Below are 72089 nucleotides of genomic sequence, written 5' to 3'. Positions count from 1 at the left end.
GGGGATGGGGAGAGAGAGCAGTGTTACGGGGTATGGATGAGACCCTGGTGCGAGCCTCATCTATGGTGGCGGAGGGGAATCCCCGTTCCCTGAAGAACGAGGACATTTCCGATGCCCTGGTATGGAATGTCTCATCCTGGGAACAGATGCGGCGTAGACAAGTCTATGTTGCTTGTCTGGCAACATGACGGAAGGAGAGTGATCGTAAGGTATCGTCAGTGGCAGTTTGGGCAGCCAGGTCCTCCAAACAGGATGAAGGAACATAGGAGACCATCATGACAAGGGAACTGTCGTCAGCTGTAGATGGTTATTTGCAGCTCTTCTGTGGAGCACGCGACAGGGTGTCAGCCAGGTACATGTCCTTGCCACGTTTGTAGGTTAGAACAATGTCATACTTGTGTAGCTGTAGCAACACACGTTAGAGGCGTGTATCGGTTTGTTCAGAATGCTGAATAGTGGTTGATGGTCAGTCGCAATTTAGCAATGTTACATATTTTTGAGAAGTATATAATTTATCCCATCAGATAAAGCATAAAAAGAAGTTTAATTTGACACCTAATTCACTTTCATATCTTCAGTATTAAAAACGTTATGGCCATTTTCATACTCTGAAATTAGCATCTTGTTCCCTATTGCCTTTCCATTGACTGAACATAAAAGCTGTGATCGAGGACAGTCAAAAGCCCATAACTTTCTTAAAAATTAAGAGAACTGAAATAAATTTTCAGTTATAGATTGAAGCATTCTGAAACAAATATGAAACAATCTTACTTAGATGACTTGAAATTAAAGCATATAATTAGTTAGTTACCTAATTGTAGCTAATTACAAAATTCAATTACTAGATCTAAACATCTATCAATTCCTTAAGAATAGATTAACATTTTTAAATAGCCTAAGTATCCAAATAACATTCACACAAGAATTCACAATATAACATAATTTTTAAGTCTTATTGTCATGGATTTATAGGCCAAATGGAAGGGATTTCATGTTTAATACCTGTAAATTAATGGCCATTTAAATCAACTTGCGAGCGGGTTTTTCTGGAACACGATCATTTGGAACGTTGCGGTTTGCGGTGATTTAGACCCCATATCGGCATCAAAAATACTGCCGGTTCGTATGGGGACCAAATCACCGTTTCGCAATTTAAAATGTGAACTAAAGGCATCTTAAGAAACACTTTTATACATAAAAATAAACGGCTTTCTTTTACCTGTCACCTACGTGAAATCCGTCCCCATTGTCGGAGTTGACGGCTTTAGAAGCTGATTTTAAAATTACTCCAGCGCTGAACTTGTCGGGAGATTTTTGTTTAAAAAGACACAGAACGGCCGTCGGAACAATTCTTCAGCAAAAGCTTGCACTCCGACAAAATATAATCCAGGACAAGGTGGTAGGAGAAAACCACGTTTTAACCCCGCCCTCCCTCAAACGCGCCAAAATTGCGCACACGACCAGTGGCAGAACTGCAGCGCTGCTGAAGGTAAGTATTGTAACATACCTACTAAATCATGACCGTTTTTCCAAAGATAAAGCCATTAAACTTTCTGCAAGCGAAAGCGACCGCTAGTAGCTCCTTTTCAATCTGAGCGTAGCATTGTTCCATGTCGGTCATGGGTGCGAGAAGCATAGGCTACAAGCCGGTTGCCGTCACTGTTGCTGAGTTTATGCGGAATGGCATAAGCAGGAATTTGTAACGTCCAAAGGGTGCGCTGAAAGTGGTCAGCTTGGAAGAGAATCTGCCAGAATGAACTCTTAGCATCTAGAACTGAGAATACAGTTGCCTTGCCCAGCTGCGCTGCAACATCTTCCACTGTGCGCATGGGATAGTGTGGTCGTTTGATGGCAGTGTTTAAATCTTTAGAATTGATGCAAATCTGTATTTCGTCCTTATTCTTTTTCATTGCTACTACCATGGCTGAGACCCAATCCGATGGATCAACGACAGGGGCAGTCACACCCGGAGTCCCCATTCTGTTGAGTTCATTGTGTACATGATCCCGCAAAGCATGGGGAATCTGGTGTGCGGGACAGACAACTGGTAGGACCCCCGGGTCGGTTGTGATTGTGTACTTAATAGGAAGCTTGCCCAGCTTGACGTCAAAAAGATTTCTATAATGTGCCAGGATCTGTTGAGTGAAGCCACATGTTGCAGATAGTTGATGAACTGCCGTACCAAAGGTGACCAGACCTGGGTCGTTTCAGGCATCAATGCCTAGCAGAGAAGTCACTTTTTCTTGGGCATTAAAGAAGCTCAGATTGTGGACACGTGAGTCCAATTGGCACTGTAACTTGACTCTTCCAACAGGGATCACTGCATCTCCTCCAAATGGAAGTAATGTGGCGACAGTCTGATTGATGATCTCAGTTTTTCGAATTCTGTTGAGCTCGGATAAGGACAGAACGTTGCAACGAGCTCCGGTGTGAAGTTTAGCAATAACACTTGTCCCTTTAATGAGAGGAGTGACCATGGGATCATGGTGTTTATGGGACGAGTTCAACAACGAATGGATGTTTATACTCTCGATAGCAGGCAGCATGCCATTGTTAGTCAGAGAGGTTGATGTGGGAGTAACATGGGAAGGTTCTGGCTGTACACACACAGACACACTCTCTCCCCCCTATTCTGCTTTGCTCCCTTCTTGTGCAGTGGGGTAATATTGGCAATTTCCCAGTCATCTGGGACCACTCCTGACTTTAGTGATTCTTGAAATATCACTTAGTGCCTCCACAATCTCTAAAGCCACCTCTTTCGGAACCCTAGGGTGCAGTCCAACCAGTCCAGGTGACTTATCCACCTTCAGCCCTTTCAGCTTCCCTGGTAATAGCCACTCCACTAACTTCCACCCCCTGACTATTGAATTTCAGACACGTTGCTGGTGTCTTTCACAGTGAAGACTGATGCAAAAAAGTTATTCAACTCTCCTAATTTGAGGAAGGACATCCTTGTGATTGAGGCTGTGCAGCGTAGGTTCACGAGATTGATCCCTGGGATGGCGAGACTGTCATATGAGGAAAGATTGAAAAGACTAGGCTTGTATTCACTGGCGTTTAGTAGGATGAGGGGGATCTTATAGAAACATATAAAATTATAAAAGGACTGGACAAGCTAGATGCAGGAAAAATGTTCCCAATGTTGCGCGAGTCCAGAACCAGGAGCCACAGTCTTAGAATAAAGGGGAGGTCATTTAAGACTGAGGTGAGAAAAAAAATTTTCACCCAGAGAGTTGTGAATTTATGGAATTCCCTGCCACAGAGGGCAGTGGAGGCCAAGTCACTGGATGGATTTAAGAGAGAGTTAGATAGAGCTCAAGGGGCTAGTGGAGTCAAGGGATATGGGGAGAAGGCAGGCACGGGTTATTGATAGGGGACGATCAGCCATGATCACAATGATTTGCGGTGCTGGCTCGAAGGGCCGAATGGCCTTCTCCTGCACCTATTTTCTATGTTTCTTCTGCCATTTCTTTATTCCCCATTATCACTTCTCCTGCATCATTCTCCAGCGGTCCAACGTCCACTCTTGCCTCTTTCTTGCTCTTTATATAACTGAAGAAACTCTTGCTCACCTCTTATATTATTGGCTAGCTTACTTTCATCTCTTCTCCCCGTATTGCCTTTTTAGTTCACTTCTGTTGTTCTTTAAAAGGTACCCAATCCTCTGGCTTCCCACTAATCTTTGCTATGTTTTCCGCCTTCCCTTTTCAGCCACGGTCGCCACTTTCTCCCCTTAGAATCTTTCTTTCTCTTTGGAATGAAAAGATCCTGCAGCTTCCAGATTATTCCCATAAAATTCCTGCCATTGCTCTTCCACCGTCACCCCTGCTAGGGTCCCTTTCCAGTCAACTTTGGCCAGCTCCTCCCTCATGCCTCTGTAGTCCCCTTTGCTCAGCTGCAATACCGACACATCCGATTTCACCTTCTCCCTCTCAAATTGCAGATTAAAACTTGTCATGTTGTGGTCACGACCTCCTAATGGCTCCTTTACCTTGAGTTCCTTATCAAATCCGGTTCATTACACAATACTAAATCTAGAATTGCCTTTTCCCTGGTAGGCTCCACTACAAGCTGCTCTAAGAATCCACCTCAGAGGCACTCTACAAATTCTCTTTCTTGGGGTCCAGTACCAACCTGATTTTCCCAGTCTACCTGCATATGAAATCTCCCATGACCACCATTGCCAATTTTATCTCCAGATGTAACCCCACTTTTTAAGAATGGAGGGAGAGAGAAAACGGAATTGTAGACCAGTTAGCCTGACATCGGTAGTGGGAAGGATGCTCGAGTTGATTATTAAAGATGTAATAGCAGCGCATTTGAAAGGCCTTGACAGGATCGGTCAAAGTGAGCATGGATTTATGAAGGGGAAATCATGCTTGACTAATCTTCTGGAATTTTTTGAGGATGTAACAAGTAGAATGGATAAGGGAGAGCCAGTGGATGTGGTGTATCTGGACTTTCAAAAAGCCATTTGACAAGGTCCCACACAAGAGATTAATGTGCAAAATTAGAGAACATTGAATTGGGGGTAGGGTATTGACATGGATAGAGAACTGGTTGGCAGACAGGAGGCAAAGAGTAGGAATTAATGGGTCCTTTGCAGAATGGTGGGGTACCGCAAGGCTCGGTGCTGCGACCCCAGTTATTTACAATATATATTAATGATTTGGATGAAGGAATTAAATGTAACATCTCCAAGTTTGCGGATGACACAAAGCTGGGTGGCAGTGTGAGCTGCGAGCAGAATGCTATGAGGCTGCATGATGACTTGGGCAGATGCATGCAATATAATGTGAGGTTATCTACTTTGGTGGCAAGAACAAGGCAGATTATTATCTGAAGGGAGTAAGGAGGTCCTACTACAGTTATGCAAGGCCCTGGTGAGGCCACACCTGGAGTATTGGGTGCAGCTTTGATGAGTGGGCAGATGAGGTATAATGTGGATAAATATGAGGTTATCCAATTTGGTGGCAAGAACAAGAAGGCAGATTATTATCAGAATGGTGTCAGATTAGGAAAAGGGGAGGTTCAACATGACCTGGGTGTCCTTGTACATCAGACACTGAAAATATGCATGCAGGAACAGCAGGCAGTGAAGAAAGCCAATGGCATGTTATATGAAGGCTCGCGATGCCGCTTTCAGATCTGGCGACGCTGAGGGATACAGCTCATCCAGGGCCAATCTGAAAATGGGAATTAGGAATGCCAAACTCAATCACAAACGGCGGATTGAGGAGCACTTCCAAAACAACTCTGACCCCAGGCGCATGTGGCAAGGAATCAAATCCCTTGCCGATTACCAGAAAGTTAACACCCCTCCCCCAGACAACGCCACCCTTCCTGACGAGCTAAACCATTTCTATGCTCGCTTTGACCGGGACAACAAAACCCCAGCCATCAAAGTTGCTCCACCCCCGAATGAACAACCCCTCAGTCTCTCCACCTCTGCTGTACAAGATGCACTGAGAAAGGTGAATGAGCACAAAGCTGCTGGCCCCGATAGCATCCCTGGCCGGGTGCTTAGGGCATGTGCTGGACAACTATCCCAAGTCTTTACCAACATTTTCAATCTCTCACTAGCCCAGGGTGTTGTCCCCACTTGCCTCAAGACATCAACCATCGTGCCAGTGCCCAAACAGTCAGCCACAGGGAGTCTCAACGATTTCCGCCCAGTGGCACTCACCCCTGTCATTGCTAAGTGCTTTGAGCGGCTGACCTTGGCTCACCTCAAAGCCAGCCTCCCCCCCACACTGGACCCCCATCAGTTTGCCTACCGGGCCAACAGGTCTACAGAGGACGCCATATCGGCGGCTCTACACTCTGCCCTGACCCACCTGGACAACAACAACTCCTACATCAGGTTGCTGTTCATTGATTTCAGCTCTGCCTTTAACACTGTCATCCCCGCCAGCTTGATCACCAAACTCAGCGGACTTGGCATCTCCACCTCCCTCTGCAACTGGACACTGGATTTCCTCACCAACAGACCACAGTCTGTTAGGGTCAACAACCTCACCTCCTCCACTATAACACTGAACACCGGCGTGCCACAGGGCTGTGTGCTCAGCCCTCTCCTCTACTCCCTCTTCACCCACGACTGCATCCCTAAGTACGGATCCAACGCCATCATTAAGTTTGCTGACGACACCACGGTGGTAGGACTGATCAGTGACAACGATGAGTCAGCCTACAGAGAGGAGGTCCAGCACCTGACAACCTGGTGTGCCAACAATAACCTCGTCCTCAACTCCAAGAAGACAAAGGAAATTATTGTCGACTTCAGGAAGGTCAGAGGAGGCAGTCATACCCCCATCCATATAAACGGGACTGAGGTGGAGCGCGTCTCCAGCTACAAATTCCTCGGGGTACATATCTCGGAGGATTTGTCCTGGTCCCTCAACACCTCCAAGCTGATCAAAAAGGCACAGCAGCGCCTTTACTTCCTGAGGAGGCTCAAGAAAGCCCACCTGTCCCCCCAGATACTGACCAACTTCTACCGCTGTACCATTGAGAGCATCCTGACCACCTGTTTCACGGTATGGTACAGCAGCTGCACTGTTGCGGACAGGAAGGCACTACAACGGGTGGTGAAAACCGCGCAGCACATCATCAGTGCCCCGCTCCCTGCCATGGATGCCCTCCACCGAAAACGGTGTCTGAGACGGGCTGGGAAGATCATTAAAGACCCCTCCCACCCCAACCATGGACTGTTTGCCCTCCTCCCATCATGGAGACGGTACAGGAGCCTTAGGTCTCGTACCAGCTGGATGAGGAATAGCTTCTACAATTATACCATCACATTGCTGAACTCGGAGTCCCGCCGATAGATTTCTCCGGTCCCTCCGTCCCCATTGTTTAATTATTCTGTATTTTTGATTATTCTGTATCTTCTTTTTTTTAAATTTCTATATGCACTACTACTACGGACTGACGCAAGACTGCATTTCTTTGTACCCATACTCAGTATTTGTGCAATGACATTAAAGTTGAATTGAATTGAATTGAATTGAATGTTGGCCTTCACAGTGAGAGGATTTGAGTATAGGAGCAAAGAGGTCTTACTGCAGTTGTACAGGGCCCTGCTGAGACCACACCTGGAGTATTGTGTGCAGCTTTGGTCTCCTAATTTGAGGAAGAACATTCTTGCTATTGACGGAGTGCAGCGTAGGTTCACCAGGTTAATTCCTGGGATGGCGGGACTGTCATATGATGAAAGAATGGATCCATTGGACTTATATTTACTGGAATTTAGGAGGATGAGAGGTGTCTCACTGTACGAGGTAATTCAAGAGTTCTCTCGAGTTTTCCCCTGTTCGAACTTGGAGAATGTTCGTAGGAGTTCGTGGATGTCTCGTAGCGGCTTGTACGAGTAAAAAGTAACCATTTTTTTAATCACAAGTATTTTTTTACTCGTGGACATTTTTCACGGTGTTGAAAAAACGTCACGAGTTTACCGGATTTCAAAAGTACCTACCGTTACTCGTACGAGCCGCTACGAGGCATCCACAAACTCCTACGGACCAGCTACGGACATTCTCCGAGTTCGAATCGGGAAAACTCGAGAGAACTCTTGAATTACCTCGTACAGTAGGACAGGCCCTTAAGAATAAGAGGTAGGCCATTTAGGACTGAGATGAGGAAAAAGCTTCTCAGCCAGAGTTGTGAACTGTGGAATTACCTGCCACAGAAGGCGGTTGAGGCCAATTCACTGGGTGTTTTCAAGAGAGAATTAGATAGAGCTCTTAGAGCTAACAGAATCAAGGGATATGGGGAGAAAGCTGGAACTGATTCTGGATGATTCCCCATTATCATATTGAATGGCGGCGCTGGCTCGAAGGACTGAGAATGGCCTACTCCTGCACCAATTTTCTATGTTTCTATGTAACGCACCCTATATCCTGGCTACTGTTTGGGGGGCCGGTAAATAACTCCCATTAGGGTATTTTTACCCTTATAATTTCTCAGCTCTATCGACAAGGCGTCTACATCCTCTGATCTTATGTCACCCCTCACTAAGGACTGAATTTCATTCCTAACCAACAGTTACCCCACCCTCTCTGCCCACCTTCCTGTCATTCCGATATGACGCATAATCCTGAATAATCAGCTCCCAGCTCCGATCCTCTTGCAGCCACGTTTCTGTAAATCCCACAACATCATGCCTACCAATCTCTAACTGTGCTACAAGCTACATTAAGTACAATATTTCTCTTTACCCCCTCTTTCCCCCTCTGCCCCCTTCCATCCATATCCCTCTCTCCAGCTAGAAATGTCACTCCTCATCCTTATCTGACACTCTTTTGCCTCCTTTTCACCTCTCGCCTTTGCTACTACACCCATCTACCAATCGCCCCCCCCTCCTCCTCCTCATCTGAATCCACCTATCACTTGCCAGACTTTGCCCCACCCCCACCTCTCTTTTCCAGAATCCACCCCACCCCCCTCCCCTATACACCATTAATCTGAAGAAGGGTCCCAAACCGAAAAGTCAACTGTCTATTCCCGTCACAGGTGCTATCTGACCCACTGAGATCCTCCTGCACTTTGTGTTTTGCTCGAGATTCCAGCATCTGCAGTTCTTGTTGTCTCTAAAGTGCTTTCTAAAGTGATGGAGCCACTCAAAAATATTAGTAGCCTCAAAAGGCAGGTGATGGAAAGTATGGAGATAACCGATGATTTGTTTGTTATTCCAGCATTGAACCCAGTGGTGGCGCCATCGAGCACGGCAGCCTCACCAGCAGCTGTCCGTCCTTTCACCCTTCTTGTTAATTTTTGTCAAAAAATATGTTTTTGGAGGTTTCTTAGTCTTTTTTATCTGGGGGGTGGGAGGGGGAAACCGGTTCCCAGTCACATCCTGGTCGAGGATGAGACTTTTCTCTGAGCCGCATCTTCGCCCGCTCACAGCCTACTATTTGGACTGGCGCGGCCTTTCCTGCCGGAGACCAGCCAGAGCTTCAGCGGCGACCAGGTGTGTGACCTGATCAGATGTCTGATCGGGGATCGCCATGTGGAGCTCCGGAGTGTTGGGCCTGCCAACTTTAACACCGTGGAGCTGTGGTCTGCGGAGCTTCCAGCCACGGGCGGCGTTGACTTTAACATCGCGGAGTCTTGGGATCTTTTGCCGAGGGTCGCCAGTGTTGAATTTCTGCCCAGCTCGCCCTGTGTACTTCGGGAGCCACGGTCTCCGGTAGGAAGTGGCTGATTCGGAAACTCCAAGCCACTGAGAGTGTCCTTCCGTTTCGATGCCGGTGCTCCGATCAACCCGGCGAGAGGGCCTGAACATCGGGCCGCCATTGTGGCGGCTGCGGAGGGCTCAAAGACTCCGACCACGGGTGAACAAAGAGGAAGATGACTGAACTTTATTGCTTTCCATCACAGTAGGAAACGTTGATTCTGCTGTGGGGGGATGCTCATGTTAAATTCTATAGTGTTGTGTTCATTTTATTTTATTGGTGTGGCTGCATGGTAACTCAAATATCACTGCACCAATTGGTGTATGTGACATTAAATATAACTTGAACTTGAACTTGAATCGGGCTGCACAAGTATTCAGAACATTTTAGGAATATTACGGGTGGTGCAGTGGCGCAGGAGTAGACCTGGGTTCGATCCTGGCCCATGTTAATGCCTGTACGCAGTTTGTACGTTCTCCCTGTGATCTCGTGGGTTTTCTCTGGGTGCTCCGCTTTCTCCACACTCCTAAGACGTGCAGGTTTGTAGGTTATATGGCGACAAGGCAGGAGAATGGGTATGAGAGGGAACGATAAATCAGCCATGATTGAATGGCGGAGTAGACTTAATGTGCCGAATGCTCCTGCTCCTGGAACTTATGTAAATTGCCCCCCAAGAGCTTAGTGGGACAACTAGTGTGAACAGGTGATTAATGATCAGCATGGACTCGCAAGGTATTTCCACGTTATCATCCATGAGTGCACTCAAGCCACACGCAAGTACAACAGGTTGTGCAAAGAGAAAAATACCAGGGTGCAGTCTATAGTGTTACAGCATTACAGTCACAGAGAAAGTGCAGATACAAAATAGTGAAAGAGCCAGAATGAGGTAGGTTGGAAGATCAGGACTACACCCTAGCTTAGGGAAGGACTGTTCAGAAGCCTGATAACAGAGGGGAAGCGGCTGTTACTGAGTCTGGTGGTGCGGGGCGAAGAATGAATGACCGGGGTGGGACAAGGACAAGTCTTTGATTGTGCCGGCTGCTTGAAGTGTAGGTGGAGTCAATGGTGGGGAGTCTGGTCTGTGTGATGGACTGGGCTACAACTGCAACTCTGCCATTATTTGCACTTGGGCAGAGCTGTTCCCAAACCAGGCTGAGATGCAAGCCGACAGTATGCTTTCTATGGCACATATGGTGAAATCACTGGGGCGGCACAGCCGCAGAGTTGCTGCCTTACAGCGCTTTCAACGCCAGAGACCTGGGTTCGATCCTGACTACGGGTGCTGTCTGTACGGAGTTTGTACGTTCTCCCCATGACTGCGTGAGTTTATTCCGAGATCTTCAGTTTCCTCCCACACTGCAAAGACGTACAGGTTTGTGGGATAATTGGCTTTGTATGTGTAAATTGTCCCTAGTGTGTGTCGGATAGTGTTAATGTGCGGGGATCGTTAATCGGTGCGGACCCTGTGAACCGATGGGCCATTTTCCACACTTTCTCTAAACTAAACTAAATGTGCCATATTTCCTTGCCTGTAAGTTCAATGTGTTATTTACACCTTGGAGAATAAAAAGACGTACCTTCAGAAAGGAGATGAGTGATTTCTTTTTTTTTAAATCCCAAGAGTGGTGAATCTATGGAATTTACTGCCCCAGACAGCTGTGGAGGCCATCATCGGGTATTTAAAAGCAGAAATTGACAGACAATTGATTAGTAAGGGTGCCAAAGGTTACGGGGAGAAGGCAGGAGAATGGGGTTGAGAGCAAAAACCATAGAGTAGGTATGTTACAAAACTTACCTTCAGCGGCGCTGCAATTCTGCCACTGGCCGTGTGCGTGACTTTGGCGCCTTTGAGGGGGCGGGGGGGCGGGGTTAAAATGCGTTTTTTTCTCCTACCTGTCCTGGATATATTTTCTCGGAGTGCAAGCCTTTGCTGAGGAATTGTTCCGACGGCCGTTCTGTGAATTTTTTATTTTAAATCGCCCGACAATTTCAGCACTGGAGTAATTTAAAAATCAGTTTCTAAAGCCGTCAATGCCGACAACAGGGACGGATTTCACGTACGGGACAGGTAAACGAAAGCCATTTATTTTATGTATAAAAGTGCTTCTTAAGATGCCTTTAATCCACATTTTACATTGCGAAACGGTGATTTAGGACCCATACGATCCGGCAGTATTTTTCACCGCAACCGCAATGTTCCAAACAATCACGTTCCTCAAAAACCCACTCGCAAGATGATTAAAATGGCCATTAATTTACGGGAATTAAACACTAAATTCCTTCCATTTGGCCTATAAATCCATGACAACGAGATTTTAAAATCATGTTATATTGTGAATTCTTGTGTGAATGTTATTTGGACACTTAGGCTATTTAAAAATGTTAATCTTTTCTTAAGAAATGGATAGATGTTTAGATCTAGTAATTTAATTTTGTAATTAGCTACAATTGGGTAACTAACTAATATATGCTTTAATTTCAGGTCATCAAGTAAGATTGTTTAATATTTGTATCAGAATGCTTCAACCTATAATAACTGAAAGTTTCTTTCAGTTCTCTTAATTTTTGACTGTCCGTGATCACAGCTTTTTGTTAAGTCAATGGAAAAGCAATAGGGAACAAGATGCTAATTTCCGAGTATGAAAATGGCCATAACATTATTAATACTGAAGATATGAAAGTGAATTGGGTGTCAAATTAAACTTCTTTTTATGCTTTATCTGATGGGATAAATTGCAGACTTGATTTTTTAAATCTCAAAATTTTGTGACATTGCTACATAGAGTGGAGAAAGATACAACGCACTGTGTAGTACGTAATGGAGTGTAACGGCCGCCATCTTAGTATGCAAAACGCGACTTCCGTTATGCCTCTCGCAGTGTAATCAATGTAGGGGAACAGTATGTGTGTGATACAGCTCATCTATCAATTCACATATTTTAGTTAATTTTCTTTTAAAATGTTTTTCCCCTGCTTAATCTATCTGTTTCTGCCCATTTCCCTCCCATCCTTCCTCCCCAACCCACTCCTTTTTGCAGTTTCCCTTGTATTGCTTTAACACACTCTATGCACAAATATTACTAGACTAAGTAGGACCCATTGGGTCCCAGTCACACGGGAGGCCTGGTGCCCCACCACAACCTATTCCCCAACGCAATATTCGTGTGTGTGTGGGGGGGGGGGGGGGGGGGTGTGGCAGGTGTGCATGGGCGGGGGTAGAATGAGCTCAGATAAAAGACGGGGGGGAGAGCCATGAGGGAGAGGGGGGCATCACAGGGAAATGAGGGGCATCTTGGGGAGGGGCCAGCAAGGGGGACCAGAGGGGTAGTGGCTGGGATTGGCAGTGTGTTGGGGACCAGTGGGCGCTGGTCGCTGGTCGCTGGTCATTCTCCACCGGGCTCAGAGTCTCCGCTTTCCGTTTGGCGACATCTCTGACTCCGACTCTGGGCTGGGTCTCGGACTCTGGGCCGGGTCTCTGCACACAGACACAACTCTGATATTATATTAATATTATTCATTCGTTCCTTTTGCCCTATCCACTCGCGATAGCCCCCAACTTCGCAGGTGCGGCGAGAGAGGGGGGGGGCTGGGAGAGATGGGAGACAAGGCAGACTGGGCAGAGAGAGAGAGAGAGAGGGCGGAGAGAGAGGGGAGCGGGAGAGAGAGGGCAGACCCATTCTGACCGCCGCCGCCAAACACCAGCCCCCTTCTCCCCCCATTGCACACTTCTTCATGGCGGCCCTGTGATGTCTCGTCTCTGACAATTCGAGGGACCTAACCGGTAACAACATGAAGAGCAGCTCTGGGCCGCCGTGTTCCCCAACTCGAATCGACTCGACGTCTACTGCAGTTGAGGGGGGCAGACTGTAGAATGGGCTCGATCCAAACGTCACTCATTCCTTCTCTCCTGAGATGCTGCCTGTCTCGCTGAGTTACTCCAGCAATTTGCGTCTACCTTCAGTGTAAACCAGCATCTGCAGTTCCTCCCTACAAGTAAATCTTGTCTGCACTTTCTGCCGTACTTCCATGCTGTGCAGTGCCCAATATCCCAGCCTTAATGAAACCAATGTTTTAATGAAGTTCAACACAACCTCCTTGCCTTTGTGCCCTGCACCTTCAGTTACAAACCCATGCAAATGGTTGGAATTGTTGATACTGCATATTTTTTTACAATTTCCCTTTAATCTATTTGCGTATTTCCTATTGGAAAGCAGAATATAGTTGATGCGGTCAGTTAGATCAGACGAAAACTGGTTCCAAAATTTGTTTACTTTCGCCCAATGCATTTGATGAAGGTTTTCTCTACAACTGACCCACTTTTCCAACCGTATGAAATGTGCGAGCGCAAAACGACCAGCACTGTCATGTCACAGAACCGACTCGGGGAGCTAAAATATTCTTTAAAAAAACAGGAATATTTTTTTGTCTGGTTTCTCGATTCACAGCCAAAGGACCACTGGCCTTCAACATGCACGGTAGTGTATGTATTGTAGTCAAAATATAATTGTTACAGCGTGACTGTTGGTGTAAATATCTATGAATCAATTTGGATTATCATTTTGTTAAATCAACCGAAAGTTCTAATCACATGGGGTTTTATTTTATATTCAGGAATGTCCAAAAGCGGAGAAGGAAAATTAAAAAAATATATATATTGCAGCGAGTGGAGTCTCGTTATTGGCAAACCGTGGTGATACTGCTGATTGTACATTAAGGTGGAGTAAATCAAGGCTGTTTGGGGGCAGGAGTCTTTGGCCGTATTTTCAACAGATATCCGAGCGGGAGGGAATCGCGAGGCAGCATATCAAGATGGCGTGAAAAATTACCCATGACGTGCTACGGCTTTTTCGCCGAGTGGAGTATCTTGCTCCGCTCTCTGATCTTTGGTTGAGAGGGAAAGATAAATCAGCCATGATTGAATGGCAGAGCAGGCTCAGTGGGCCGAATGGCCCTATTCTGCTCCGATGACTTATGGAACCCGTAGCTCTCAACCCCCATCTCCACTTCAAGCTCGTTGTTGCTGCTTGGTGCAAGCTTTCTGAAGTCAATGGCTAGCCATTTGAAGAAATTCACTGAAATGTGAACAAAAACCGAAGTGCTGGAATACTCAGCTGGCCAAGCAGCAAGTGTGGAAGGATTAGCCAGTCAAGAGTTGCTGTCCCAAGGCATGAACTGTTTGCTCTTTCCGCAGAGGCTGCCTAACCAGCGGAGTTCTCCCACTAGGTCTGCTCCTGTGATATTGTGGACTGTGGCTCCACTTGGTGTCGAGACCCTAAACTGCAAGCGAGACGCTGACAGGCAGCAGTGCCATCGACAACAGGCGGGGGGCAGTGTTTAGCTGTGGAGGAAGTCTGTAGAATTGTCTCTGCCCAAAACATCACCCATTCCTTCTCTTCAGAGATACTGCCTGACCCTCTGAGTTACTCCAGCATTTTGTGTCTATCTAATGTTTACCTGAGTGTTTCCATGACAGTATGCATTAAACTTGCACCATTTACAGTGGAAGCCATCCCATGCTGAGATATAGAATACACAAAATGCTGGAGTACTCTGCAGGTCAGACAGCATCTCTGGATCGTGGACAGGTGACATTTCAGTCGGGACCCTTCTTCAGACTGATTGGGGGTGGTGGGGGGAGCCTGGCAGGTGATAGGTCGATATGGGTGAGGTGGGGGGGGTGGGGATTTGTTCAGCAGATTCTTGGACAAAGGCCAGAAATTAAAAAAGCAGGTGTGAGACAACAGGATCGACGAGTCGTGAATTGTGAAGACTGAGGAAGGAATGTAGGTGGAGGGGGAGGGTAGAAATGGGTGTAAGTCCAGGTGGGGCATAGGGAGATGGCGGGGGGGGGTTGGGGGTTATATGGACTTTAGAGATACAATGTTGAAACAGGCTCCTCGGCCCACAAAGTCCATGTCAGCCAGCGATCACACTAGCACTATCCTACACACTAGGGACAATTTACACTTTACAGAAGCCAACTAACCTACAAACCTGCATGTCTTTGGAGTGTGAGAAGAAACCAGAGCAACCGGAGAAAATCCACGCGCTCACAACGAGAAAGTACAAACTCCATACAGACAGCACCTGTTCCCAGTATCTAACCCAGGTCTATGGTGCTGTGAGGCAGCAACTCTACCGCTGCGCCACCGTGTTACCCGTGAATCTAACCAGCTTAACTCCTAACGTCAAGCTAACATCTGAAATCATGTCAGATCTGCATTTATTAAACTGCCGGTGCAAACTTTGCGACTCAGCCAAGAGCGTTTCCAATAAGCGAGTTTGGTATTCCGACTGCGCATGCCCAGGTCAAAGGACACTATGCATAAACATTGCTGGAAAGCAGTGAAGCAGTGGACCTTCATTGCTACTGTGTTTTCCAGCTTTGATCCAAGTAAAATAAAACCCTGTGTTCTTTATTAATTTATTGTTACATTGGTGCAACAGCCCATGAGTCTGAAAAGGTTCTCGCATTTCCATGTTCTCCAGAGATGCTGCCTGACCTGCTGTGTTATCTCAGCACTGTGTCTATCTTTGGTGTAAACCAGCAACTGTAGTTCCTCTCGGTCTGATGGAGGGTCTGGACCTGAAAAGTCACCCATTCCTTTGCTCCAGAGATGCTGCCTGAGTTACTCCAGCACTTTGTGTCTTTTTTTGTAAACAGCAAACTGCGGTTCCTTGTACCTCCATATTTTTCTTATTCGGCCTGTTTTGTGAAAGAGAGGTTCTCCTATTTTAGACAGAGAGGTAAAGAAGGCTTGCTTGCCTTCATCGGTCGGGGCATTGAGTACAAGAGGCAGGAAGTCAAGATGTAGATTTATAAAACTTTAAATGTAGACTACAAACTATTTACCTCAATCATTTGCAAAAGACTCGAGACATTTGTACCAGATCTGATTAATGAAGACCAAACTGGATTTATTCGGGGGCGTCAAACACAGGATAATATTAGAAGAACCCTCCACATTGTAGATAATGCTAAAAAAAAGGATATAAATATGGTCCTGGTCAGTTTAGATGCAGAAAAAGCCTTTGATAGTGTTAGTTGGGTATTTTTATATGAAGTACTGAGGAGATTTGGTTTCAATGAAGATGCAATTCGGTGTATTAAAACAATCTATCAGGAGCCTACAGCTAGGATTAAGGTAAATGGAAACATATCAAAAAGGATCCAGTTAGAGAGGGGCACAAGGCAAGGATGCTGTCTTTCTCCTACTCTCTTCGTTTAGTATATCGAACCCTTAGCACAAGCAATAAGGCAGAGAGAAGACCTGCAGGGGGTCAAAATAGGGGGGAAAGAACATATCATTGGTCTTTTCGCTGATGATATCATTATTTTTCTTGAACGACCAGATATACGTCTCCCAAATCTAATGAACCTATTTGAAACATATGGATACTACTCAGGGTATAAACTGAATATAACAAAAACACAAATTCTTTCATTCAATTATTCTCCATCCCAACAAATCAGAGATGCATATAATCTGAAATGGAATTCTAAAACAATGCAGTATCTTGGTGTAACTATAACCAAAACAATTTCCAACTTGTTTGAAACTAATTATAACAAAATTGAAGAAAACATCAAAAAGGATGTTGAAAGGTGGTCGACCCTTCCTCTAGACTTCAGTGCCAGAATACAAATGGTAAAAATGAATATCCTACCTAGACTACTATATTTATTCCAATCTCTCCCAATTAATGTTCCCCGAGATAAATTCACAGCCTGGGATAAAATGATCTCTAGATTCATTTGGAATAGCAAAAAAACAAAAATAAAACTAACAACACTTCAACTGCCGAAAAGCAAGGGTGGAATGGCTTTACCAAATCTGAGGAAATACTTTTATGCAGCTCAACTCAGACCTCTGGCGTGTTGGTGTAGACCTGATTATGATGCTCGATGGAAAGAAATGGAAAGGGAGATACAGGGTTACCAGACCCAGATTTTGGTGGGAGACAAATATCTGAGAGGGGCTTTGAGACATGCTATGGATCCAATAGTAGCATTTACGTTAGAAATATGGAATGTTATAGTGGAAAAATACAAATTAAAAAGAGGGGTTCACGCATTGAAGTGGTTCGCATATGACTCAAAGTTTAAGCCAGGGATGTATGATTCAAAATTCAAAGAATGGTCACAAAAAGGCATAACGGCAATGTATACAGTTTCAGAAAATGGCGAGTTTATGAGCTTCCAAGAGTAAGTCAAAGTATGGTCTCGAAAACAAAGATTTTTTTAGATACTTGCAATTAAGAGGCTACTTTACAAAAGAGATAAGGCAGCAACTAGATGAAACTTCAAATAATGTGATCAAGGTGATTGTGGATGCATACAAACAGAAGGGGTCTCGGGTCATCTCTGTTTTCTACCAAGCTCTGGTGGGAAGCGGGGGAGAATCAACGCTCTACATAAAAAGAAAATGGGAAACAGAATTAAAGATTCAAATAACAGAAGAAGAATGGTATCAAATGTGTGAAACACAATGTTCATCCACAAGCTCACTAGTATGGAGAGAATTTTGCTGGAAGAATCTATCTCGCTTTTTTATAACACCCAAAATAAAAAGCAGACAACATGCTGTACTACAACACTGTTGGAGGCTGTGTGGGAGTACGGAGGCAGACCACTCGCATATTTTCTGGAACTGTGTAAAGATAAGGCCATACTGGGAAAATGTTAATGCAGTTGTAAAAAATATCTTGGGTTATAAAATAGTAAGATTAAACGAGAACTTACCAGTTTGAAGTTTGATCTTGATTTTATGAGGAGTTACGATGAGCGATTACGTGAAGAAGGGCCGTCCGTCTGCGTGCGCGTCAATCTTCAAAGCAGCGGTGTTAAATCACAGATAAAAAGAAGACCTGAGAATAGTAAGATTGAAGAAACTAGAACTTCCATGTGGCCTTGATAGTATGAGGGTGGGAGCGGTGGGCACGTAATCGCTCATCGTAACTCCTCATAAAATCAAGATCAAACTTCAAACTGGTAAGTTCTCGTTTAATCTTACTATTTTACTTCGGAGTCACGTGAGTGGATTGACCATGGATGCGTGTAATCATTAAAGCATTCAGACATTACGTAGTTAAGTAAGGACACTGATGCTTTAAATGAAAGAAAAGTTTTTAAAAACTAGTTTCCCCTCCCAACCTTGGGGGGTAAACTATGGGACAGAACTTAAAATGGTACGTGCAAACACCCCCAGTCCGGTAATAGGTTTGTTATAAAACCTGTGGACCGTTATTTCATTCGTCCATCCTGCAGCCACTAGGATGTTGTCAAGAGGCACGTCCATTGCTCTTGCTGCCGACGTAGATGCAGCCCTGGTGGAGTGAGATTTAACCATATGAACGTTCACTCTGTTACCGCCATTACCCCCTTTGACCATCTGGAGATGGTTTGTGTTGACACCTTCTGGTCTGTTCTGAGCCTCTGTGGTTCTCCGTAACTCTCAGATAGTGGTGTTAGTATGTTACCACACACACAACCGTAGGTCCTCTGGATATGCCAAGAACTGGATCTCCATCCCTGGCATTCCTGGCCTGCTATGTTTATATCAGGTTCCTGATTACGAATGTTATGTTGTTCATATTGGTGGTCATGTGGTCCAACCGTAGCTTTTGCAGTGTCTGGACTCTTTGTCAGCATACCACCTTCAGGGTTAGTTATAGGCGGTCCCCATTGTCAAAGTAGGGTTAGTACCACGCTCACATCCCATGTCCGTGTACCTTGGTCTTAGAGGTATTAGATTGTAAATTCTCTTCATGAATTTTGTTGTAAAGGGGTGCGTTCCTATTGACCTGTGCCCTGCTTGCAGCATCAGATAGGAGGAAAGTGCGCCTCTGGCACTATTGATTGCACTATAACTTTGTTTATAGTTATAGTACAGAGTTGATAGGAAACTCCAAGACATCTGTTATCCGAACTGTGTTGTATTTGTTCGGACAGTCCTATGTCTTGAAATGGCCTCCTCAGAATCTGCAGACCAACAAGTTAATACGTTCGTGTAGTGGATGATTACTCCCTGTAACTGGGTTCACTAGGAGGTCCCTGCTCTTGGGTACAGCCATAACTGGCTGGACTATAGTTCCCAAAAATTTTGGGGACCAGGCTTGAGTAGGCCAATCTGGCACTACCAATATGCCTGTGGCTTAGTCTTGCTTGATTTTGGTCAAGCATCGGTTTGTGAGACAATTTTGCGGAAAGCATGCATAAACAATCCTCCCCAATTGAGGGAGAAAGCATCCACTGCCTTTGTTCCTGGATCCTGCTTGCAGGACACATATCTGGGTAACTGATGGTTTAGTCTAGATGCAAATAGATCAAATCTGGTATGCCAAATCGTGTAGTTATTTCGTTAAATACTGCCTGATTCAACATCCATTCTGTGTTGTTATTAAACATCCGTGATCCAGCATCTGTCAACGTGTTATATCTACCTCGTAGATTTCCCAAATATTCCTCTTGATACACCAGTGCCAAATGAGGTTCGACAATCTATCGTAAGATACAGATTTTACACCACCCTTGTTAGTGGATATGTGCCACCGCAGTGGTGTTATCAATCTGAATTTGAACAAGCACCGGTTGCATATTGCTACAGAACCCCTTGAGTCCAAATTGTGCCCCCAACAATTCTGGGTAATTGATTCCATGTGTTGGGGAATTACAGACTCCTGCTCATTCCATCTGCCCCCACAGCTCTAGACTGTGTTAGTGGCTCCCCATCCTTAGCCGCTAGCATAGGTCTGAAGAACCCTCGATGGCTTTCAAGCAAATTTACTTTGAGCTTTCTCACGTTCGTTATCCACCGTAGTTATTCAACAAAGGCCTCTGCTGGCAATCCATAGTTTTGCCAATTTTGCCTGCATGGAATCTGAGTGTTCGTTCCTTTGCTCGCTGTAATTCTGGTAATGCAAAGGCCCGTACGTACTGCTGGAAATGCGGCTACTATTTGCCAATTACACTCGCTGTCAGGTCATAGCAGGCTTGATTAATATAGTCGTTTGCCCCTAGGCAAAGTCACCAACATATTTACTGTTTTTGATAGTAAATTCTAGGTAATCAATTACCCTTATAGGTGTCAATTTTGATTTAACTGGATGGATGAGATAACCAATTCTATCAAACAGGGTTTTGGTTTGCTTTGACTGATGCTTCTGCCAATTCTTGGTGCCTCCAAAATGAAATTGTCCAAATATGCCATTACTTTGTGGTTCTGAGACCTTTGTAGACCCAGAATTGGTTTCCGTAGTTTTGTCAATAGTTTAGGAGCTGATGTCAACACATTTGGCAGATCCATACCATCCAGTTAAACTTCAAATATCTCCTGTTCTTAGTGAATAGACACCGAATAGTATGCATCTTTGAGGTCGATGCATGCCATGTGACCATTTTATAGGAAGCTCCTATAAAACAGTAGTTAGACCGTAACAAAATTACTGTTTCTAAAAGTCTATACTGCACAAATGAGTTAAACCTGGATGAAGTGACATCCTCCATCTGTCACATGTCCTGAATGGCAATCCTGCCCAAAATGACTGGGCCTGCCTCGAAGACAATTCCAGTCCGAGTTCCAAGTCTGCTTGGAACCTGTGTATGTTGTGCAGTAAAATTATCACGTTATTATCTGTTTTTTTGGGGGGTTTTTTTTAAACCAGTTCTGAAATTTCATGTTATTGTCATTTTGAACAAGAACACAAGAGTAAATTACCAACATGTAAGTGCTCCACAATCCCTTGTTTCAGTAAACCCAGACCCACCTACCTCCATGGCTACCGGTGGTCTTGTGGTAAGCCCAAAGGCCCCTGATGCGGATTCCTTTTCTCTCCTTGATTGGGAGTAGGACTGGTAAGGAGTTTCCATGTTTCTCCCGGCCTCTGCTTGGGTCTGGTCTGAAAACCTCATCATACTGAGCCTGCCTTGTAGGACAATTCTGGCCATTATTTTGAGTCTGCCTTGAAAGACGACTCTGATCGTATTTCCGTGCCCAGCTTTCAAGCTACCACCGGATTCAGTGAACCGCTTACCCCCTATGGAGGTAGTGGGGTGTGTTGTCGCCTATGCGGATATTCTGCCAACTGCTGGCTCTTGAGGCCATATGCATGCTTCAGTATGTTCATACTTTAAATTCGAGATCAGTTACCTACTGATCATTCACACTCCCCTCCACTGAGAGTGAGGTTCGTAGGCAGCCCTGAAAACAGGTGCTGCCGCAGGCCCCTGAGGATACCTGTGCTGACATGGCCCTTCCAGTGGACCTAAATGAGATTCTAGCTTTGGTCAGACTGAAATGGACCATGAATGCTCCTCTCCTCAGAGCAGGAGACATTTGTGCAGCCCTGAAAACAGGTGCTGCTGCCTGCGGGTTCTCCATAATACCCGGGCTGTCAAGAGCTAGATTCTATCCAGGGAAGCACCCAGTGGAACCTAGATGATTGCAGAAGCACTTATTTTCTGTTTGTATGGAAGCTTATTATTCCTTTTATGTAAAGCATTTTGGTGTTGACTTAAACAGTGCAATATAAGTAAAACTTACTTACTTACTTCCTTTCTTCTGCTTGTCCCTGGGAAGGTTTCCTCCCCCTCTTCTTTGTACTCTGATTCAGAGTGGTTTCTTCCACATGTAGTTCCCCCTCCAATGGGGAAGACATTGGGCTGCCCCATGTGCGAGGCTCCCGGCACCGGCACTGCTGTAGGCCGTGCTGATACTGCTCCCTCCTTTGGAGCAGATCATTGTTGGAGCAACTTCTCCATATGTTGCTCCATGTGGGAGAAGTCGTCCTCAGACGCTCTCCGTTGAGGGAGGATATCCCTCTTCCCCGGACTCATCTGAGTCAACGGGTTCGTTTAGACTTGCGGGTGGTATTACGTCTCGCAGGTCAACCACGGAGCTCCTGCTCCCGCGCAAAGTCTCCTGCCGATTTTGCTGTCGGCGCTAATGTCAGGAAGCGAGGCTCCCGGCACCGGCACTGCTGTAGGCCCTGCTGATACTGCTCCCTCCCTTGGAGCAGTTCATTGTTGGAGCAACTTCTCCATAAGTTGCTCAATATGGGAGAAGTCGTCCTCAGACGCTCTCCGTTGAGGGAGGGTATCCCTCTTCCCCGGACTCATCTGAGTCAACGGGTTCGTTTAGACTTGCGGGTGGTATTACGCCCCGCAGGACAACCATGGAGCTCCTGCTCCCGCGCAAAGTCTCCTGCCGATTCTGCTGTCGGCGCTAATGTCGGGAACAAGACCGTCGCCCGCTATTTGGAAGGCTGCGGTCTTCGGCAGCCGACATCCCCGCGGGCGTCTCCTCGACATCTGGGCTCTGAAAAAAAACTTGAAGCCCGAAAGAACGCAGGTAAGTGATTCAACTTTCCTTACCTGCTCATCCCGACGGCCTGGGAGGACTCAGTGCCTGCCAGTCCGTCGTGCGTGTTGCGTTCAGACGTAATGACGCGCACGCAGACGGACCGCCCTTCTTCACGTAGTCACTCACGTGACTCCGAAGTAAAATCCCAAATACCTGCCCTGTGATGTATCTGGGGCATTAAAGATATTGTAAAAATAGAAGATACATATTTGATTTTACTTCGGAGTCACGTGAGTGACTACGTGAAGAAGGCCGTCCAGGGTACCGTGGTAGGATGGACCTCCAAGCGGTGAGTGAAAGAAAACCTGAATAAGTATTTTCTACTTTTACTTTCAGGCTGCTTTTCTCCGGAGACTGCGTGCAGAGACACAGGCAAGTCTTATGTATGGAGAAAGGTGGGAGGAAGAATAGTAAGCGACCCGCAGTAAGCACTCAAAAAGACAAAGTGTCTGAGAGTAGCGGGCGCCCGACTAAAAGTCGATTGTAAAGAAATAACTATTTTACATGGTGGGGGGGGGGGGGGGGGGAAGTCCCGTTGAAACACCCGTTGAAACTCCCATAGGGAGCAAGGCCATAAAGAAATAACAGGCCTGGAAGACTTGGAGGAGTCTGAACAATAGAATTTATAAACTGGAATTCCTCATGGGTAAAACAAACTCCAGAAGGAGTATAAAAGACGCGGGCTTAAAGAGCAACCGCATGGAACACCCAGAAGAGGTTCTGGGAAACGTTGGCCCACATTTGAGCCAGCGACCGAAATGCCTGATGACAAAGATGAATATATGGGCTGACCTGACAGGGAGGCAGCACCAGAAATGTCTGAAAGACAATACAGATGTTGGTCTACAGGAGACCCAGAATATGGAGCAGCACCCAAAAGTGGGCTGCCAATATACAGCTCAATGGAAGAGCTTGATGTACCCCAAAGAGGGACAAAAAAGCGTAGGCCTATCATAGAGCCATCGCATGTAATAGCTGATATGGAAATCCAGGTGAAACCCATTATGAGGAGGAATATCCAGAATACTCTGATAACGAATTAGTTGAGGACCAGAGCCAATGCAAAAAAGAAAAGTGCCAGGGCTGGCCCAAATAGAAACATAGAAACATAGAAATTAGGTGCAGGAGTAGGCCATTCGGCCCTTCGAGCCTGCACCGCCATTCAATATGATCATGGCTGATCATCCAACTCAGTATCCCGTACCTGCCTTCTCTCCATACCCTCTGATCCCCTTAGCCACAAGGGCCACATCTACCTCCCTCTTAAATATAGCCAATGAACTGGCCTCGACTACCCTCTGTGGCAGGGAATTCCAGAGATTCACCACTCTCTGTGTGAAAAAAGTTCTTCTCATCTCGGTTTTAAAGGATTTCCCCCTTATCCTTAAGCTGTGACCCCTTGTCCTGGACTTCCCCAACATCGGGAGCAATCTTCCTGCATCTAGCCTGTCCAACCCCTTAAGAATTTTGTAAGTTTCTATAAGATCCCCTCTCAATCTCCTAAATTCTAGAGAGTATAAACCAAGTCTATCCAGTCTTTCTTCATAAGACAGTCCTGACATCCCAGGAATCAGTCTGGTGAACCTTCTCTGCACTCCCTCTATGGCAATAATGTCCTTCCTCAGATTTGGAGACCAAAACTGTACGCAATACTCCAGGTGTGGTCTCACCAAGACCCTGTACAACTGCAGTAGAACCTCCCTGCTCCTATACTCAAATCCTTTTGCTATGAAAGCTAACATACCATTCGCTTTCTTCACTGCCTGCTGCACCTGCATGCCCACTTTCAATGACTGGTGTACCATGACACCCAGGTCTCGCTGCATCTCCCCTTTTCCTAGTCGGCCACCATTTAGATAATAGTCTGCTTTCCTGTTTTTGCCACCAAAATGGATAACCTCACATTTATCCACATTATACTGCATCTGCCAAACATTTGCCCACTCACCCAGCCTATCCAAGTCACCTTGCAGTCTCCTAGCATCCTCCTCACAGCTAACACTGCCCCCCAGCTTAGTGTCATCCGCAAACTTGGAGATATTGCCTTCAATTCCCTCATCCAGATCATTAATATATATTGTAAATAGCTGGGGTCCCAGCACTGAGCCTTGCGGTACCCCACTAGTCACTGCCTGCCATTGTGAAAAGGACCCGTTTACTCCTACTCTTTGCTTCCTGTTTGCCAGCCAGTTCTCTATCCACATCAATACTGAACCCCCAATGCCGTGTGCTTTAAGTTTGTAAACTAATCTCTTATGTGGGACCTTGTCGAAAGCCTTCTGGAAGCCCAGATACACCACATCCACTGGTTCTCCCCTATCCACGCTACTAGTTACATCCTCGAAAAATTCTATAAGATTCGTCAGACATGATTTACCTTTTGTAAATCCATGCTGACTTTGTCCAATGATTTCACCACTTTCCAAATGTGCTGCTATCCCATCTTTAATAACTGACTCTAGCAGTTTCCCCACTACCGATGTTAGACTAACTGGTCTGTAATTCCCCGTTTTCTCTCTCCCTCCCTTCTTAAAAAGTGGGGTTACGTTTGCTACCCGCCAATCCTCAGGAACTACTCCAGAATCTAAAGAGTTTTGAAAGATTATTACTAATGCATCCACTATTTCTGGAGCTACTTCCTTAAGTACTCTGGGATGCAGCCTATCTGGCCCTGGGGATTTATCGGCCTTTAATCCATTTAATTTACCCAACACCACTTCCCGGCTAACCTGGATTTCACTCAATTCCTCCAACACCTTTGACCCGCGGTCCCCTGCTATTTCCGGCAGATTATTTATGTCTTCCTTAGTGAATTGAATCTGAAGACGGAACCAAAGTAGTTATTCAATTGGTCCGCCATATCCTTGTTCCCCATGATCAACTCACCCGTTTCTGACTGCAAGGGACCCACATTTGTTTTAACTAATCTCTTTCTTTTCACATATCTATAAAAACTTTTGCAGTCAGTTTTTATGTTCCCTGCCAGTTTTCTTTCATAATCTATTTTTCCTTTCCTAATTAAGCCCTTTGTCCTCCTCTGCTGGTCTCTGAATTTCTCCCAGTCCTCCGGTATGCTGCTTTTTCTGGCTAATTTGTACGCATCATCCTTCGCTTTGATACTATCCCTGATTTCCCTTGTTATCCACGGATGCACTACCTTCCCTGATTTATTCTTTTGCCAAACTGGGATGAACAATTTTTGTAGTTCATCCATGCAGTCTTTAAATGTCTTCCATTGCATATCCACCGTCAACCCTTTTAGAATTAATTGCCAGTCAATCTTGGCCAATTCACGTCTCATACCCTCAAAGTTACCTTTCTTTAAGTTCAGAACCATTGTTTCTGAATTAACAATGTCACTCTCCATCCTAATGAAGAACTCAACCATATTATGGTCACTCTTGCCCAAGGGGGCACGTACAACAAGACTGCTAACTAACCCTTCCTCATTACTCAATACCCAGTCTAAAATAGCCTGCTCTCTCGTTGGTTCCTCTACATGTTGATTTAGATAACTATCCCGCATACATTCCAAAAAATCCTCTTCCTCAGCACCCCTGCCAATTTGATGCACCCTATCTATATGTAGATTGAAGTCACCCATTATAAATGTTCTCTAGTCCCAGAAACAAGGGACAACCTCTATCAGAGGAGATAGCAGAGAGTGTAAATTACCTGCTTTCCCATCAGTTGGAAGACCAACGATGGATGAAATTGTGAACAAATATAAAATCCCGCAGAACTGTGCTCGGTTAAGAGTTCCAGCTGTTAACAAAGCAGTGTGGAATTATATGGGCACTGCAGTAAGGGCTCAAGAAATGAGACTACAGCGGGTATTAAAATTAATGGGGTCAAGCATTAAGGCATTTGTCAGAGATCTGGAAGAAGGAAATGTGACAACGTCACAACAGGATGTGATGGGAATGATGTGTAACGCACATTTTGGAGTAAGTCTGTGATAAGACCTAACATACATCCTAAGTTTGCAGGGCTTTATAAACCATCTAATATATAATTGCCACACTTACTCTTTGGAGTGGTGCTTGCCAAAAAACTGAAAGTTCTCAACGAAGAATCAATAACCATCGGGATGATGAAGCAACCGATGTTTGGCAGCACAGCTAGAAGGCAATATCCATACCGAAGGGGAACTGAATACAACCCCATGACGTGGAGGACATGGTATTCCCACAAGGGGCAAGGTACAAAAAGTGATATCGGTAAACCCTGAGGTAGGTGGTTCTGGTTCTGAAAGAAACATATCAGATGTGTCCTACTTACAAATTGGGGGTAGGTTACAATTCTTTTTAAAATAATGGAAACTTATAACATCTGTTGCATATATACTGTGCAGCATAATGAGGTTTAGAATTGAATTTTAACAGAATGAAAATCCCCTACTCAACATATTTCAAAAAGTATTCAATTTTCTCTAAAGAAGAGATTAGAAAAATTCAAATAGAAATTGATATTTTGAGTAAAAAAAGGGGTAATAGAGAAACAACATAAAAAACCTCACATATCTCAAACCTTTTGTACAGTATAAACATTTCAAAATGGAGATTTTACTAATGCTTTGCAATTAATTTCAACAGAATGCTATATGGCAAGCATACATCTCCAAGATAAAGATCGTAGATATTTCAAATCTGTCTGGATGACTCAATAGTGGCAATTCAAAGCATTGCCTAACTTCAGCTCCTAGATTGTTTACAGAACTGCTGAAACCAATCTTAGCATTGTTAAGAGCTCAAGGCCATTTGATAATGGCTTATTTGGATGACATGTTATTGTGGGAGACACTGAAGACATGGCAACAAACCTCAGTTTTAAAAGTTAAACTTACATTTCAATAACTGGGCTTTGTGATTCACCGAGAGAAATCCAGACTGACACACAACAAAATAATTGATTACTTGGGGTTCACTATTAATTCAGAACACAAGACAGTGAGCTTACCCAAGGACAAAAAGTTGCAAGTGATTAAGGGTTGAAAGGAGCTAATTGCAGGCAAACAACCATTAATCAGGCAAGTAGCAAGTCTAATTGGCAAGTTAATTGCTTCATTTCCAGCTGTTCAGTTTGGACCAGTGAGCAACTGCAGTGAGCAAAGATATCAGGATTGGGAAGACATGCTGGACATTTCGATAGGCCAATGCAACTAACTAACACAGCAATTGAGGATATAAAATGGTGGATTAAAAATGTGGATTACTCTTACAGGAAAATTCTGATTGAATCACCAGCTACCATTTTACAAACAGATGCAAGTGCACTGGGATGGGGAGCTGCGGATGCCATCTCAAGCTGTGGAGGTAGATGGAATGCAGAGGAATAACTTTTGCTCAAGACACATGGCATTAATTAGCTTGAATTACTAAGTGTATTGCATGGGTTGAAAGCCTTTTGCCGAAAGGTACAAAATTTGCATGTACAGGTTCAGATTGACAACACTACGGCAGTGGCACATGGCAATCACATGGATGGAATCAAGTCAGAAGCATGTGACAGATTGGCAAACATGATTTGGCACTGGTGCATTGAGAAAGATATTTGTAATTGGCTTGTTATGGGAACCACCCCTATGTAGTTCGGCCCCTCAGGGTTCGTTGACCTATAAAAGGTAGCCCCCATTTGGATCGGTGTCGATCTTCTGGAAGGGTGCTTGGAACTGCGTGACCTTTTGGTAGTGTCTGCTTGCACGAGGCTGAAGGGCTTGGCCAGGCAGAGACAAGGATGGAACCTGCGGTGGTTTAGGTATCGTACAGGGGGATTTGTTGTTTGTTCAAAAATAAAGTTTAGTTGTTCCAGTGCTTGACTCGGCGTTTTTACTGAACTAGACTGAGGGGGGTAAGCCTCAGGAGCAGATTTACACCACTACAGGAATGATGTGCAGGCTTTGGAGAGGGTGCAGAAAAGGTTTGCATGAACACTGCCTGGATTAGTGGGTATTACGTACAGGGTGAGATTGGACAGACTTGGATTGTTTTCTCTGGAGCAGCAGAGGTTGAGGGGAAGAGACCTGAAAGAAAGAAAGAAGATGGATGAAGTGGATATGGAGAGGATGTTTCCACTAGTGGGAGAGTCTCGGACTAGAGGCCATAGCCTCAGAATTAAAGGATGTTCTTTTAGCCATGAGGAGGAATTTATTTAGTCAGAGGCTGGTGAATCTGTGGAATTCTTTGCCACAGAAGACTGAGGAAAAGTCAGTTGATATTTTTAAGGTAGAGATAGATAGATTCTTGATTAGTATGGGTGTCAGGGGTTATGGGGAGAAGGCAGGGGAACGGGGTTAGGAGGGAGAGATTGATTAGCCATGATTGAATGTCGTAGACTTGATGGGCCGAATGGCCTAATTCTGCTCCTCTCACTTATGAACTCATAGAAACATAGAAAAATAGGTGCAGGAGTAGGCCATCCGGCTCTTCGAGCCAGTACTGCCATTCAATATCATTGCTGATCATCTAAAATGAGTACCCCGTTCCTGCTTTCTCCGCATATCTCTTGACTCCCACAACTATCTCAACTACACTTCTTCCCACCCTGCTTCATGCAAAAACTCTATCGCCTAGTCCCAATTCCTCCATCTACACCCTACCTGTGCCCAAGATGAGGTGTTCCATACCAGAACATCCGAGATGTCCTAATTCTTTAGAGAATGGGGATTCCCCTCTCCCATTATAGATGAGGCCCTCACTCGTGTCTCCTCGGTACCCCGCAGCTCCGCCCTTTCTCTCCCTTCCCCTAGTAACAGAGACGGAGTCTCCCTAGTCCTCACCTTCCACCCCATCAGCTGCACATACAACACATAATCCTCCAAAATTTTCACCACCTCCAACGGGATCCCACCACTAGCCACATTTTCCCATCTCCACACTTTCCACCTTCCGCAGAGACCGTTCCCTCCGTAACTTCCTGGTTAACTCATCCCTTCCCACCCAAACCACCCCCTCCCCAGGTACCTTCCCCTGCAACCGCAGAAGATGCAACACCTGTCCCTATACCTCCCCCCCTCGACTCTGTCTAGGGACCCCAACAGTCCTTTCAGGTTAGGCGGAGGTTCACTTGCACCTCCTCCAACCTCATCTACTGTATCCGTTGTTCAAGATGTGGCTTCTTATACATCGGCGAGACTGGGCGATCGTTTCACGGAAAGCCTTCGCTCAGCCCGTGTGAACCAACCGTTTGCTAAACACTCTAATTCTCCTTCCATTCCCACACAGACCTTTCTGTCCTTGGTCTCCTCCATTGTCAGAGTGAGGCTAAAGGCAAATTGGAGGAACATCATCTCATATTTCGCTTGGGCAATCTACGGAAGCCATTGGCCATCTCTAAATGTACAACAACATATAGTTTGCAATCCATATGCCGATTGCCCTTAAGATACCATTACATTTTCATTTGGCACGGGTATGATGAATGTCAGAAATTTTCTTAAGCCATTTGAGTAATGACATGCCATTCTGTCATTTGGCCTGGAAGATTTGATTTTCATTAAATAAAAGCATAAATTTAAGAAAATTATAGTCATCTAGAGAGCCTTTTCTATCGGCAATGTGAGATTGTGCTGTGGTATCATTCTAAAACACTGTACAAACTGCTGTATTAATCACTTTAGAAAGCTATTAGTTCAGTTCAAAGATACAGCATGGAAACGGAGCCTTTGGTCCACCTAATTTACGCTGGCCATTGACCACACGTTCACAGTGGTTCTACGTTATCCCACATTCTGCATCCACTCCAGACACACTAGATGCAATTTAGAGAGGCCAGTTAACCTAAAACAAAACCCACAAGTCTTTGGAACGTGGGAGCAAACCGGAACACCCATGGAGACGCAGGGAGAACGTGCAAACTCCACGCAGGCTACACCCAAGGTCAGGATCGATCGCAAGTCACTTACAGCCCATTGGTATGAATATTGATTTCTCTGACTTCAGGTAGCCCCGGCATTCCCTCTCTCTCTATCCCTCCCCCACCCAAGTCGCACTAGCTTCTCATTTTCACCCTACAAACAGCAAACAATGGCCTGTTTCCTTCATCATCGTTACTTCTTTGCATATCTTTCATTCATTGTTCTTTATCTCCAGGTGTGGTCTCACCAGGGCCATGTACAACTGCAGTAGGACCTCCTTGCTCCTAAACTCGGGACGACAGATGGCACAATGGGCTAAGTGTTCGGCTGGCAACCGGAAGGTAGCCAGTTCGAATCCCGCTTGGAGTGCATACTGTCGTTGTGTCCTTGGGCAAGACACTTCACCCACCTTTGCCTGTGTGTGAATGTGTGTGAGTGATTGGTGGTGGTCGGAGGGGCCGTAGGCGCAGATTGGCAGCCACGCTTCCGTCAGTCTGCCCCAGGGCAGCTGTGGCTACAGAAGTAGCTTACCACCACCGAGTGTGACTGAGGACTGAATGAATAATGCGATGTAAAGCGCCTTGAGTATTAGAAAGGCGCTATATAAATCCCATCCATTATTATTATTAAACTCAAATCCTCTCACAACGAAGGCCAACATGCCATTAGCTTTCTTCGCTGCCTGCTGTACCTGCATGCTTACTTTCAGTGACTGATGTGCAAGGACTTCCCCTTTTCCTAATCTGACACCATTCAGATAATAATCTGCCTTCCTGTTTTTGCTACCAAAGTGGATAACCTCACATTTATCCACATTATACTGCATCTGCCATGCATCTGCCCACTCACCCAACCTGTCCAAGTCACCCTGCAGCCTCATAGGATCCTCATCACAGCTGCAGCCCAGTGGTATGAATATTGATTTCTCCAATTTTGAGTAATCCCTAGATTCCCTCTCCATCCCTCCCCACACAAGTTGCACCAGCTTCTTGTTCTCACCTATCAAATAGCTAACTATCATCTTTACTCTTTTTGCGTACTGTATCTTTCATTCATTTATTTTATATCTCTCTATATCACCTCCATCTCTTGTTTCCCTTTTCCATGACTCTCAGTCTGAAGAAGGGTCTCGACCTGAAACGTCGCCCATTCTTTCTCTCCAGCGATGCTGCCTGTCCCACTGAGTTCCTCCAGCATTTTGCGTCTAACCTATAAACTTGTATGTCTTTGGAGTGTGGCAGGAAACAGCACCTGGAGGAAACCCACGCGGTCACAGGGAAAAGATATAAACTCCATACGGACAGTACCCGTAGTTGGGATGGAACCCGTGTCTCTGGCGCTGTGAGGCAGCAACTCCACCGATGTGCCACCATGCCGTTTCGAGCCAGTGTTGGGCCACTAGGCCCACCACAACTGAAGGAAAGCAGCTCTCTCACTCCCTCACTCAGCTCTCTCACTCCCATCGTCTGGAAGCATCTCGCATCTGGGCGGCACAGTGGCACATTAGGTAGAGTTGCTGCCTCACAATGCCAGAGACCTGGGTTTGATCCTGACCTCGGGATCATCAATGTGGAGTTTTTGCATTCTCCCTGCAACCCTGTGCATTAACTCTGTGTCCACAGGTTTCAAAGCCAAAGCCAAACCAGGCTTTGACTTTGGCTTTGACTTTGACTCCACCCATCGATTACCCGTTCACACTATGTTATCCCACTTTCCCATCCTACACACTCGGGGCAATTTACAGAGGGCCAATTAACCTGCAAACACGCAAGTCTTGGGGTGTGGGAGGAAGCTGGAGCACCCGGAGGAAACCCACGTGGTCACAGGGAGAACGTACAAACTCCGCACAGACAGCACCCGAGGTCATGGTTGAATCTGGGGCTGTGAGGCAGTGGCTCTACCCACTGTGCCACCGTGCCACCGAGTGGGTTTCCTCCGGGTGCTCCAGTTTCCTCCAACATCCCAAATGCGTGCGGGTTTGTAGGTTAATTTCTTAGGCCCCCTTCGGTCATGGCTGACCATGGGTGTCTCCAGGTTTGGAGTTCCCCGGTGCGTGACTTTGTTTAACGTGGGGAGACTGGTGCACAGACAGCTACCCCACGGTCCTTGACAGATCTGGGTCAGGATCCAGTGGCATGGAGTCCAAGACGACCGGAGACCCTTTTCTGCTGCAGCCTTCATCCGCCTTCCCAGCCGTAGTGATGCTCCACTAAGGTCAGCCATCGTCCTCCGCCTGTTCCACCGTTGAGGTCTTGGTTGGATTTTTGTCCTCCCCCCTCGACCTTACCACCGTGGGTGGCCCTACCAGGAGCATAGCTCCAGACGCCATCGCTCTCAGGATTTAAGGTCCACACAAGCTTCTCCACCACGACAAGGTGACAATTCACGGAGAAGTGGCGTTTATAAATTGCCCCCAGTGTGTAGGGAGTGGATGTGAAAGTGGGATGACATAGAACGAGTGTGAACGGTTGGTCGGTGCGGACTCGATGGGCCGAAGGGCCTATTTCCATGCTGTATCTCTAAACTAAAGCCAACACTGAGTGTTTTGCGGAGGTGGGGAGGATTGAGTCAGACACTCCCTGTCCTCGCCCTGTCTCCCGCTCAGAGTTTGGGTTGAGACATGTAACCCAGACTGAGAGAGCGTCCTGGTTGATGTTCATTTGCTGGTGTTTTGCTGACACTGAACTCCACCCTGTGCAGGGTTGTGGGCTTTGGTTTTTTGGGTCAGGTTGGTTGGTGACGCTCTGACGCAGTAACGCTGTGTCAGAGTATAATGCTGAGTTTTGGGCACCATGTTATAGGAAAGATGTTGTCAAGCTGGAAAGGGTGCAGAGAAGATTTATGAGGATGTTGCCAGGACTTGAGGGCCCGAGCTCTTGCTCCTCCTCCCCCTAGTCGCAATAGAGACAGAGTCCCCCAGTCCTCACCTTCCACCCCATCAGCCGTCGCATACAGCACATAATCCGACATTTTTGCCACCTCCAACGGGATCCCACCACTAGCCACATCTTCCCATCTCCACCCCTTTCCGCTTTCCGCAGAGACCGTTCCCTCTGCACCTCCCTGGTCAACTTCCCACCAAAACCACCCCTTCCCAGGTACTTTCCCCTGCAACCGCAGGAGATGCAACACCTGTCCCTATACCTCCCCCCTCAACTCCATCCGAGGACTCCGACAGTCCTTTCAGGTGAGTCAGGTTCACTTGCACCTCCTCCAACCTCATCTAATGAATCCGCTGTTCCAGGTGTGGACTCCTATATATTGGCGATACCAAGCGCAGGCTCGGCCATCGTTTCACTGAACACCTCTGCTCAGTCCACCTAAACCTACATGATCTCCCAGTTACTCAACACTTCAACTCCCCCTCCCATTCTCAAACTGACCTTTCTGTCCTGGGCCTCCTCCATTGTCAGAGTGAGGCCCAGTGCAAACTGATGGAATAGCACCTCATATTTTGCTTGGGCAGCTTACACCCTAGCGGTATGAACATTGACTTCTCTAACCTCAAGTAGCCCTTGCTTTCCCACTCTCTCCATCCTCTCCCCCACCCTAGTCTTACTGTCCTCCTGATTAATGTTACTGATTATATGCCTCATTGTCACATTCCCCTCAGCTAACAACGACCCATTCTAAATTTCCTTGATCTCTTGATTTCCTAAATGTTCCCTTTTATCTTTCACACCTTACCCTTCCATATCTCTGTGTCTCTGCATCTTCCATGCTGCCTGTCCCGCTGAGTTACTCCAGCACATTGTGTCTATCTTTAGGCAGAGGTTGAGTAGGCTGGGACTATTCCTTGGAGCATGAGAGGAATAGATTGGATAAACACACATTCTCTTGCCTAGATTAGGTGAATCGAGAACCAGAGGTGAGGGGGGGGGAAGATTTCACAGGAATCTGAGGGGTAACTTTTTCACACAAAGGGTGGTGGGTGTATGCAACCAGCTGCTGGAAGAGGTAGTTTAGTTTAGAGATATGGTGCAGAAACGTACTTAGAACGCACCAACCAGCGATCACCGTGCATGTTAACACCACCCTACACGTTAGGGATAATTTCTATTTTTACCGAAGCCAATCAACCTACAATCCTGTACGTCTTTGGAGTGTGGGAGGAAACCGGAGAAAACCCACTTGGTCACAGGGAGAACGTACAAACTCCGCACAGACAGCACCCATGGTCAGGATTGAACCCGGATCTCTGGCGCTCGCTGTGAGGCAGCAACTCCACCGCTGCGCCAGTGTGTCGGCCTCTCTCCTTTCAGGCTGTAGATTAAAAAAAGCTTGAAAGCACAGACAACCAGATACTTCCCCACTGTCACCCCCAGTGGACAGACCTTGTATATATTCAGAATAAATTCCTGATCTTCCAGTCTACATCGACGTGACCCTCGCACACTTTTTACCTGCACTTTCTCTCTAGCTGCAACACTATATTCTGCGCTCTGGTAGTTTTCTCTATGAACTACCTGTTGTATTTGTGTATGGCTGATTGTCCTCATGTGTGGTACGATTCAGCTGGATCGCACACAAACTAAGCTCACTCAATAGACAACAGGTGCAGGAGTAGGCCGTTCAGCCCCTCGAGCCAGCACCGCCATTCAATGTGATCATGGCTGATCATCCCCAATCAGTACCCCATTCCTGCCTTCTCCCCATATCCCCTGACTCCGCTATCTTTAAGAGCCCTATCTAGCTCTCTCTTGAAAGTATCCAGAGAACCGGCCTCCACTGCCCTCTGAGGCAGTGAATTCCACAGACTCATAACTCTCTGTGAGAAAAAGTGTTTCCTCATCTCCGTTCTAAATGGCTTACCCCTTATTCTTAAACTGTGGCCCCTGGTTCTGGACTCCCCCAACATCAGGAACATGTTTCCAGTCTCCAGCATGTCCAAACCCTTAATAATATGTTTCAATAAGATTCCCCCTCATCCTTCTAAATTCCAGAGTATACAAGCCCAGCCGCTCCATTCTATCAACATATGACTGTACCGCCATCCCGGGAATTAACCTGGTGAACCTACGCTGCACTCCCTCAATAGCAAGAATGTCCTTCCTCAAATTAGGGGACCAAAACTGCACACTGTACATCATTGAAATGGCCACTGGAACCTATCGCTCAACACCTCACCATTCCTCCTTCCCCTTCCTCAGCCACCCCTCCCTCTCTCCCCATCTTCCCCAACCACTCATACCTCCCCCTCCCTCAGTCCCCAACTCCCTCCACCATCTCCCTCCTTCCCCCTCCTCTCAGATCTCCTCCTCTGCCCACTCACTCCTGCAGTCCTTTTGACCTCCTTCCCTCCCCCCTCTCACCTTCCCTCCCCCTCTGCCTCTACCCCACCACCGACCCCCATCCTCCCGTCTTGTCAGAAAGCAGTGGGGTTGAGGTATCTTGGTGGGGCTTTGGGGCAGTGACTGGCCCTCCAGTGCTGGCAATAAGCCCCAGGAGAGGAGGGGGGGGGGGATGGGGGAGGAGAGAACATCACCACCCGGACCATCACGTTACTGGTGCACTGAGCTAGGCTCCCATCTTGTGCCTCCCCGTTGCCTGTCAATGACGATGGATGCCTGGAACTAAGGAGATGATTAAATATAATTACACACTCAGCTTGCAGTCCAACGTATGTTTGCGTCTGGGCTGAGGAATTTGACTCCCTCAGGCAGTGTCATCTCTTCCATAGTGACGAGAGAGATTGCCGATGCTGGTATCAGGGGGAAAACTAAATTGCTGGAGGAATTCTGCACCTGTGGGGAAAATCAATGTACGCTAGATCTGCTGAGTTCCTGCATCAAAGATGTACACAGAGTGCTGGAGTAACTCAGCAGATCAGGCAGCCTCTGGGAACATGGACACAGAGTGCTGGAGTAACTCAGCGGGTCAGGCAGCATCTCTGGAGAGAAGAAATGGGTGACGTTTCAGGTCGGCACCCTTCTTCAAATCTGAAACATCACCCATCCTTTTTCTCCAGAGATGCTGCCTGACCCACTGAGTTACTCCAGCACTTTGTGTCTGTCTTCGGTGTAAATCTGCATCTGCAGTTCCCTGCTTCTATGAGTTCCTGCACCAAACTTCCCTGTACACTAAGGGCAAAGCTTTAAAGTGAGAGGAGCAACATTTAAAGGTGATGTGCTGTGCAGTGTTTTCACAGAGGGTGATGGGTGTATAGAACGAGCTGCGAGAGCAGGTAGTTGAGACAGGTACTATAACAACATTTCAAAGCCATTTGGACAGGGAAGTTTGGTGACCGGTTTCTGGAGCTCCCGGTCTTGCGGAGCTCTTGCGGAGTTTGAACCAGCCTGTCCGCGGAGCTCGGATGCGGCCGCTGGACTTACCATCACCCGGCGGAGTCTCTACATCGGAAGCTGGATCGCCTCAATGCAGAGTGGGAGCAAGGAGGGAAGAGACAAGGACTTTAAGACTTTTGCCTTCCATCACAGTGAGGAGGTGCCTGGTAGACTCACTGTGGTAGATGTTAAATCTGTGTTTATTGTGTGTTTTGTTATTTTATTCTATGTTATGACTGCAAGGTACACAATTTCGTTCAGACTGAAATGTCTGAATGACAATAAAGGATACTTTACTTTTTTTAAATGCTGGAGTAACTCAGTTCTTTCTACCCAGCACCTCTGGAGAGAAGGAATGGGTGACATTTTGGGTTGGAACCGTTATTTCGACCTGAAGAAGAGTCTCGACCTGAAACGTCACCCACTCCTTCTATCCGGAGATGCTGCTTGTCCCGCTGAGTTACTCAGGGATATGGGCCAATCATGGGTAAATAGCACTAGTTTAGGTGGGCATCTTGGTCATAGCTACAGAGTGATACAGCATGGAAACATACCCTTCAGCCCAACTTGCCCACGCCGACCAACATGTCCCAGCTACACTAGTCCCACCTGCCTGCGCTTTGCCCATACCCCTCTAAAGTTGAGTATTGTAGCAAAGAGGTCCTTCTGCAGTTGTACAGGGCCCTAGTGAGACCACACCTGGAGTATTGTGTGCAGTTTTGGTCTCCAAATTTGAGGAAGGACATTCTTGCTATTGAGTGAGTGCAGCGTAGGTTTACAAGGTTAATTCCTGGGATGGCGGGACTGTCATATGCTGAGAGAATGGAGCGGCTGGGCTTGTATACTCTGGAATTTAGAAGGATGAGAGGATATCTTATTGAAACATATAAGATTATTAAGGGTTTGAACACCCTATAGGCGGAAAACATGTTCCCGATGTTGGGGGAGTCCTGAACCAGGGGCCTCAGTTTAAGAATAAGGGGTAAGCCATTTCGAACATAGATGAGGAAACACTTTTTCACACAGAGAGTTGTGAGTCTGTGGAATTCTCTGCCTCAGAGGGCAGTGGAGGCCAGTTCCCTGGATACTTTCACGAGAGAGCTAGATAGAGCTTTTAAAGGTAGTGGAGTCAGGGGATATAGGGAGAAGGCAGGAACGGGGTACTGATTGTGGATGATCAGCCATAATCACATTGAATGGCGGTGCTGGCTCGAAGGGCCCTGGCAGCTCGTTCCATACACCCACCATTCTTTGTGTAAAAAAGTTACCACTCGGGTTCCTATTATATCTCCCCCCCCCTCACCTAAAACCTATGTCTTCTGGTTCTTGATTCCCCTACTCTGGGTAAAAGATTCTGTGCATCTACCCCATCTATTGTTCTCATGATTTTATACACCTCTATAAGATCACCCCTCATCCTCCTGCGCTCCAAGGAATAAAGTCCTAGCCTGCTCAGCCTCTCCCACAGTTCTTGGTCTGTGTAGAGGAGCTGGGCTGAAGTCTCTCCCCTCTGGGTCAAAGGGTTGTGAGATTTTGATGGTATTTCTACAGTAGTTGTGGTGTGCTGACAGATGGTAGACTGGGATATTGAGATCCCTCGGTGTGTTCAGAGATTTCTGTGGTGCAGTTAATTGTCCGTTCCCCTCCCCTGACAACCCGTGCCTGAAACCTGCTCTCCAAAACCAGAGAGTCATTGTGCAATAATTCAGTCATTTAATTTCAGGAAATTTTGCCTTGCAGACGGCAGCCGTTCTATAATTAAAACGGCTGGTTCTTACTAAAGGTAACCTCAAATGATTCCGTCACTTAGCAGCAGACAGACAGACACACAGGGGAGCAACAAGTTTCAATGATGATAGCGTTCACCGGCTTATATTATTATGTTGAGTCATACAGTGTGGGAACAGGCCCTTCGGCCCACCGAGTCCATGCCAACTAGCGATCACCCCGGAAACTTGCATTATCCTACACGCTTACGGAAGCCAATTACCCTACAAACCTGCACGTCTTTGGAGTGTGGGAGGAATCCCGAGCACTCGGAGAAAACCCACGCGGTCACTGGGAGAATGTGCAAACTCCGTAGAGACAGCATCCGTAATCAGGATGGAATCCGGATCACTGGCGCTGTGAAGCGGCAACTCTACCGCTGCGCTGCTGTGCCATATCACTGTCCACCGAGAGCCACTGCCTCACAGTGTCAGAGATCCAGGATTCATCCCAACCTCGGGTGCTGTCTGTATAGAGTTTGTACGTTCGAGTGACCATGTGGGTTTTCTCCGGGTGCTCCAGTTTTTTCCCACACACTAAAAACCTGCGGGTTTGTAGGTTAATTGGCTTCTGTAACTTGCCCATAATGTGCCGGGAGTGGATGAGAAAGTGTGATAACATAGAACTAGTTTGAACGGGTGAAGCATTCACTCATTGGGCCAAATGGCCTGTTTCCATGCTGTATCTCTAAATTAAACGTTTTTAATCAAACTTTGGCCTTGAAGATGGTACACAAGATGGCACCTGAAACATGGTGACTCTTGTGTACTGCCTCAATGTGGTCTACTGTCTTATACTGGTGTACAGGCGCCCGTGTTTTACATACATTTTTGGTAGTAGGAAAAAAGGCGTAGACTGTTTTCTAAATGGGGAGAGAATTCAGAAATTAAAGGTGCAAAGAAATTTGGAGTGCTGGCACAGGATTCCCAAAAAGTTCATTTGTAAGTCGAATTGGTAGTGAGGAAGGCAAACACAATGCTAGCATTTATTTTGCATGGGCTTGTATACAAAAACAGGGATGTAATGCTGAGGCACTGGTCAGACTGCATTCGGAGTATTGTGAGCAGTTTTGGGCCACATTTGTGCTGGCGTTGGAGAGGGTCCAGAGGAGGTTTACAAGAATGATCCCAGAATGATTGGATTAACATATGACGAGCGTTTGACGGCACTGGGCCTGTACTCGCTAGAGTTTAGGAGGATGAGGAGTAACCTCATTGAAACTTAGTGAATAGTGAAAGGCCTGGATAAAGTCGATGTGGAGAGGAAGTTTCCACTAGTGGGAGAGTCTAGGACCAGAGGGCACAGCCTCAGAATTAAAGGAGTTGAGGAGGAATTTCTTTAGCCAGAGGCTGGTGAATCTGTGGAATTCATTGCCACAGACGGCTGTGGAGGCCAAATCAATGGGTATTTTTAAGGCAGAGATTGATAGATTCTTGATTAGTATTAGGGTGTCGGGGTTATGGGGAGAAGGCAGGAGAATGAAATTGAGAGGGAAAGATAGACCAGCCATGATTGAATGGCAGTAAACTTGATGGGCCAAATGGCCTCCTAGAACTTATGAACATGCTTGACTTACACATTTTTAGTACTACAAACATTTAATTTATGTGTTCCTATTTTCAGAATAACAAATTCATGCCTGACAACTTTACACATCGGTTTTCAAAGTTATCTTATAACTTCAGTTTTGCTTAACAGAAAGAAAACACAAATAGTTGCCTGCAGTAATGAGGTTATATGTTTAAATGTATCTACCTTTAGGATATATTTTTCCAATTATAGAGCATAATTATACTGCTGTACAAGGATTATGTTGTGAGGGTTAGCGAGTGTTTCGGGTACAGCATTGGACAGCTGGAAGGGAAAGTATTATTTTGTAGTTTTTTTTCAGAGATACAGCGTGGAAAAAGTCCCTTTGGCCTGCCGATTCCATGCTGACCAGCGATCACCTCGTACACCAACATCACCCTGCACACTAGGGACAATTTACATTTTACACAAGACAATTAACCTACAAACCTGCACGTCTTTGGAATGTGGGAAGGTATCGGAGCACCCTGAGAAAAGTCACAGGGAGAACGTACAAACTCCGTACAGGCAGTGCCCGTAGTCAGGATCCAAGCCAGGGCTCTGATGCTCTGCCCCATCCCTGCCGCCCTACAATTAATTTCATTTTGCAGTCTGGTCATGTGCAGTGTCTGGCATCATAGAGCCTTACAGCGTGGAACTTGCCCACACCTTTGTCTTTCATTTACGCGTTGCTTCTCATGCCCATAACCCCTGCAAAGTGGCTGTACTTAGTACGATTGTGCCTATTGTATAGTAGGATTGTCACGGAACTGTATGCAATAAATAATTTCACTGTACTATACCTTGGTACTCATTACAGTAAAGCCCTATTGGTGTCAGCACTCAGGATATTCCAAGGTGTTTTGCAGACAGCGGCGCAGAGGTAGAGTTGCTGCTTCACAGCGCCAGACACCCAGGTTCGATCCCGACTGCGGGTGCTGACTGTATGGAGTATGCACGTTCTCCCTGTGGGTTTTCTCCGGGTGCTACGGTTACCCCTCCCATTCCAAAGAGTGCAGGTCTGTAGGTTAATTGTCTTCTGTAAATTGCCCCCAAAGTGTGCAGGACAGTGCTGGTGTTCAAGGTGATCGCTGGTCGGCACGGACATGGTGGGCCGAAGGGCCTGTTTCCACGCTGTATCTCTAAACTAAAACAAGAACTAAATCTTTCCATGATCTTAACGGGAATTGATAGCAAAGCTTTGTTTGTGTGCTATCCAGTCGAAGCATGTGTACAATCAAGCCACACACATGTGCAAAAAGAAATATACCAGAGTGCAGAATATAGGGTTACAGCGTTTAGCGTTGCAGTTACAGAGAGCGTTAGGGGTGGAGAAGGGAGGGTGGTGCGGGCATTGGTAAAGATCGGTGGTGGGTTGTCTGGGGAGGGTCAGGGATGAGTGGGAGGTGCTGGGGAAGACTGGAGTTAAGCATGCCATCTGTGTGGAGTTTGCACGTTCGGCCTGTGACAGCGTGGGTTTTCTACGGTTTCCCCCCCCCCCACACTCCACAGGCGTGCAGGTTTGTAGGTTCATTGGCCCCTGTTTCCACGCTGTGAATTTTGTTTAGTTTTAAAATAAAAGTCGACTAAAAGCTAAACTGGAGCACCCGGAGAAGACCACCCACGCGGTCACGGGGGAAAACATGCAAACTCCGCACAGACAGCGCCCGAGGCCAGGATTGAACCCAGGTCTGTGGAGGTGTGAGATTGAGACAATAAGTGCGAGAGGGGTGTCGCTGGGTTTTTGGCATTGATGTTGATTTATTATTATCATGCTTACAGTGATACAGTGAAGACTTTCACCTACACGCACCATTCCTGTCACTTGCCACAGGTATGCTGTGCAGGATTGTTACCTGTCGTAATCTACTGGCCTCTGATACTCAGCATCGACTCTGCTTGAAAACATTTTTCCCTTTTGACCTCAATAACACAGTGGCTGGGTCTAGACTGCTTATGCAAGTAATTGTTGAATCACCCATGGGCCAAAACACCACAACAGGTTTGGAATCATCCCTTGTGTCTATGTTGACTGATTATGTGTCAACACCAGTTTAGTTTAGTTTGGAGATACAGCACACATACAGGCCCTTCGGCCCACCGAGGCCATGCTGACCATCGATCGCCCGTTCTCACTAGTTCTATGTTATCCCACTTTCTCATCCACTCGCTACACACGGTGACATGGCAACACACTAGGGCGACATGGTGGTGCAGCGGTAGAGTTGCTGCCTCACAGCCCCAGAGTCCCGGGTTCGATCCTGACTACAGGTGTTATCTGTACAGAGATTGTACGTTCTCCCCGTGACCTGCGTGGGTTTTCTCCGGATGCTCCGGTTTCCTCCCACACTCCAAAGATGTGCAGGTTTGTAGGTTAATGGGCTTCGGCAAATTGTAATTTGTCCCTAGTGTGTGTAGGAGAGTGCTGGTTACTGGGTGAAGGCTGGTCGGCGCGGACTCGGTGGGCCGAAGGACCTGTGTCCACGCTGTATCTCTAAACCAAACTGTAAACTCAAAAACTAAACTAAACACTAAGGGGCGATTTACAGAAGCCCATAAACATACAAACCCGCACATCTTTCGGATGTGGGAGGAAACCAGAACACCCGGAGAAAACCCCACACAGTCACAGGGAAAACATGCAAACTCCACACTGACAACATCCAAGGTTAGGATTCAACCTGGGTCACTGGTGCTGTAAGGCAGCAGGTCTACGAACTGTGCCACTGTGCCACCTTTAGTTCTTATAAGAAATTATGTATTTGAGAGTCGTACAGTACAACAGGCCTTTCGGCCCACCAAGTCCATGTTGGCCTTTTCCCCCCATATACAGTGGCTTGCAAAAGTTTTCATACCCCTTGAACTTTTCCACATTTTGTCACGTTACAACCACAAACATAAATGTATTTTATTGGGATTTTATGTGATAGACCAACACAAAGTGGTGCATAATTGTGAAGTGGAAGGAAAATGATACATGGTTTTCAAATTTTTTTACAAATAAATAACTGAAAAGTGTGGCGTGCAAAAGTATTCAGCCCCCCTGAGTCAATACTTTGTAGAACCACCTTTCGCTGCAATTACAGCTACAAGTCTTTTGGGGTATGTCTCTACCAGCTTTGCACATCTAGAGACTGAAATTTTTGCCCATTCTTCTTTGCAAAATAGCTCAAGCTCAGTCAGATTGGATGGAGAGCGTCTGTGAACAGCAATTTTCAAGTCTTGCCAGAGATTCTCAATTGGATTTAGGTCTGGACTTTGACTGGGCCATTCTAACACATGAATATGCTTTGATCTAAACCATTCCATTGTAGCTCTGGCTGTATGTTTAGGGTTGTTGTCCTGCTGGAAGGTGAACCTCCATCCCAGTCTCAAGTCTTTTGCAGACTCTAACAGGTTTTCTTCCAAGATTGCCCTGTATTTGCTCCATCCATCTTCCCATCTTCCCATCAACTCTGACCAGCTTCCCTGTCCCTGCTGAAGAAAAGCATCCCCACAGCATGATGCTGCCACCACCATGTTTCACAGTGGGGATGGTGTGTTCAGGGTGATGTGCAGTGTAAGTTTTCCGCCACACATAGCGTTTTGCATTTAGGCCAAAAACTTCAATTTTGGTCTCATCTGACCAGAGCACCTTCCTCCACATGTTTGCTGTGTCCCCCACATGGCTTGTGGCAAACTGCAAACGGGACTTCTTATGGCTTTTTTTCAACAATGGCTTTCTTCTTGCCACTCTTCCATAAAGGCCCGATTTGTGGAGTGCACGACTAATAGTTGTCCTGTGGACAGATTCTCTCACCTGAGCTGTGGATCTCTGCAGCTCCTCCAGAGTTACCATGGGCCTCTTGGCTGCTTCTCTGATCAATGCTCTCCTTGCCCGGCCTGTCAGTTTAGGTGGACGGCCATGTCTTGGTAGGTTTGCAGTTGTGCCATACTCTTTCCATTTTCGGATGATGGATTGAACAGTGCTCCGTGAGATGTTCAAAGCTTGGGATATTTTTTTATAACCTAACCCTGCTTTAAACTTCTCCACAACTTTATCCCTGACCTGTCTGGTGTGTTCCTTGGGCTTCATGATGCTGTTTGTTCATTAATGTTCTCTAACAAACCTCTGAGGCCTTCTTCTTCTACTTCTTCTTCTTTGGAGTTTTACGGCAGCCGGCATCCACAATGTTGCATTGCTGCCACCTTCTGGCTTCACTCCACAGTCCTCATGTCTTTACATTATATCCTTTTTTATAAGGCCAGAGGCCCTCAAGAAATTAAACAACACCTTTACTCCTTTTCCTTCCCCTCCATACTCTAGAATGTTCTTTACTGATATTTCTGTCATTCCAATTTTCTTCATTTCACTGATCAAAACTATTCTTTCTGTTTCATATCTTCTACATGCAACTAGAGCATGCTGAACTGTTTCCGGCTGATGGCATTCCTCACACATCCCAGTAGGGTGTTTTCCCAACATTTTTAATGTGCTGTTCAGGTGAGTGTGTCCTATCCTCAATCTTGTTAATACTACCTGTTCTCTCCTGTTCCCCCCTCTTCTTGCTGTAATGCCCACTCTGTTTTGTAGCGAATAGAGGTGTCTCCCCTTTGTCTCCTGTTCCCAGTATTGTTGCCATTCCCGATTTATTTTCTTCCACACAATGTGTCTTCCTTCAGATTTGGATAATTCTAGGTTTACCTCTATGTTCTCTTTTTTAACGGCCTCTTTTGCTAATTTATCCACTTTTTCATTTCCTAGCACACCAATGTGTGCTGGGACCCACAACAAAGTCACGTCACTGCCCTTCCTTGTTACTTGGCTTAATAGTAGTAGAATTTCATACACTAGGTCAGGCCGCCTATGGGATGCACCAGACCCAATACTCTGGATTGCAGACAATGAGTCGCTACATATTAATACTTTGCATGGTTGCACCTGTCCTATCCACCGAACTGCCATCAAAATAGTGTACAGTTCCACTGTATATACTGTCAAATAATTATTTGTTCTTTTGCAAATCTCAACATTCATCCCTTGCACTACCACAGCTGCCCCTGTTGTTTCAGCTACTGGGTCCTTTGATCCATCTGTGAAAATTAAGAGGTGTTCCCTGTATCTATTATATATATGGTTATGGTATTCTGTTTTTAGGTCCGAATTTCTTTCCCTCCTTTTTGCCTCCCATATCTCCAGATCAACTTTTGGGATGTTTAGTAACCATATTGGGACAGATGGCCACAATACTGCAGGGCAGAACTCTTTGTCCTCTACTTCCATGTCCCTTGCCACACCTCCTCCAACCCAGCCGAAGCTTCCAGACTGAGCCACCCCTCTCTCCCAGCACTCCTGTACTACCTGTTTTGTTGGGTGGTTCTCTCCATGACCCTTAAGGCTTAGCCAGTAATTAGCCATTAGTTGTCTGCGGCGCAGTCTCAACGGCATCTCCCCAGTTTCCACCTGTAGTGCACATACAGGTGACGTCCGCACACCTCCTATACAGACTCTTAGAGCTTCCGCTTGGACTTTGTCCAACTCGGACAACACTGACTTAGATGCTGATCCATAAGCTATACTGCCATACTCTAGTCTGGATCTGATCAGTGATACATAGATATGTTTAAGAGATAATATATCTGCTCCCCACTCTAAACCTGCTAAGGATCTCATTACATTGATGGCTTTTTTGCATTTTCCAATTATTTTTGTAATGTGGACCCTCCATGTTAATCTGGAGTCAAAATGGACTCCCAGGAAACGGAAATCTTTTACTCTTTCCAAATTGTTGCTGTATAGTTTTAACTGGACATCCTCTTTAATTTTCTTCCTTGTGAAAACCATTGTCTTTGTCTTCTCTATAAAACCCCATTTCCCTCCCCACTCTTCCACCTGGGCTATCCCTTGCTGCATTTTTTCCACGATAAAATCTATATTCTTCCCCTTTCTCCATAGGCTGCCATCATCTGCAAAGAGCGATCGCCCCATCTCTGGTTGAATGTTTGCAAATATATCATTGATCATGATTGAGAATAGGATCGGGCTTATCGCACTTCCCTGGGGAGTTCCATTCTCGACTACACATTTACTAGAGATGTCTGACCCTATTTTAACTTGGATACTTCTACTGTTAAGAAAATCCATTATCCAGTTAAAAATATTTCCTCCTACTCCCATTAAATGCAGCTTTATTAGAAGACCTTCTCTCCACAACATATCATAAGCCTTCTCTACATCAAAAAATACGGTAACTACAGATTCTTTTTTAACTTGTGCTTTCCTTATATCATCTTCCAAGCACAGAACTGGATCATTAGTACCTCTCCCTTTTCTAAAGCCACTCTGATAATTAGCCACTATACCTTTTTCTTCCATTAGATGCATTAATCTTTCATTTACCATTCTTTCCATCAGTTTACACATGTGTGCTGTTAAAGCTATAGGTCTATAATTTACTGGATTACTTGCATCTTTCCCTGGTTTCCTAATAGGCACAATGATTGCTTCCTTCCACCTCTCCGGTATTCGCCCTTCTTCCCACACCTTGTTATATAGTGCAAGTATCTTTTGGAGTCCCTCCTCACTTAGATGCTTTATCATTATGTAACAAATATCATCCTTCCCTGGGGCTGAGTTCTTACACTTGGCCAGAGCTCTCTTTAGCTCCCCCAAATTAAATGGAATATTGTACTTGTCCTCTGTGATACCTTTCCTTTGTAAGGCCTCAACATTTTCCTCTCTTGTTCTTTCCCTACCTCTTCTTCCTTCATCTGATAAGTTGCGGGAGCTGTGAACCCTACTAAAAGTGTTAACCATTAGTTCTGCTTTGTCTTTATTTGAGACTACAGTTTGATCTCCATTTGTTAGGATAGGATAACTCCACTCCCTTTTATCACCTTCCATTTTTTAATCATCCCCCATATCTCCCCTACCTGTGTTGTGTTTCCAATTGAATCACAATACTTCCTCCAATATGCTCTTTTTGTTTGTCTTATAGTCCTCCTTACAATTGCCTGAGCCTGTTTGTAATTAATCATGTGTTGGTAGTTATGAGTTCTTTTTAATAATCTGAATGCTCTGTTTCTATTCACCACTGCCTCTTTACATTTATTGTCCCACCATGGCACAGCTTTCCTTTTTGATCTTCCTTTACTTTTAGGTATGGAAACTAATGCTGCTCTTTTGATACCTTCTGACAATTTATTCTCAAAGTTTTCTATATCTGTCTCTTCTTGTATCGGTTTTACATATCTATCACTTTCCTCCTTAAATTTCTCCCAATTAGCCTTTCCAAACACCCATCGTCCACTTCTGTTTTCTTTACTCATAGTTAAAGTAATATTTATTTTGCATAGCACAGGATGATGATCACTTCCTATGGTACCCTTTTCATATACTTCCCAGTTACATTTAGCAGCAATCCTATTAGAAACAAGTGTAAGGTCCAACACAGACTCCTTCCCTGTCCTAACATCTACCCTGGTCTTCTTTCCATCATTTAGACATACTAGATTACCATCATTTAATAATTCCTCAATTACCTGTCCATTATTATCTGACTTTCCACTGCCCCATAATGTATTATGTGCGTTAAAGTCCCCACACCAAATAACATTAGATTTGCTCTGGCCTTCTACTTCCTGTAACTTATTGACCTCTAATCGCTTACATGGATTATAGTAATTTATTACCACTATTTTCCTCCTCTCAGACCATACTTCTATTACCACATATTCCTGTTCCTGCCCAATTCCTAATACCTTGTATGGTATCCCTTTTTTAATGAAAGTGGCGCAACCCCCTCCTCCCCCATTTCCCCTATCACATCTCACTGCAACATAATCATACAGAACAAAATCTAAACTTGGTTTCAACCAGGTTTCCTGGATACATACGACATCTGTTTTTTCCTTCCTACTGTCTATGAATTGCTTAAAGTCTTGCCCATTGGCTAACAAGCTTCTTGCATTCCATTGTAGGATTAACATTAATATTATTAACTCACACATGTTGACTCTTGGCTCGCCTGGATACTGAGACCATCATGTATTTCCTCCCACTTCAATCCTGCCATGCCCAAGTGGTGGACTGCAGCCTTTACTATGATTTGGATCCTTTCTGTTTTGGATTTTACTTCTGCTGTCGCATTTATTACTCCTGCTATAAATATAACCAGGTTTTTCTTTTCTTTCCATATACTCTTTTCTTTTTCTTTTATTGTTTCCATTATGCCCATATCTTGCTCCCTCCTGATCCTTCTTTCATTCATCTGTTTTGTAGGGTCAGCCCTTTTTGCTGCCTCTGCATAGGAGACCTTTCCCTTCACTCTTATGTTTTGTACTTCAGCTTCACGTTTCATCACCTCACAGCCCCAGTAAGCCACACTATGCTCTTCTCCACAATTACAGCACTTTGGTTTGACCCCCTCTCCACACTGACCATATTCATGGTCCCCACTACACCTTGCGCATTTCCTCGCCCCCTTGCACATTTTAGCTATATGCCCAAATTTCTGACATTTGAAGCACCTCATTGGTTTGGGTATGTACTCTCTTACACTATATCGCATGAATCCAAAATGGACCACTTTTGGAAGGGATTCTGTCTTGAATTCAAGCAGGACTGACTCAGTTTCCTCTTTCTTTGCTCCTTTGGTCATTCTTTTGGCATTCATAATTAATTCACATCTCTTTCTGAGTTCCTGAACCAGTTCACTCATATTGACTTTGAGAGGGATTCCATAGATAACCCCTTTACACTCTGCCCTCCTCCGTTCTCCCACTCTCACTACTTTGATTATTTTGATTTTGTCAATCTTGTTAATTTTCATTGCCTTTTCAACTTGAGCCTCACTGTTGCACCCTATTAGCATGTTTCCATCTTCCAGCACTCTTGCATACTTTACTTCCCCAACCTGGGCTCTGATTATTTTTGTCAGCTTCATTGGCTCTATCTTCTTTACTCCTCCTTCTCCTTCAAACCTCACCACTACATTTAACGAAATTTCCTTTTCTGGTTCCTTGTCTTCACTTTCCGATCCACCAATATTGCTTTTCCTTCTTTTACGGCTGCTCTTCCTGGGGCTACCCCGTGTTCCCACGGTTTCGCACTCCTTCTCAACATTTCCTTCATTATCCTCTCCTCCACTGGCCTCCATACCACTAGACCCACTCTCTCCTGTCATTTTGTAACAGCAGGGAATATTGCCAGAGCACCGTTTACTGGACCTATACAGGCCGTCGGCAAAATCGTGCCCTGTTCTGCCGATCCCAGGAACAAGTTCGAAATGAAGCGGCAAGGAAGGTTGCCGGAACCATCCCCTCGGAGCACCTCTGAGGCCTTCACAGAACAGCTGTATTTATACTGAGATTAGATTACACACAAGTGGACTCTATTTACTAATTAGGTGACTTCTGAAGGCAATTGGTTGCACTGGATTTTATTTAGGGGTATCAGAATAAAGGGGGGCTGAATACCTTTGCACGCCACACTTTTCAGTTTTTTATTTGTAAAAAAATTTGAAAACCATGTATCATTTTCCTTCCACTTCACAATTATGCGCCACTTTGTGTTGGTCTATCACATAAAATCCCAATAAAATACATTTACGTTTGTGGTTGTAACGTGACAAAATGTGGAAAAATTCAAGGGGTATGAATACTTTTGCAAGCCACTGTACATTAATCTCATAGATAGACACAAAGTGGAATCTTCAAATCTTGATCAGATTCCGCAGTGGAGCAGACAAAATGTGCAGGAAGGAACTGCAGATGCTGGTTTACACCAGAGATAGACACAGAGTGCTGGAGTAACTCAGCGAGTCAGGCAGCATCTCTGGAGAGAAAGGATGGGCGACGTTTCAGTTTGGGACCTTCTTCAGACTGCAACACATTTCTACACGTTTTGTCTGCGAAATCTCCTCGAGGTATGTCTACTTTGAAGACCTCTTCAGTCTGAAGAAGGGTCCCAACCTGAAACATCACCTATCCATGTTCTCCAAAGATGCTGCCTGACCCGCTGAGTTACTCCAGCACTTTGGGTCCATGTTCGGTGCATACTAGCATTGGCAGTTCCTGCCTACACTAATCTCAATTACATCCTCAGCTCCATTCCCTGTAATGCCTTGTCTGTTTGTGTCTGTCTAAATGTCTCTTGTACATGCTGAGCATCTGATTCACCTCGTCCCCAGGTATGTAGGATAGCCACACCATCTGTGTGATCAATATCCCTCTTCCACTTTCAATCCCTTTACTCTCATTTTAAAGCTGTGCCCTCTGGTTACTGATACCCCTACCAGGGGGAAAGGTTCTGGCTGTCTACCCTGTCAATGCCTCTCATAACTGGGAGGAGTGTAGGGGCCAGAGGCGGATACGGAGACGGGAGAGGTGTGGGGCTCGTACAGCCCTCCCTGTCTTTGTAACCCTCTCCCTCCCCTACACCCCTCCCTGTCTCTGTAACCCCCCTCCCTCCCCTACACCCCTCGTTACCCCTGGTGTAGTTCCTGTTCTCTCACAGTCGAGCTGTCAGGGCTGGGCTGTCCACCCACCACAGCCCGTCCACACAGTGTGTTACGCACACAGGCACGGTGTCTTTGCTGCTGAAACTCTGAGCCGACGAGGCCTGTGGTTAAAGGTGTCTCAATCACACCCTTGGCTTGGTGGAGTCCGTATCTCAGCCCCCGTCTGAACCCACACCTAGCATCTACATCACACCTTCCATTCAGAAAACTATTCCAAAGTGCACAGACATTTCAACAAAAAGTGGGAGACCCTCGGACTATCTTTAATCGGACTTCACTGGACTTTATCTTGCACTAAACATTATTGCCTTAACCTGCATCTGTACCTCCCCTCCATTGACTCCATCTACACCTCACGCTGCCTCGGCAAGGCCAGCAGCATCATCAAAGGCCAATCTCACCCCGTTCACTCCCTCTTCTCCCCTCTCCCATCAGGTACAGAAGTGTGAAAACGCACACCTCCAGATTCAGGGACAGTTTCTTCCCAGCTGTTATCAGGCAACTGAACCATCCTATCACCAACTAGAGAGCAGCCCTGACCTCCCATCTACCTCATTGGAGACCCTCGGACTATCTTTGATCGGACTTTACTGGACTTTACCTTGCAATAAATTCCCTTAATCCTGTATCTGTACACTGTGAACGGCTTGATTTTAATCATGTATAGTCTTTCCGGTGACTGGATAGTACGCAACAAAAAAGCTGAATGAATGAACTGAACTAAACTCCAGAGATGCTGCCTGACCCGCTGAGTTACTCCAGCACCCAGTGCCCATGTTCTCCAGAGATGCTGCCTGACATAGAAACATAGAAAATAGGTGCAGGAGGAGGCCATTCGGCCCTTCAAGCCAGCACCGCTATTCATTGTGATCATGGCTGATTGTCCCCAATCAATAACCTGTGCCTGCCTTCTTCCCGTATCCCTTGATTCCACTAGCCCCTAGAGCTCTATCTAACTCTCTCTTAAATCCATCCAGTGATTTGGCCTCCACTGCCCTCTGTGGCAGGGAAAGATGCTGCCTGCCCGCTGAGTTACTCCAGCACTCTGCGTCCACGTTCTCCACAGATGCTGCCTGCCCACTGAGTTACTCCAGCACTTTGTGTCCTTTTGTGTAAACCAACATCTGCAGTTCCTTGTTTCTACTTATTAACTCTGGGGCGGCATAGTGGTAGAGTTGCTTCCTTCTAGCACTGGAGACCCGGGTTCAATCCCGACTACGGGTGCTGTCTGTGTGGAGTTTGTACGTTCTCCCTGTGACCACGTGGGTTTTCACCGGGTGCTCCAATTTTGTGGTGTGGCGGCGCCTATCGGCAGCGGCTCGACTACAGTTGTCTGTCTTTTTTAAATTTTTGTCTCGTATGTCTTGACTCTAGTTTTTATTATTTTTTCTTTAGCTGTGTATATGTGGGGGATGGGGGGGCGTGGGGGAAACCGTTAGTCTCTTCCCTATTCGGGGACCCGACTTTTTCCCTGTCGGGTCTCCGGTGTCGTTGGGCCTAATGTCGTGGAGCCGGCGGCGGCCTCCAACCGGAACCAGCCTGAGGGCTCCCATCGCGGAACCTGCGGAACTGACATTGCGGAGCTGGCCGACTTCGGAGCGGGGAGAGCTGTGGTGGCGCGCGGCACCGACCTGACTTCGGAGCTTCGGAGGCTCCGGCCGCAGGCCTGGTGGAATGTAACATCGGGAGCTCCAGGTCCCCGGTGGGAGAACGCTTTTCCGAGGTCCCGCAAAGGCAACTTCTCCCGCTGCAATCGCGGGGTTTAAATGACTCGGAGTGGGGCCTAACATCGCCCGGCGCGGCTTAACGGCCGCAGGACTTACCATCGCCCGCCGGGGGCTTAACATTGGAGCCCCAGTCGCCTCGATGCTGCAGTTGGACTGCTGGGCCGCGGAAGAAGAACAAAGGGAAGAGATAAGACTTTTGCCTTCCATCACAGTGAGGAGGTGTTGGAGATTCACTGTGATGGATGTTTGTGTAAACTGTGTTAAGTGTGGGTCTTGGGTTTTTTTGTAATGTAAGACTGTAGAAAATACAATTTCATTCAAACCAAGTTGTTTGAATGATAATGAAAGGCATTCTATTCTATTCTATTCTCCCACACTTCAAAGATGTGTGGGTTTGTAGGTTAATTGGCTTCTGTAAATTGTAAATTGTCCCTAGTATGAAGGATAGTGCTAGTGGACGGGGTCTTGACTGGTCGGGGCAGAATCAATGGCCGAAGGACCTGTTTCTGTGCTGTATCACTTCTAAATCTAAATCTCAAATGGCTCATTGGCACCACCTGCTGGTACATCAAGACATGAGGAATTGGGAGTTGGGGATAAAGTCTTTGCAGGAAGCAGGGTGGGAAGAAGTGTAGTCAAGGCAGCTGTGGGAATCAGTAGGTTTATATTAGATATCAGTCGATAGTCGATCTTCTGTGGTGGAGACGGGGAGATCAAGAAAGGGGAAGGAGGTGTCGGAGCTGGTCCGAGTGAATTTGAGCGCAGGATGGAAATTGGTGGTGAAGTTGATGAAGTCCATGAGTTCTAGCACCAATGCAGTCGTCAATGGAGTTGGGACAGTTTGCGGTCTCAGTGTGTCTACGGCAGCTCGGTTATGGCCGGCACCAGGAACCACAGAGGTTGTGCGTTGAAACCTCACCACACTGTAATCATTTGTGTCATGGTATAGTTTTAGTTTTAATTTTAGTTTTAATTTTAGTTTAGTTTAGTGACACAACATGGGAACAGATCATCCGGCCCGCCGAGTCCACACCGACCATCGATCACCCGTATAACACACCCCACCTCTACAATAGTCATCATGGGTTAGTGGCGGCACCTAACGGCAGCGGCTCGACTACAGTCGTCTGTTTTTTTTTATTTTTGTCTTGTTAAATGTATGTCTTGAGTTAGTTTTATTAATTTTTTTAGCTGTGTATATGTGGGGGGTGGTGGGGGGGCTGTGGGGGAAACCGTTTTAAATCTCTTCCCTGTGCGGGGACCCGACTATTCCCTGTCGGATCTCGGATGTCGTTGGGCCTAACATCGTGGAGCTGGCGGCGACCTCCGGCCGGGACTATCCTGAGGGCTCCAGTTGCAGAGCCTGCGGAACTGACATCGCGGAGCTGGCCAACTTCGGAGCGGGAAGAGCTGTGGTGGCGTGCGGCTGCGACCCGACTTTTGGAGTTCGGAGGCACCGGCCGCAGACCCGGTGGACAGGAACATCGGGAGCTCGCAGGTCCCTGGTGGGAGACCGCTTTTCCGAGCTCCGCAACGGCGACTTCTCCCGCTGGAATCGCGGGTTTAAGGACATGGAGCCGGGGCCTAACATCGCCCGGCGTGGCTTAAACGGCCTCAGGACTTACCATCGCCCGCCGGGGGCTTTAACATCGGAGCCCCAGTTCGACTCGACACTGCAGTTGGACTGCTGGACCACGGGAGAAGGAACAAAGGGAAGAGATAAAGACTTTGCCTTCCATCACAGTGAGGAGATGTTGGAGACTCACTGTGATGGATGTTTATGTAAACTGTGTTAAGTGTGGGTCTTGGATTGTTTTGTAATGTAAAAAACTGTAGAAATGATATTTCGTTCAAACCTAGGTTTGTATGACAATAAATTGCATTCTATTCTATTCTATGCCCCCTCCTCTCTCTGAACACCCACCATCCCCTCACCAGCCCTCGCCTTGGCCTTTGTCCACACCCCAGCCCTCCTCTGACCCCAACCCCCACCCTTGTCATGTCTTCACCATCCCCCCTGACCTCCCCGTTTCCGATACGGAACGGTCTGTCCTCAACAGAGGCCCCACCTTCGTTCCCCTCCGCCCCACTTCAACGAGTTCTGGGTCCGCCACGACGTAGAGCTTTTCTTCCGTCGCCTCTACCTCTGTTGGATGGATTCCTCACCACCCAGTGATGACACCTTCTCCTGTCTCCACTGGTCCCCCTCCTCTTCGACTCCCCAGAACGGCCTTCTACCTCCTCAAGACCTCTTTATTTCTGCCGGCGTGACATCAACTGCCTCAACGTTTCCACTCCCCTTACCTACTCCAACCTCACCCCCTCTAAATGTACAGCCCTCCGCTCACTCTGCAGCAACCCTGACATTATAATCAATCCCGCCGACAAGGGAGGTGCCGTGGTAGTCTAGCGCGCTGACCTCTACCGGGCTGAGGCCAGGCGACAACTCTCAGACACCTCCTCCCAGTTATCCTTAGACCATGATCCCACAGACAAGCACCAGGCCTTGATCTCAAACACCATTACTGATTTCATCACTTCTGGCTGTCTGCCTTCCACAGCTTCCAACCTTATCGTTCCCCAGCCCCACACAGCCCGTTTTTACCTTCTCCCCAAAATCCACAAATACAACTGCCCTGGCAGACCCATTGTTTCTGCCTGCTCCTGTCCCACGGAAATGATTTCCACGTACATCGACCTCCATCCTATCCCCCCCGGTCCAATCTCTCCCGACCTATGTCCAAGATACCTCACATGCCCTTCGTCTCTTTAATGACTTTCGCTTTCCAATCCCCCACTCCCTCATCTTTACTATGGATGTTCAGTCACTCTACACCTCCATCACCACCAGGAAGGCCTTAAAGCCCCCCGCTTATTCCTCGAACGCAGAACCATCCAATTTCCCTCTACTAACACTTTACTCCGCCTAGCGGAGCTTATCCTCACCCAAAGTAGCTTCTCATCCGACTCCTCAAACTTCCTCCAAGTCCAAGGCGTAGCTATGGACACCTGTATAGGCCCCAGCTATGCCTGCCTCTTTGTAGGGTACATTGAACAATCCCTGTTCCAGGCGTACACTGGCCCTATCCCCAAACTCTATCTCTGCTACATTGATGACTGCATTGGTGCTACCTCCTGCACCCATGCAGAACTCATGGACTTCATCAACTTCACCACCAATTTTCATCCTGCACTCAAATTTACTTGGACATCACCGACACCTCCTTCCCCTTTCTTGATCTCACTGTCTCCATCACAAGAAATAGACTATTGACTGACGTCTATTACAAACCCACTGACTCCCACAACTATCTTGACTACACTTCTTCCCACCCTGCTTCCTGCAAAGACTCAGTCTGCAGAAGGGTCTCGACCCAAAACGTCACCCATTCCTTCTCTCCAGAGATGCTGCCTGTCCCGCTGAGTTACTCCAGCATTTTGTGTCTTGCTGCTCCCAATTCCTCCGTCTACGCCGCATCTGTACCCAAGATGAGGTGTTCCATACCAGGACATCTGAGTTGTACTCATTCTTTAGGGAACGTGGGTTCCCCTCTCCCATCATAGATGAGGCCCTCACTTGTGTCTCCTCGGTACCCCGCAGCTCCGCCCTTGCATCCCCTCCCCCTAGTCGCACCAGAGACAGAGTCCCCCTCGTCCTCACCTTCCACCCCATCAGCTGTCGCGTACAACACATAATCCTCTGAAATTCCCGCCACCTCCAACGGGATCCCACCACTAGCCGCATCCTCCCCATCTCCACCCCTTCCTGCTCTCCCCAGGTACCTTCCCCTGCAACCGCAGGAGATGCAACACCTGTCCCTATACCTCCTCCCTCGACTCTGTCCAGGGACCCCGACAGTCCTTTCAGGTTAGGCAGAGGTTCACTTGCACCTCCTCCAACCTCATCTACTGTATCCGTTGTTCAAGATGTGGACTCTTATACATCGGCGAGACCAAACGCAGACTGGGCGATCGTTTCGCTGAACACCTTCGCTCAGCCCGCCTGAACCAACCTGATCTCCCGGTTGCTAAACACTTTAATTCTCCTTCCCGTTCCTACACAGACCTCTCTGTCCTCGGTCTCCTCCATTGTCAGAGTGAGGTTAAACGCAAATTGGAGGAACAGCATTTCGCTTGGGCAGCTTACAGCCCAGTGGTATGAATATTGATTTCTCTCACTTCAGGTAATAATAATAATAATAATGGATGGGATTTATATAGCGCCTTTCTAATACTCAAGGCGCTTTACATCGCATTATTCATTCACTCCTCAGTCACACTCGGTGGTGGTAAGCTACTTCTGTAGCCACAGCTGCCCTGAGGCAGACTGACGGAAGCGTTGCTGCCAATCTGCGCCTACGGCCCCTCCGACCACCACCAGTCACTCACACACATTCACACACATTCACACACAGGCAAAGGTGGGTGAAGTGTCTTGCCCAAGGACACAACGACAGTATGCACTCCAAGCGGGATTCGAACCGGCTACCTTCCGGTTGCCAGCCGAACACTTAGCCCATTGTGCCATCTGTCGTCCCAATGGGTAGCCCCGGCATTCCCTCTCTCTCTATCCCACCCCCACCCGTCGCTCTAGCTTCTCATTTTCACCCAACAAACAGCTAACAATGGCCGGTTTCCTTTATCATCGTTAATTTTTTGCATATCTTTCATTCATTGCTCTTTATCTCTCCACATCACCATCTATATCTCTCGTTTTCCTTATCCCTAACCGGTCTGAAGAAGGGTCTCGACCCAAAACGTCACCCATTCCTTCTCTCCAGAGATGCTGCTTGTCCGGCTGGGTTACTCCAGCTTTTGGTGTCTATCTTCGGTTTAAACCAGCATCTGCAGTTCCTTCCTACACACTAGTTCTATGTTATCCCACTTCCTCATCCACTCCATACACATTATGGGCAATTTACAGATGCCAAATAACTTACAAACCTGCACGTCTTTGGTGTGTGGCATGAAACCGAAGCACTCGGTGGAAACCTATGCAGTGAGAAGGAGAAGGTGAAAACTCTGCACAGACAGCACCCGTGGTTGGGATCGAACCCGGGTTTATGGCTCTATCGGGCAGCAGCTCTGTCAGCTATGTCACCGTGTCGCCCACTTCTGATTGAAAACAATTTGTGAGACAATGATCAGGAGAGTAAATGGATCTTCATTAAACTTCATCTTCAAATGGGTCTACATCGGTGAGACCAAGCGCAGGCTTGGCGATCGCTTTGCCCAACACCTCCGCTCAGTTTGCAATAACCAACCTGATATCCCCGTGGCTCAGCACTTCAATTCCCCCTCGCATTCTGTATCCGACCTTTCTGTCCTGGGCCTCCTCCATGGCCAGAGTGAGTCCCGCCATAAATTGGAGGAGCAGCACCTCATATTTCGCTTGGGTAGTTTACACCCCAGCGGTATGAACATTGACTTCTCCAATTTCAGGTAGTCCTTGCTTTCTCCCTCCTTCCCCTCCCCTTCCCAGCTCTCCCACAGCCTACTGTCTCCGCCTCTTCCTTTCTTCTTCCCGCCCCAGCCCACCCCCACATCAGTCTGAAGAAGGGTCTCCACCCGAAAAGTCACCTATTCCTTCGCTCCATAGATACTGCCTCACCCGCTGAGTTTCTCCAGCATTTATGTCTACCTTCATTAAAGGCTCTGTTAGTTCAGCAGGTCCTTTATAAATGCTACTAGAGCACCTTTGTGGGAAGGGGTTACTTAGAAGATTGAGGAGATTCAGTATTGCACTGAATACTCTCTCAAACATCCCCAGGTGCACAATAGAGAACACACTGGTTGCATCACAGCCTTGTTCAGTACCATCTGACCACCCCACCATTGAAGGGATCTACAGGAGGCGCTGCCTCAGAAAGGCAGCCAGCATCATCAGAGACCCACACCACCCTGGCCACGCTCTCATCTCGCTGCTACCACCGGGAAGAAGGTACAGGAGCCTGAAAACCGTGACCTCCAGGTTCCAGAACAGCTTCTTCCCAACAACCATCAGCAACTGTGATCTTCTATGGCCTGTGTGTCGGGTTGCTCCACACATTGTTTTGGCACTGTTAGTGTTACCTAGCGTTAATTTATTGTGTTAGCATGGATTTACGAAGGGGAAATCATGCTTGACTGATCTTCTGGATTTTTTTGAGGATGTAACTAGGAAAATGGACAAGGGAGAGCAAGTGGATGTAGTGTGCCTGGACATTCAGAAAGCATTTGATAAGGTCCCACATAATAATAATAATACATTTTATTTGTATAGCGCTTTTCAAGGACTCAAAGTCGCTTTACATGGTGAGTCAAGAACAAAACAAAATAGAGCAGTAAGACAGAGATGCAAAGGGGAGGGGGACATGGGACTAAGGGTATGCAGAGGTGAAGAGATGGGTCTTGAGGCGGGACTGGAAGATGGTGAGGGACTCAGAAGTTTGGATCAATTGTGGGAGGGAGTTCCAGAGCCTGGGAGCTGCCCTGGAGAAGGCTCTGTCTCCAAAAGTGCAGAGGTTGGATTTCAGAATGGAGAGGAGACTGGCTGAAATGGATCTGAGGGACCGTGAGGGTTGGTAGGGGGAGAGGAGGTCAGTGAGATAAGGGGGGGCCAAGTGGTTGAGGGCTTTGTAGGTGAGGACCAGGAATTTGTAGATGATCCGGTGGGAAATGGGAAGCCAGTGAAGTTCTTTGAGGACTGGGGTGATGTGGTGCCAGGATTTGGTGTGGGTAATGAGTCGGGCGGCTGCATTCTGGACCAGTTGGAGTCGGTTGATGTTGCTGGAATTGATGCCAAAGAGAAGAGAATTACAGTAGTCCAGTCGGGAGGAGATGAAGGCATCGATGAGTCTTTCAGCAGCGGGAGGTGTGAGAGAGGGTCTGATTTTGGCAATGTTGCGGTGAAAAAATGATGTTTTGACAACATGGCGGATGTGAGGCTCAAGGGAGAGGGTTGAGTCAAAGATCACGCCAAGGTTGCGGGCCTGAGGAGGGGGAGACAGTGGTGCCGTCAATAGTGAGAGTGGGGTTGTTAATTTTGGTAAGTGTTGATTTGGAGCCAATGAGGAGAAATTCTGTTTTGTTACTGTTTAATTTAAGGAAGTTGAGTTGCATCCAAGATTTGATGGCTGACAGGCAGGAGTTGATATGGGACTTGGTGCTGAGATAGATCTGGGTGTCATCAGCATAGCAATGGAAGTCCAGTTTGAAGTGACGGAGTATATGACCAAGAAAGAGGATGTAGATGATGAAGAGGAGGGGACCGAGAACAGAGCCTTGGGGAACGCCTTGAGTGACAGTGGCTGTAGCAGAGGTGTGGTTATGGAGAGAGATGAAGTGGGATCGGTTGGAAAGGTAGGAACGGAGCCAGCTGAGTGCAGAACCTTCAATGCCGAGGTCTTTGAGTCTGGTAAGTTATGGTTCACGGTATCGAAGGCTGCGCTCAGGTCGAGGAGGATGAGGATGTTGAGGGAACCAGTGTCAGCAGAGGTGAGGAGGTCGTTGAGGACTTTGAGGAGAGCAGTTTCTGTGCTATGGAGGGGGCGAAATCCAGATTGGAGGGGTTCAAGTAGGTTATACGCAAGGAGGTGGGAATGAAGTTGTGACGCGACGATACGCTCCAGGGTTTTTGAAAGAAAGGGGAGGTTTGAGATTGGGTGGTAGTTAATGAGAGAGGAGGGATCAAGACCAGGTTTCTTTAAGATTGGTGTGACAGCAGCAGTTTTGAAAGCAGAGGGGACAATTCCTTGGGACAATGAGGAGTTGAAGAGATTAATGAGGTTGGGGCAGAGAACGGGGAGGCAGGACTTCAGCAGGGGAGTGGGGAGAGGGTCGAGGGAGCAGGTAGTGGGTTTGGAAGAGCTAATGAGTTTGGAGATTTCAGTAAGGGTGACCAGGTCAAACTGGGAGAGGAAGCAGTGTGGAGGAGGGGTAAGGAGGTCAGTGGAGATGTTGAAAGGAGGGGCCTTGGTAGGTGGTGGAGTAGATGCTGGGGAGTCGGGTACAGGGGATAAAGATTGATAGATGGAGATTAGTGACATAGGCTTAGGACCTAGGAGATTAGTGGTCAAAATGAGGGCGCATGGTATTGGGGGTAGAGTGCTGACGTGGACAGGGAAGTGGTTGGCAGGCAGGAACAAAGTGTAGGGATTAATGGATCCCTTTCAGAATGGCAGGCAGTGACTAGTGGGGTACCGCAAGGCTTGGTGCTGGGACCGCAGCTATTTACAATATACATTCATGATTTAGATGAAGGGATTAAAAGTAACATAAGCAATTTTGCAGATGACACAAAGCTGGGTGGCAGTGTGAACTGTGAGGAGGATGCTATGAATTGAATTGAAATAATTTAATTGCCACACAACCAAGGTCGGTGGTATTTGGGTTGCCAGCAGCGGTACAATAATAAAGAACACAACCACAATAAAAATTTTACACAAACATCCACCACAGCATTCATCACTGTGGTGGAAGGCACAGAGCTTGGCCAGTCCTCCTCCATTTTCCCCCGTGGTCGGGACCACCACCCTCCACAGCCGTTGCTGCGGGCGTCCAGATGGTAAGGGGCAAAGTCAAAGTCAAGGTGAGTCCAGGATCGGCTCTTCCCAACCAGAGACCGCGGCTTCAGGCTGGTGTAGGCCGCAGGCCGGCGGACAAAGTTTTAAAGTACCTGCCGTGCCGCAGCCGGAAGCACCGCAGTCTGCAGGGCCGGCGGTCGAAGCTCCCCTCCAGGGGAGATGATAAGTCCATGCCGCACCCGCGGTAGAAGATGGCCGCGGGCCGGCAGTGAAAGCTTCTTCTTCCCCCGGGTCCTCCACGTGAGATCCCGGGCTGTAGACGCCGCACCAGCTGGAGTTCTGCAGACCGCGGCTTCAGGCTGCCGGCTGCCGCGGGCCAGCGTAACGGAGCGCTCCCCTCCAGCGAGGTCTCACCTGCTCCACGCCGAGAGTCCACGCTGCGCCCGCCGCTGAAGCTCCGGGCGCGTCTCCGGGAAAGTCCGCGCCGATCCTTGCTGTTAGGCCACGGGGGAGGCGACCTGAAAAAGTCGCCTCTCCATGGAAGAGGCGGCCGAAACGGTTTCCCCCTTACCCCCCCCACACCACCCCCCACACATAACACACAAAGAAACATTAAAAACAAACTTTTAAACATACTAAAAAAATACGGACACGCTGCCGACAGGCTGCTGCCAGTGCAGCGCCCCCTACTGATATGAGGATGCAGGGTGACTTGGACAGGTTGGGTGAGTGGGCAGATGCAGTTCAATGTGGATAAATGTGAGGTTATCCACTTTGGTAGCAAAAACAGGAAGGCAGATTATTATCTAAATGGTGTAAAGTTGGAAAACGGGGAAGTACAACGGGATCTGGGGATCCTTGTTCATTAGGCACTGAAAGTAAGCATGCAGGTACAGCAGGCAGTGAAGAAAGCGAATGGCATGTTGGCCTTCATAAGAAGAGGAGTTGAGTATAGGAGCAAAGAGGTCCTTCTGCAGTTGTACAGGGCCCTAGTGAGACCACAGCTGGAGTATTGTGTGCAATTTTGGTCTCCAAATTTGAGGAAGGACATTCTTGCTACTGAAGGAGTGCAGCATATGTTCACAAGGTTAATTTCCGGGATGGCGGGACTGTCATATGTTGATAAAATGGAGTGGCTGGGCTTGTATACTCTGGAATTTAGGATGAGAGGGGATCTTATTGAAACATATAAGATTATTAAGGGTTTGGACACGCTGGAGGCAGAAAACATGTTCCCAATGTTGGGGGAGTCCAGAACCAGGGGCTACAGTTTAAGAATAAGGGAGTAAGCCATTTAGAACGGAGATGAGGAAAAACTTTTGCACACAGAGAGTTGTGAGTCTGTGGAATTCTCTGCCTCAGAGGGTTTTCTGGATGCTTTCAAGAGAGTTAGATAGCGCGCTTAAAGGTGGCGGAGTCAAGGGATATGGGGAGAAGACAGGAACGGTGTACTGATTGTGGATGATCAGCCAAGATCACATTGAATGGCTCGAAGGGCCAAATGGCCTACTCCTGCAGCTATTGTCTATTGTCTGTTGTATTGTCTATTGTTATTGGTTAATATACAGTATATAATCTGTTGTGTTATTCTGTTATGCTGCAGAAAGTAAGAATATCATTGGTACACAAAATTGCTGGGGAAACTCAGCGGGTGCAGCAGCATCTATGGAGCGAAGGAAATAGGCGACGTTTCGGGCCGAAATCATTGTTCAGTTGTCAGTACAAATGACAATGAAATTCTCTTGACTCTTATTTCTGTTTTTCACAGTTTGAGAATATTACTTCACAACCAACAACTTGCGCTCCTGGAAGGTGTCGCTGCTTCAGAATTCTTCCTCAAAGGCTGGTGGAAGCAGGATCTCTGAGGATACTAGAAATAGGTAGAATCTTGATAAACTTTCAAGTCAAAAAGTTTGATGAGAGCAGAGCCGTAGACGTTGTATATACGGATTTCATCAAGGCATTCGACAAGGTTCCGCATGGTAGGCTGCTCTGGAAGCATAGATCCCATGGGATTCAAGGAGAGAAAGCTGAATGGATAGAATATTGGTTTGGTGGAAGGAAGCAGATGGTGATGGTGGAAGGTTGCTAATCGGACTGGAAGCCTGTGACTAGTGGTGTGCCTTAGGGTTCGGTGCTGGGCCCATTGCTGTTGTCATCTACAACAATAATTTTGATGAGAACATGCATGGCAAGATTAGAAAGTTTGCAGATGATACAAAAGTGGGTGGTATTGTAGATAGAGAAGGTTGTCAAAAGTGGCAGCAGGATCTTGATCGGTTGGCCAGGTGGGCTGAGGAATGGTTGATGGAATTTAATACAGAGAAATGTGAGGTGTTGCATTTTGGGAAGTCTAACATGGGCAGGACCTACACAGTGAATGGCAGGGCTCTGGGGAGTGCAGTAGAGCAGAGGGATCTAGGAGAGCTGCTTGAAACTGCCCCTCATGATTTTGGACACGTCAGTTAGGACACCCCCGCAGCCTCCTGCATACCAAAGGAAAAGAGTGTTCGGTTTTGGACACCATGCTATTGGAAGGACATCATTAAGCTGGAGAAGGTGCAGAGAAGATTTACGAGGATGTTGCCAAGACTCGAGGGTCTGAGCTATAGGGCGAAGTTGGGCAGGCTGGGACTCCTTGGAACTCAGGAGGCTGAGGGATAATCTTATAGAGGTGTACAAAACCATGAGGGGAATAGACATCGTGAATGCACAGAGTCTTTTACCTAGAGTAGGGGAATCTAGAACAAGAGGACATAGGTTTAAGGTGAGGGTGGCAAGACATAATAGGAACCCGAGGGACAACCTTTTCACACAGGGTGGTGGGTATATGGAACAAGCTGCCAGATGAGGTAGTTGAGATAGTACAATAACAACATTTAAAATAATTTTGGACAGATACGTGGAGAGGAAAGGTTTAGAGGGATATGAGCCAAACGTGGGCAAACGGTACTAGCTTGGTCAGCATGGACAATTTAGGCCGAAGGGCCTGTTGCCCTGCACTTTTGACTCTGTCAATTACATAAAAAATGGAAGAAAACAAAGTTGCAATTCTAGAAAGTTTTATTGACATTATGTTCAAAGTACAGTGAAGGTCTTCAAATAATAAACGTGGTCAATAATCACCTTCGGCCATTACATGACATTGTAGATAATGGAATGAGAGAAGACATGGGGGTTAGAAGTTGCCTGAGCTGCTCTAAGCAGAACAAATCAGTCAACTGACCACTTGGAACCTCTTCAATGATCAGCAAGGCCGGGGATTTGTTGTAGTATAGTTTGCTTTGTTATAATAGTTCCCTGCACCGGGATACCAGAGGAGATGCCCGTGACGTGGAGAATTTCCTTGTTTAATTACCAGTGAAGATGACAACATAAAAGTTGCGTTTACCATTATGTAACGGGCAAAATACAAGTGCCTCCATACAAGGAGGTGGTCAGGGATGAATGGGATTATTTTATGGTTCCTTAGTTGGTCTGCGTATCAGGCTGTACCTGTACATTGGGTGGAATCTGTGGGAATACAACTTCCTAATGCCTGAGGTATAGACTGATTCAGAAGGAACCTCCCTTTTCCGAAATTGCCTCTTCACTAGCTCCGTAGCAGGATTAGAGCTTCCCTCTTGTAGATTGCTCTGCGCACCTAACGCATTGTTATTCATTCCATTGCCATTTCCACTCAGGCCTTGCCCATCGCTGTTTGACCCTTGGTCATTCCCACCCTGGCTGTAGCTGCTGGAGTTTGACCCTTGGCCACTATCCCCTTTGACATTGCTGTTTGACCCCTGAATATTTCCAAGCTGATCATATCCATTGTTGTTGGATCCTTGACCATTTCCATGTTGCCCATACCCATTGGAGTTAGACCACTGGCCATTACCACCTTGACCATACCCTTTAGAGTTTGACCCTTGCCCAGTCCCCCCTTGGCTATACCCATTGGAGTATGATCCTTGACCACTTCCTCCTTGGCTATACCCATTGCCATTTGACTCTTGGCCATTGGCACCCTGACCAAACCCATTGGAGTAAGACCCTTGACCATCAGTTTCTTGGCCATACCCATTGTTATTCGACCCTTGGCCATTGCCTTCTTGGCCAAACCCATTGGAGTATGACCCTTGATTATTACCGGCTTGGCCATACCCATTGGTGTTTGTCCCTTGGCCATTCCACCCTTGGCCATTAAATCCATTGGAGTACGACCCTTGGTTATTACCTCCTTGGCCAAACCCATGGGAGTACGACCCTTGGCCATTGCCTTCTTGGCCATACCCATTTGAGTATGACCCTTGGTTTTTACCTCCTTGGCCAAACCCATTGTTGTTTGTCCCTTGGCCATTCCACCCTTGGCCATTAAATCCATTGGAGTACGACCCTTGGCCCTTAGATTCTTGGCCATACCCATTGCTGTTTGATCCTTGGTTATTACCTCCTTGGCCAAACCCATTGTTGTTTGACCCTTGGCCATTCCACCCTTGGCCAAACCCATTGTTGTTTGACCCTTGGCCATTCCACCCTTGGCCAAACCCATTGCTGTTTGACCCTTGGTTATTACCTCCCTGGCCAAACCCATTGTTGTTTGACCCTTGGCCATTCCACCCTTGGCCATATCCATAGGAATTTGACTCTTGACCATTGGCATCTTGGCCAAACCCATTGGAGTTTGAACCTTGCCCAGTCCCTCCTTGGCCAAATGAATTGCTGTTTGATCCTTGACCATTTGAGCCTTGACCATTAGTATTTGAGTCTTCAATGTCCTCATCTTCTTCATTATCATTGTTGATTTCTCCCTCATTATCCTCATCTTGATCCTCATCATAACCATTGGCACTTGACCCTTGGCCATTGCCATTCTGGCTGTTCCCATTGCTATTTAACCCTTGGCCATTGCCATTCTGGCTGTTCCCATTGCTATTTAACCCTTGGCCATTGCCATTCTGGCTGTTCCCATTGCTATTTAACCCTTGGCCATTGCCATTCTGGCCATCTCCATTGCCATTTAACCCTTGGCCATTTCCACTTTGTCCATTCCCATTGTTGTTTGAACCCTGACCATTGCCATTCTGGCCATAGCCACCACCCTTCCCTCCAAGGCCATTGCCATAAGTACCATAGCCTTTGCCAAAGAGCCATTCCCAACCACTAGCCTGTGGTGAGGGACTGTAATACATGGATGTGCCTTTGCCATTAGGAGATCCTTGGTACATCCCACGTTTCTGGCCTGCGTAGAATGACCTGTTGTGGGGACAGCGACGAGATCTCAATCGAATTGCATCGTACAAGCCAACTCCTTTCTGAAGTCCTGCTGAACAAAATATTTGCAATGTAATATTACTGGGGTATACAGTACTTCTCTTCACCTTATTTAGCCCTTTTTAGTGAGGGTGCTGAGGGCCTGGGCTATAGGGGGCAAGCTAGGACTTTATTATTTGGAGTGCAGGAGGCTAAAAGATGATCTCACAGAGGTGTATAAAACCATGAGGGGAATAGATTGGGTGTATGGAACGAGGTGCCAGAGGAAGTTGTTGAGGCTGGGACTGTAACAATAATGAAAAGGCATTTAGAGTGGTATGTGGAGAGGACAGATTTGGAAGGATATGGCACATCTTGGTTGGCACGAGCAAGTTAAGCCGCAGGACTTGTTTCCATGCTGCATGAATGTATAACCTTTAGAAACAGGGTCTGAAAGGACAATGAGGATGTTGCCAGGACTAGAGGGTGTGAGCTATAGGGAGAGGTTGAGTAGGCTGGGTCTCTATTCCTTGGAGCGCAGGAGGATAAGCGGGGATAGAGGTGTACATGAGAGGATTAGATCGGGTAGATGCACAGAGTCTCTTGCCCAGAGTAGGGGAATCGAGGACCAGAGGACATATAGGTTCAAGGTGAAGGGGAAAATATTTAATAGGAACCCGAGGGGTAACGTTTTCACACAAAGGGCGGTGGGCGTATGGAACAAGCTGCCAAGGAGGTAGTTGAGGCTGGGACTATCCCATCATTTAAGAAACAGTTAGACAGGTACGTGGATAAAACAGGTTTGGAGGGATATGGACCAAGCGCAGGCAACTGGGACTAGTGTAGTTGGGACATTGTTGTGGGCAAGTTCGGCCGAAGGGCGTTTCCATGACTCTATGACTAAAGAGGGTGGATGATGGTGGTGTGGGGAAATATTCCATAGAGCATTTTGACATCTTTAAGTTGCAGAAGAGGATTCACCAGGATATTACCTGGGCATGCGGGCCTGAGTTACAAGGAGAGCATTGATAGGCTGGGACTTGTCTCATTGGAGTTTAGGAGACTGAGGGGTGACCTTATTGAGGTGTACAAGATCATGAGGGACATGGATAAAGTGACCGCTCACTATTTTCCCCAAGGTAGTGCATTCTAAAACTAGAGGGCACAGATGTAAGGTGAGAGGGGAGAGATTTAACAGGGGCCGCGGGGACAATCTTTTCATTCAAGGGTTGTCCGTATCTGGAACGAGCTGCCAGAGGCATCTGTAGAAGTGGGTGTGATTATAACTTTAAAAAGATAGTTTAGTTTATTTTAGTTTAGAGATGCAGCGTGGAAACAGGCCCTTCGGCCCATCGAGTCCGCGTCAACCAGCGATCCCTATACTATCCTACACACCAGGGACAATTTTCAATTTTTACCAAAGCAAAATAACCTGCTAACCTGCACGTCTTTGGGAAGTGGGAGGAAACCGGAGCACCCGGAAAAACCCACGCGGTCACAGGGAGAACACGCAAACTCCGTACAGACAGCGCCCGAGGTCAGGATCAAATTAGGGTCTCAGATTTTGTCCAGATATATGGATAGGTAGGTTTTGGAGGGATACGGGCCAAATGCAGGCAAATGCAACTAGCCCATTTTATCAACTAGGTCAGCATGGACAAATGGGCCAAAGGGCCTGTTTCCATCCTGTGCTCCTGTGTAACTCAATGACTCTATAATTGCATGATGGCGTATTGTGGAGATATAACAGTAGATGGGTAGGAAGGAACTGCGGATGCTGGTTATACACCAAAGATAGATACAAAATGCTGGAGCAGGACAGGCAGCATCTCTGGAGAGAAGGAATGGGTGATGTTTTGGGTTGAGACCCTTCTTCAGACAGAAGATGGGGTTGCTCCACATGGCAGGATATGCTGAGGGGGGCTGATGGATATGTTCAATGTTAAGAAAGGCTTTTTGACAAAGCAATCGGGGGTGTTTATCCTCCGGATGATGGTCAATGCAGAACAAGAGAAACAGAGGAGAATTGTTTGGACCAGCGATCACCTTAGATCACATTAGCTCTATCCTACACAATAGGAACAATTTACATAAGCCAATTAACCTACAAACCTGCACGTCTTTGGAGTGCAGGAGGTAACTGGAGTACCCGGAGAAAACCCACACGGTCACAGGGAGATCGTACAAACTCCGTACAGACAGCACCCCTAGTCAGGATCGAACCCGGGCCTCTGGCGCTGAGAGGCAGCAACTCTACCGCTGAGCCACTGTGATGGCACCATTCCATTTTACTGTACCAATCTTATATGGTTTCGAACATGTTCAAATTATTGATCTGCACGGAAGCTCATCTGAGAATTCATCAGCAGAACAACGTGGGCAAGAGTTCTGGTGAAGGTTCGCTTACCTCGGTCTGCAGGCGTGTTGGTTGGGGTCGGCTGGCAGTTTGGATGGTCAGGGTTAGTGTGGCAATCCGCCTCACTGTTGGTTACAGCTTCATTATTAATACCTGAGTAAAAGAGAATCACTTTCAGTTAGTGTTGGAAAGGTGGTACAGGGGGCGGCAGTGGAAGAGTTGCTGCCGCACAGTGTATGAGACCCACGCCCCATCCACCAGTTCTATGTTATCCCACTTTCTCATCTGCTCCCTACACACCAGGGCCAATTTACAGGGGGGGCAATTAATCTACAAACCTTTGGAGTGTGAGAGGAAACCTGCCCAAGGGATGTCTCACTATATTGAAAATATTAAGTCATGGAGTCACACAGCAAGGAAACAAGCCCTTCAGCCCAACTTGCCCATGCTGACCAACATGCCCCATTATGCTAGTCCCATCTGCCCACCTTTGGTCCATATCATATAACCATATAACCATATAACAATTACAGCACGGAAACAGGCCATCTCGGCCCTACAAGTCCGTGCCGAACAATTATTTTCCCCTAGTCCCATCTACCTGCACTCAGACCATAACCCTCCATTCCTTTCCCATCCATATACCTATCCAATTTATTTTTATATGATAAAATCGAACCTGCCTCCACTACTTCCACTGGAAGCTCATTCAACACAGCTACCACTCTCTGAGTAAAGAAGTTCCCCCTCATGTTACCCCTAAACTTCTGTCCCTTAATTCTGAAGTCATGTCCTCTTGTTTGAATCTTCCCTACTCTCAATGGGAAAAGCTTGTCCACGTCAACTCTGTCTATCCCTCTCATCATTTTAAAGACCTCTATCAAGTCCCCCCTTAACCTTCTGCACTCCAGAGAGTAAAGACCTAACTTATTCAACCTTTCTCTGTAACTTAGTTGCTGAAACCTCTAAACCTCAATATCCCTCTAAACCTTTCCTATCCATTTACCTGTCCAAGTATATTTTAAATATTGTAATAGTACCTGCCTCAGCTACCTCCTGTGGCAGCTTGTTCCATACCTATCACTCTCTGTGCAAAAATGTTGCCCCTCAGGTTCCTATTAAATCTTTCCCCTTTCACCTTAAACTTTGTATTCTTGATTCCTTATCCATGGGTAAAAGTCTGTGCAGTCATCCTATCTATTCCCCTTATGATTCTATACACCTCTACAAGTTCACCCCTCATCCTCCTGCACTCCCAAGAATAAAGTCCTATCTTGCCCAACCTCTCCCTATTGCTCAGGCCCTTAAGTCCTGGCAACATCCTCATAAATCTTCTCTGCACCCTTTCCTTTCACCTCCTCCCTCACTCACATCTAGGGACCCCAGCAGTCCCTCCAGGTGAGACCGAGGCTCATGTGCACATCCTCTAATCTTATCTCCGGCATCCGGTGTTTCCGATGTGGCCTCCTGTACATTGGCCAGACCAAGGGTAGACTAAGCAACTGCTTCGCCCAAGACATGCGCTCGGTTCGCCGAGGCCTGCTGGATCTCCCGGTTGCTAACCCTTCCCATTATCTCATTATCTCATTATGCCATTTCGCATAATCTCTCCCTTCCCATTCCCACGCTGACCTTTCTGTCCTGGGCCTCCTCCACTGTCAGAGTGAGGCCCAATGCAAATTGGGGGAACAGCACCTCATGTCACACTTTGGCAGCTTACCACCCCAGCGGTACGAAACTTGAATTTTCCAATTTTATGTAACAAAACAACTACATCCCCTTCCTCCCCTTTTCTCCCCTCTCTTCCCTGTGATCCACCTGGGATGTGCATACCTTCCTCTATTTTGCCCTCCTTTTCCCCTGCCACCATCCCCTTCCGCCCATATTCCTCCCTTTGGGTTCACATTTCACTCCCGCATTTCTAGCCTTATCACCGAGTCTTTTGGCTCCGTTTCACCTCCAGCCTCTTTAACTGACTCCACCCATCTGCTAACTGCACCCCTGGCCTGTCACCTGCTGGGCTTTAGAAACATAGAAACATAGAAAATAGGTGCAGGAGGAGGCCATTCGGCACTTCGAGCCAGCACCGCCATTCATTGTGATCATGGCTGATCGTCCCCAATCAATAACCAGTGACTGCCTTCTCCCCATATCCCTTGATTCCACTAGCCCCTAGAGCTCTATCTAACTCTCTCTTAAATCCACCCAGTGATTTGGCCTCCACTGCCCTCTGTGGCAGGGAATTCCATAAATTCACAACTCTCTGGGTGAAAAAGTTTTTTTCTCACCTCAGTCTTAAATGACCTCTCCTTTATTCTAAGACTGTGACCCCTGGTTCTGGACTCGCCCAACATTGGGAACATTTTTCCTCCATCTAGCTTGTCCAGTCCTTTTATAATTTTATATGTTTCTATAAGATATCCCCTCATCCTTCTAAACTCCAGTGAATACAAGCCTAGTCTTTTCAATCTTTCCTCATGTGACAGTCCCGCCATCCCAGGGATCAATCCCGTGAACCTAAACTGCACTGCCTCAATCACAAGGATGTCCTTCCTCAAATTAGGAGACCAAAACTGTACACAATACTCCAGATGTGGTCTTACCAGAGCCTTATACAACTGCAGAAGAACCTACTCCGTAACTGAAATCCTCTTGTTGAAGGCAAGCTAATTCCATTAGCTTTGTCCCACTCCCACCTCTCATTTCCAGCTTCACCCACCCCCTCCCTCTACTCCATCAGTTTGGAGAGTTGACCTGAAACTGGCAGCCAGTTCTTTGCTTCCACAGTATCAATATCTGATGTTAGAAACAAAATTAATTTCCAAAACTCCTTCACGGATACAAGGGAGGATTATAAAGAATACTCACCGAATGGTTGCATATTGAAACTTACCTCTAGCTGTGGTAGATTGGAAAGCAACAAAGGTGCAGAGAGCAAAGGCAAGCAGCACTGTTCCCTCCATGTCTGCCCAACTTGGCAATCTTCGGGAATTGGTGTCGAGGAGCTGCTCAGAATGGCTTTTATAACGCTCTTCGGCTGCCTGCAACCCTTTAATTACCAGTTCCACTCGCTCACCACACTAACACAGACACTGCAATTTACCTAAAGGGATTGTATTTACTTTAAAAAACAGTTGAAGTCTTCGCCACCCTGGATAATGAAGATTACAGCATTGAAGTCAGTGTTCACCTGTCTCCAATGGAAATGGAACAGTAGGCCGCTTATACTGATTTCCGCTTGGGAGAATTCATATTTATCATATTACATTTTATAATAACTCATAATATAGAGAAAGTTCCAACTTGTTCTCGAGTGTACAAGTAAAAGTTGAGTCCTGAAGAATATGTCGAGATAAGTTACAGAGATAGAGTGTGGAAACAGGCCCTTTGGCCCAACTTGCCCACGCCGACCAACATGCCCCATCAACACTAGTCCCACTTGTCCGCGCTTGGCCCATATCCCTCGAAACCTACCCTATCCATGTACCTGTCCAAATGCCTCTTAAACATTATGACTGAAAAATGGAGCAAATTATATATGAGGGAATTGCATTTAATATCGATTTATATTAAGAATGTTATATTTTATACTCAGACATTTAGTTTTCGTTTAGTGATACAGCATGGAAACAGGCCCTTCAGCCCATCGAGTCAAAGCCGAACTTCGATCACCCGTTCACACTAGTTCTATGTTATCCCACTTTTCCATCCACTCCCTACACACTAGGGACAATTTACAGAGGGCACAACCTAGCA

At 46.7% G+C, this 72089-nt stretch overlaps 1 protein-coding gene across 8 annotated transcripts; it reads right to left on the bottom strand.

Annotated features, from left to right (window-relative positions):
* Positions 1-63787: 63787 nt before the first annotated feature.
* Positions 63788-71316, bottom strand: LOC116972374 (filaggrin-2-like). Of its 8 annotated transcripts, none has more exons than XM_033020004.1 (5): positions 71227-71316; positions 68385-68486; positions 65046-66050; positions 64833-65003; positions 63788-64706 (listed from the first exon to the last, which is right to left on the bottom strand). In XM_033020004.1, exons 1-5 carry the CDS (start codon positions 71294-71296, stop codon positions 64201-64203), a joined length of 1854 nt encoding a protein of 617 aa, XP_032875895.1. In that variant the 5' UTR covers positions 71297-71316; the 3' UTR covers positions 63788-64200. The 8 variants fall into 8 exon arrangements, with proteins under 8 accessions (XP_032875895.1, XP_032875886.1, XP_032875907.1 ...); XM_033019995.1 differs by having other exon boundaries at positions 64833-65017; positions 65060-66050; XM_033020016.1 differs by having other exon boundaries at positions 64833-64975; positions 65060-66050.
* Positions 71317-72089: the final 773 nt, after the last annotated feature.

The sequence above is a fragment of the Amblyraja radiata genome, chromosome 1 (assembly GCF_010909765.2).
Source record: "Amblyraja radiata isolate CabotCenter1 chromosome 1, sAmbRad1.1.pri, whole genome shotgun sequence".
In the NCBI taxonomy this organism is placed as follows: Eukaryota; Metazoa; Chordata; class Chondrichthyes; order Rajiformes; family Rajidae; genus Amblyraja; species Amblyraja radiata.
Note: the sequence above shows the minus strand (reverse complement) of the source record. Positions and strands in the feature narration are given on the sequence as shown.

Coding starts and splice junctions, on each gene's coding strand:
- LOC116972374 (XM_033019970.1), bottom strand. CDS start 71,296: ATGGAGGGAACAGTGCTGCTTGCCTTTGCTCTCTGCACCTTTGTTGCT. Junction 68,487..71,226: donor CCAATCTACCACAGCTAGAG/GTAAGTTTCAAT, acceptor TCTTTTACTCAG/GTATTAATAATGAAGCTGTA. Junction 66,051..68,384: donor CAACACGCCTGCAGACCGAG/GTAAGCGAACCT, acceptor TATTTTGTTCAG/CAGGACTTCAGAAAGGAGTT.